This window comes from Somniosus microcephalus, unplaced genomic scaffold (genome assembly GCF_052327205.1).
Source record: "Somniosus microcephalus isolate GS21.2 unplaced genomic scaffold, FLI_Smic_1.0 unresolved_chr4, whole genome shotgun sequence".
NCBI lineage: Eukaryota > Metazoa > Chordata > Chondrichthyes > Squaliformes > Somniosidae > Somniosus > Somniosus microcephalus.
In genome coordinates this window covers 47,998,062-48,070,150 of record NW_028225182.1, presented here as the reverse complement: position 1 = coordinate 48,070,150, position 72,089 = coordinate 47,998,062, and the positions used below count along the sequence as shown (strand labels likewise).

The window sequence follows — 72,089 nt, the reverse complement described above, 5'->3', positions numbered from 1 at the left end:
TGCTCCTGCTCCATTTTCTCCATCAGTTGCTTCTGTTGACTTTCCAGATTCTCCCACTCTGTAACAAAGAACTTTTTTATTTCATTCATCTCTTGCTCAAAACGGCGAATCATTTGTTCTAATTGCTGTTGTAGTTTGAAATGGAGTTGAGTTCGAGCCCAGTGTCCCTCAAAAATGTGCATATCAGTAGACTTGACAGACTCAGAATTCTCTGTTAAACTATGTTGTTGTTGCTCAGTGGAATTCTGTGCTGAAACTTTGTCTTTTGCACATGGGTTGGTCTTACCATCATCAGTTCTAGAGTCTGGGCTGATTATCTGCACCGAGTTCTCACTCTTTATGGCTTTTAGCGAATGCCAGTCCATATTTATGTTTCTAAACCACTCCCGGCCTAGTAGTGGTGGACCTCCCTCCGGTAGCACATATAAGTCCATTATTTGACTTCCTTCGCCCTTGTTGGCCACTGCAACCTTTATTGTCCCGATGGGGTACACTCTCTGCCCCGTGTAGGTTGTCAATATAATCTCCGTATCCTGTAGGGGAATATGTTGGAATAACCTTCTGTAATCTTTCTTATTCATGACCGACAATGCCGATCCAGTGTCCAATTCCATTTTTACTTGGACTCCTTCTATCTGAAGAGTAACCCAAATTGTCTGGAGGTCTGCACCCTTACCAACGTTGAGTACCCTTAAGCTAGCCAGTTCAATACTGCTTGCGTCTGAATCGGACTCCTGTTCGGCCACCTTGTGTACCTTTGCGTATTTCCCTTGCGGTGACTTCTTGTTGCTGGTCTTCTTCGCTGACCTGCATACTCTAGCTATATGTCCAAGCCTACCACAAGTTCTACATTCTTGGTTTTTAAACCAACACTGGTTCTGATCATGCGTTGTCTTTCCACAACGATAACATTTGCCAGAACTCTCACCCAATTTGTGTGCACTGAGCTCCGGTGACCGTAGCTGCATTACTGCCGTGCCTCTCGCTGCGGCTTCGTGTGCTGCTGCCATAGTGACCGCCTTCTCAAGCGTCAGCTCATTCTCCTCGAGCAGTCGCTTTTGTGTATCCTGTTTAAATAAACCACACACAAATTTGTCTCGAAGTGCCTCTGTCAGTCCCGTTCCAAACTGGCAATATTTCGCTAATTTACGCAATTCCAGCAAATATTCAGCATTGCTTTCATGCTGTAGCTGCCTTCTGTCGTAAAATTTAAATCGTTCCGCTAGCATCAGCGGCGTGGGGTTTAGATGATCTTTCAGGACAGTAACAATCTCATCGAACGTCTTATCCGCCGGTTCATCTGGTGATAACAGGTGTTTCAATTGCCCGTATGTCTTCGCACCCATTAAATTTAATAATGTTAGAGCTTTACCTTGGTCACGAATTTTATTGGCCTTACAATAATTTTTTACTCTTTCAACATATATGGCCCAATCTTCGAGGTCACTATCAAAGGTGCTAATATTCCCGTGTTTAGGCATTGTAGATTTGCAATTTCTCAGATTTTCTTTTCTTTACTTGTTATCAAAGATGGCGGCTTCCCGCTCTTGCCGTCGTCCTCCGCCCACAAAATGGCGGTTTTCCCGCGCTTGGCGGTCTTCACCCGTCCCCCGACGCCGTCTCCCTTCAGCCCCCGAGTGCGGCCCTTATCAGCGGATGCGATCGATGGCCCGGCTGCGCCTCGCACTTGAAAGCGGCCCGGCCCTTATCTGCCGATCGCTATCGCCCTGTACCTCTCTCTTCCCCAGTCCTGTCTTCTACTCCGGTTCACAAGCTGATGGAGGCTTCAGGGTCCTAATGCCTGTCGCTTCCAGTGGGGTGGTGAGTGGTGAGGTTTGAAACCTCTCTTCAACCGCCGTGGAATAACTGCCGCAGGGTAAGAACCTGACTCGTCGCCAGTGTTAAGTCTGTGAATTATTTAGTTAATTAAAACAGACTAATGAGTAACAATAAAAACAGGTCTTTACTGGTTGGAGGTCGGGACTATACTGAATACAAGATTACTGCACAGTGCTTATATACCGGTGTGTTCACCCCCGGTATTACGTCTACAGCAGCCTGAGAAAGTAGTACATCTCTTAAGGTGGAACAGGCTTAAGCTCTCTTAAGGTGGAACAGGTTACATACACAACACCCAGCTTCTCCAGTCTATCCACGTGACTGAAGTCCCTCATCCGCTGGAACCATTCTTGTAAATCTTTCCTGCACCCTCTCTAAGGCCTTCACATCCTTCCTAAAGTGCGGTGCCCAGAATTGGACACAATACTCCAGTTAAGGCCGAACCGGTGTTTTATAAAGGTTCATCATAATTTCCACGCTCTTCTACTCTATACCTCTATTTATGAAGCCCAGGATGCCGTAAGCTTTTTTAACCGCTTTCTCAACCTGCCCTGCCACCTTCAATGATTTGTGCACACATACCCCCAGGTCTCTCTGACTAGGAGACCCGATAGAGGTGGTGAAAATGATGATGGGGTTCGATAGGGTGAATGTGGAGAGACTGTTTCTACTTGCGGGTGAGTCTGGACAAGGAGCTATATGGATAAGATACCCAGTAACAGATTAAAGAAAGAATTTGGGTGGAAATTCCTTTATACAGACGATTGGTGAGAATGTGGAAATTTGGAGTGGTTTAAACAGAGCGCATTGACATAACAACATAAGAAAGGACACCTAAATCTCTCAGAACACCATTCTTCCTACCAAAGTGAATAACCTAACATTTCCCCACATTATACTCCCTCTGCCACCTTACTGCCCACTCACTTAACCTGTCTCTATCCCTTTACAGGTTCTGTGTGTCCTCCTCACAGCTTACTGTCCCACCTAGCTCTGTATCATCAGCAAACTTGGATACATTGCACTCGGTCCCCTCATCTAAGTCATTGATATAGATTGTAAATAGCTGAGGCCCAAGCACTGATTCGTGCAGTACCCCACTAGTTACAGCCTGCCAACCCGAAAATGACCCGTTTATCCCTGTTCTCTGTATTCAGTCTGTTAACCAAACCTCTCTCCATGCTAATATATTACCCTCAACCCCATGAGCCCTTATTTTGCGTAGCAACCTTTTATGTGGCACCTTATCGAATGCCTTTTGGAAATCCAAATATACTACATCCACTGGTTGCCCTTTATCTACCCTGCTAGTTACATCCTCAAAAAACTATAATAAATTTGTTGAACACGATTTCCCTTTCATAAAACCATGTTGACTCTGCCTAATCATATTATGATTTTCCAAGTGCCCTGTTAATTAACACACTTAAGGGGAGCCGAGATGCATATATGAGGGAGAAGGGTATATAGCTATATGAAGGGGGAGGGGGTGGGGGGGAAGGCGGGGAGGGTGAGAAAAATTAATTATTAATTAGAGTTTGAGGAGGCTCAAAGGTCATAGGGGGAGAAATTCAGTATCGCTTCATTTGGGCGCAATTATTGGCCTGGCGCTAATTATCGCCTCCGACTGGAAACTTGGCTTTTATCGCCCCTGGAGGTGATTGGAGCGCTAAATCTGGCGCTACACACCTGTCTTAAGGCGCAAAGGCCGAGGAGCGAGGCGCTAACTCAGAGCGCTGGCGAAGCTCATGTGATGTCAGTCAGCAATGGAACACAGACACACTGGCGCCGGCCAGTTCTTAAAGGGGAGGGTCGATCTTGCTCTCCATCCACACCCTGCTCATCGCAGCCTTGAATCTCGGCCTGGAGAGACCTGTACATCAAATCTGCTGGAAAGAACAATGGAGAGGCCCAGGGAAAGAGCTCAGAGTGCAGCCCCCACAGTCTCTTCTAAATCGATGCAAGGAAGATCAAATCAAAATGAACCTGCAAAGTGCTGCTCAGTCCCCAAAACTCCTTCACACAGCGTTGAATCTCTCCAGAAGTCTCTCTCTCTCTCTCTCAGAATGCGTGGTAAGAGTTTTTATAGTTATATAAAAAGAAAAAGGGTGGCTAAAGTAAACGTTGGTCCCTTAGAGGATGAGACTGGGAAATTAATGGTGGGAAATATGGAGATGGCAAAAACACTGAATGAATATTTTACATCAGTCTTTACAGTAGAGGACACTAAGAATATCCCAACACTGGACAAACAGGGGGCTAAAGGGGGGGAGGAGCTAAACACAATCAAAATCACTAAGGAAGTGGTACTCGGTAAAATAATGGGACTCAAGGCGGATAAATCACCTGGACCTGATGGCTTACATCCTAGGGTCTTGAGGGAAGTGGTGGTAGGGATTGTGGATGCATTGGTAATAATTTTCCAAAACTCCCTGGAATCAGCAAAGGTCCCAGCAGACTGGAAAACTGCTAATGTAACACCCTTATTTAAAAAGGGCAGTAGACAGAAGGCTGGAAACTATAGACCGGTTAGCCTAACATCTGTGGTAGGTAAAATTTTGGAGTCCATTATTAAGGAGACAGTAACAGGACATTTGGATAATCATAATTTAATAGGACAAAGTCAGCATGGTTTTATGAAGGGGAAGTCATGTTTGACAAATTTGCTGGAGTTCTTTGAGGAAGTAACATATAGGGTGGATAAAGGGGAACCAGTGGACGTAGTACTGCCCCTCCGACAGTGTGGCACTCCCTCAGTACTGCCCCTCCGACAGTGCGGCGCTCCCTCAGTACTGCCCCTCCGACAGTGCAGCGCTCCCTCAGTACTGCCCCTCCGACAGTGCGGCGCGCCCTCAGTATTGCACTTCCGACAGTTCGGCTCTCCCTCAGTACTGCCCCTCCGACAGTATAGTGCTCCCCCAGTACTGCCTCTCTGACAGTGCGGCGCTCCCTCAGTACTGCCCCTCCGACAGTGCGGCTCTCCCTCTGTACTGCCCCTCCGACAGTGCGGCACTCCCTCAGTACTGCCACTCCGACAGTGTGGCGCTCCCTCAGTACTGCCCCTCTGACAGTGCAGCACTCCCTTAGTATTGCCACTCAGACAGTGCGGCACTCCCTCAGCATTGCCCCTCCGACAGTGCGGCGCTCCCTCAGTACTGCCCCTCTGACAGTGCGGTGCTCCCTCAGTACTGCCCCTCCGACAGTGCGGCGCTCCCTCAGTACTGCCCCTCCGACAGTGCGGCGCTCCCTCAGTACTGCCCCTCCGACAGTGCAGTGCTCCCTCAGTACTGCCTCTCCGACAGTGCGGCACTCCCTCAGTACTGCCCCTCTGACAGTCTGGCTCTCCCTCTGTACTGCCTCTCTGACAGTGCGGCACTCCCTCAGTACTGCGCCTCCGACAGTGCAGTGCTCCCTCAGTACTGCCTCTCCGACAGTGCGGCACTCCCTCAGTACTGCCCCTCCGACAGTCCGGCTCTCCCTCTGTACTGCCTCTCCGACAGTGCGGCTCTCCCTCTGTACTGCCTCTCCGACAGTGCGGCGCTCCCTCAGTACTGCCCCTCTGACAGTACAGCACTCCCTTAGTATTGCCGCTCAGACAGTGTGGCACTCCCTCAGTATTGCCCCTCCGACAGTGCAGCGCTCCCTCAGTACTGCCCCTCCGACAGTGCGGCGCTCCCTCAGTACTGCCCCTCCGACAGTGCGGTGCTCCCTCAGTACTGCCGCTCCGACAGTGCAGCGCTCCCTCAGCACAGCCCCTCCGACAGTTCCATTCTTATAACTTTTCCAATGTCGAAAGGAGTTACATTAAAAAAGAAAGGGTAATGACTATGGTAGTCCAATGCCTCATCAAGGCACGAGCCCTTCAAGGGAAAACCCCTTACCATCTATACTGAGATTCCCGATTTAAGATCAGTATTGAGGATGGCCTCTGATTTAAAAAAAGAGCCACCCAGATCCGATATGATAAATGGGCATTGTTATTGAATGATCCTGCACTCATTTTTAAATTCCTCTCCCCGGAAATGGACTTAGAGCATCTTCCCATCATGGAGGATGATGATACGGAGAAGGAAATCAGACAAATACCTATGAGGCCTCTCACAGAATACCATCAAGTCATTTACTGTGATGGATCGTCAATGACAATTAAAACAGGGGCATCCCAACAATCCTCAGCTGGGATGGGGATAGTAGTAGGGATTTTTCGAGATTCCTATTTCTTTTTATCCAGAAAAATTACTGTCTATACCCCTTGGCCATAAGACAGTGCAATATGCTGAAACTGCAGCATTACAGTATGCTTTAGAAAAGGCAGACCTTATTAAACCCACACTAATCTGCACGGATGGTGACTATTGTAAAAGAGGATATAATATAACCAAGATCTAGTTTTCTGGGAACAAACAAATTTTACCAATCGTAAGGGTAAACCCATAAAACATAAGTCATTGTGGGAAGACATTCTCCGTTCGAGATTGGAGAAACAGAATTGTCAGGTGATTCATGTAAACGGGCATACCACTGGGACAGTACACTCAAAAGGAAACAGCCTTGCAGATGAACAAGCGAAACGTTCGTTCTGCATGACATCCCCTCAAGAGGGGTCTGCCAATGTTAGTGTAATCACTAGGGCAGAACGGGCAGCTAATCAGGATGAGGAACTGATTCAGCTATTAGACCCAACAAAAGAGATTCCACCAGGATATCCACCAAAGTACTTTTACTCGGAAACCCCTACGGGTATTGCGCTAGTTAAGTTGCCCAAGGGAAACCGAGAAGTACCCCCGAGACACAAACGAGAACAGCATGTAAAAGAAGCTCACGAGGGCATAAGTCAAGCACATTGTGGTGCCAGAACAGCATTCTGCAAATTGACCCCCTTATATTGGTGGCCAGGCATGCTTAAGGCCTGTAAAACATACGTGGCAAATTGTGAGCCATGCTATTTAACCAATAAGTCATCGCTAATTAAGCCACCCCCATTGGCTCCTGTGAAAGCTGATGAGCCAATGGGAAAATTCTTTATTGACTTTATTGGACCACTTCCCCCGGCTTTGGGATACAGACATGTTCTCGTTTGTGTAGATGGATGCACCTCTGCTGGCTGGTCCCCACAAAAACTGTTTCAGAAAACGCACTTACCAAGGCTATTTCTGACATAATTACTGTATCTGGTGCACCCAAAATCTTACACTCCGATCAAGGCGGAGCCTTTGTCTCCAAGGTCTTCAAAGACTACTGCGAACAAAGGGGGATTGGGTTAGAGCACAGCACACCACGTCATCCGCAATCAGGCAATCAGCGGGGCTGGTGGAACGTAAAAACCAGGAAGTAAAACAGCTATTGGTCAAACTGTTGAGAATCAGGGGGAATAAGTGGACCACCATCATTTCGGAGGTACAGCTATTACTTAATAATGTGCCCACATCTGCATCAGGGACAGTGTCCACTAAAACTCCATATTACCTAATGTATGGGGTTGAGATGAATACATCACTTACCCATAGTTCTTTTATTGCCTCTACACTCTCTGAGTCCTTGACCCGACAGCGACAGTTAGATTTGAAAAAAGAAGTAACAGAGGATATAACAAAGAAGTAATCATTGAATTGATCAGAGGATAAGGGAGGCAAATAGGCAGAAAAAATTGACAAACAAAGCATGGCAACCCCTAGTAGGAGAATGGGTACAGGAAAAGAAGTTCGAGCAAAAACCTGGTTTAAGACCAAAGTGGACAAAAACCTGTTCAAATACATTCTGTTATTAACGGAAGAACATTTAAAATACATATTAATCAGCTGAATGGCAAGCATATTCTTAAAACTGTCTCCATAGACAATCTCAAAAGATGTCCTGCGGGATACTGAAAAGGAGGAACAATACAAGGTGCAGTCGTACACTGTCTTTCAAGACCCAGCTTGGAGCATGACACAGGAAATGGATGCGATCGAATTACTGACGACGGTCAGTCAGAAGGTGTCGCCGACTCCTCCACACGATGCCTGGCATCGCCTCAGGAATTGGATTCATGAAAAGCCACAACCGAAACAAGAAAAGATCCACGAGTTACTTCAATGAAGGAGGAAGACACAGCGGATGTAGAAGGAATCATCTAAGCGCCTGGCAAGGCCTTTACGGAAACAAGAATCAGTATACACGCCGGGTCGAAGGAACAGTGTGTCAAACTTCAGCTAGTTCCAAATGACGTCTCCTCGACTCATATGAATAACTCACCTCTACGGAACGTACATCTGATGATTGGACATTCTAAGTACAAGTTGTTTCGCTAAATGCATGACAATGTACCTATCATCCTTTTAAATTGTGTTCAATTCAAAATAGGGCAAAACATTGTCCTAGGATGACTTAAAAGGAATTTTCATGTAGCACATGATTGTGCATCTTGTGAAATTAATGTGCTATTGTAACCTTATTAGTAACATTGACCAAACTCTGTCTAGATGCTCCAGTTCATTTTTTGGTCAAGAGGTGGGTGTGAAGGAAAATACACCATCCTATGAATAGAATTTTGACTTGTTAAAACATGACATACTGGGTCTGGAAGTCTGGAAGCTTTAACAATCAAAAACTGTAAACAGCATACAGGCTTTTGAGATAAGATGGGTTGTTGACACTGAAACAATAGCCCTATTGAAGCAGCAGGTTGGAGGTTCCAGGAAGTCTGCAGTTTGGAAAGAACACAATAGCTATACCCAAGTTAAGTGTTATAAACCAACACTTCGGAAAGAAACACAGAACATTAAAGAAACATATGCCTTTGTAGAAAGGATATCAAATGAAACATGGAGACATGAGTCTGTGGTACAACCAACTGAGGTAAATAAGGATTGCATAGATCACCCTAGCAGAGGTGTTTTTAATTTACACATTGTAAAAAGAATTGCACAGAATGCCTTCGTAAAAATAACATCAAATGAAACATGGGAGGCAACAGTCATCACATTGTTTTTGTGTTGAACTTGGAGCACCTAGGAGACATATGAAGTCTGTGGTACAACCAGTTGAGATGTTCTAAATGCAAAAGATACAAACAGGAGACTTTGATAAAAATGAAATCAAATAGAACCACTGCTGTCACATTGTTTTTATGATAAGCTTCGAACACCTAAACGAGGAGACAAAATTCTGCAAGCTACCAGCTCAACTGACTGTAAGAATAGGAGTCAACAGAAAAATGACGAGAGATAATTCGCTTACATCAGCAAAAAACTTCAAAGGATATACCACTGCAGAAAGGGTATAAATATAGAACTTTCAAATGGGAAGATAGGATTCGTTGAAAGGGGCAAAGCGATTCTCATGCTTCAGAGGCAGGCTCTGTAAGTTTTTAACTCTTTGAGTCTCGGGAATCAAAGGAATTTGATTTTGGTGGATATCCTGGAACAAGACTAAGAAATGTAAAAATGTAACGAAGTTAAGATTTGAGAATAAGGATCTCTGATAATAAGGATTGTAAGCTTTTTGTATTTGGGACTATTAATGTTGCGATTGACTCACCAGCTGTAAGTTACATGTCGGTTCTTTAATAAATATATATATATTTTTTAGAATTGTCTCACATAATACTTCTGTATCAAACTCGCGAACCCAATCTCTGTTAACTCTTTGGTGAGGAGTTGCAGAATTCTGGAGGAGTTTTCCGGACCCTCATAATATCTGGAAGGTTACAGTCTAGTTAAACTTATTAAAAGTGCTATCTGGAGGACGGTAACATCTTCAGTCGTTCCTTTCCTTTAGGGAGAGATAGTCTGAACCCTTAGACCCAATTAAACAGGGCAGGTTTAGAGTAGACGCCTCAAATTATTTCTTTATCTTTTAGGATTTCCAGTCTGTGGCCCGCAATCTATATGCAAGCCTTATGCAATCTATATAGAAGCCATGTTTCTATATGCAAGCTCGAGGGGCCACATAAGGAGATAGTAGGACAGGTGACCAAACGCTTGGTCAAAGAGGTAGGTTTCAAAGAGCGTCTTAAAGGATGAGAGATAGGTGGAGAGGTTTAGGGAGGGAATACCAGAGCTTAGGGCCCAGGCAGGTGAAGGCACGGCCGCCAATGGTGGAGCGATGGAAATCGGATGTGCAACAGGCCAGAATTGGAGGAGAGCAGAGATTTAGCAGGTTGGGCCTATACTCATTGGAGTTTAGAAGAATGAAAGGTGATCTTATTGAAATATAAGATACTGAGGGGCTCGACAAGGTAGATGCAGAGAAGATGTTCCCCCTCATGGGGGAATCTAGAACTAGGGGGCACAGTCTCAGAATAAAGGATCGCCCATTTAAAACTGAGATGAGGAGGGATTTCTTCTCTCTGAGGGTCATAAATCTGTGGAATTCTGCGCCCCAGAGAGCTGTGGAGGCTGGGTCATTGAATATATTTAAGGTGGAGATAGACAGATTTTTGAACAATAAGGGAGTCGAGGGTTATGGAGAGCGGGCGGGGAAATGGAGCGGAGTCCAAGATCAACTCAGCCATGATCTCATTGAATGGCGGAGCAGGCTCAAGGGGCCAAAAGGCCGACTCCTGCTCCTATTTCTATGTATATCTCGGGAGGGTTGTAGGGCTGGAGGAGGTTACAGAGATAGGGAAGGGGCAAGGCCACGGAGGGATTTGAAAACAAGGATGAGGATTTTTAAATCGAGGCATTGCCGGACCGGGAGCCAGTGTAGGTCAGCGAGCACAGGGGGTGATGGGTGAACAAGACTCGGTGCGAGTTAGGATTCGGCCAACCGAGTTTTGGAGGAGCTCAGGTTAACGGAGGATGGAAGGTTGGAGGCCGGCCATCTGCTCTGGTGCCTGGAGAAGAAAGCACCTTCCGCACATCCGATTTCCATCGCTCCACCATTGGCAGCCGTGCCTTCACCTGCCTGGGCCCTGAGCTCTAGTATTCCCTCCCTAAACCTCTCCACCTCTTCACCTATCTCTCCTCCTTTAAGACGCTCTTTGGAACCTACCTCTTTGACCAAGCTTTTGGTCACCTGTCCAACATTCTATGGAATCTGGAACAGTACCCATGGATTGGCGGGTAGCTAATCTTACCCCACTATTCAAAAAAGATGGTAGAGAGAAAACGGGGAATTACAGACCGGTAAGCCTGACATCGGTAGTGGGGAAAATGCTAGAGTCCATTATAAAAGATGTAATAGCAGAGCACTTGGAAAACAGTGACAGGATCGGACAAAGTCAACATGGATTTACAAAAGGTAAATCGTGCTTGACTAATCTACTGGAATTTTTTGAGGATGTAACTGGTAAAATAGATAAGGGAGAACCAGTGGATGTGGTGTATTTGGACTTTCAAAAGGCTTTCGATAAGGTTCCGCATAAGAGATTAGCGTGTAAAGTTAAGGCACATGGGATTGGGGGCAAGGTATTGACTTGGATAGAGAACTGGTTGGCAGACAGAAAGCAAAGAGTTGGAATAAACGTGTCTTTTTCCGAGTGGCAGGCAGTGACTAGTGGGGTACCGCAGGGATCGGTCCTTGGACCCCAGCTATTCACAATATATATTAATGATCTAGACAAGGGAACTAGATGAAATATCTCCAAGTTTGCAGATGACACAAAGCTGGGTGGGCGTGTGTGCTGTGAGGAGGATGCCAAGAAACTCCAGGATGATTTGGACAGGTTGGGTGATTGGGCAGAAGCATGACAGATGCAATATAACGTGGATAAATGCGAGGTTATCCACTTTGGTCTCAAAAACAGGAACGCAGATTATTATCTGAATGGCAATAGATTGGGAGAAGGGGAAGTGCAATGAGACCTGGATGTCGTTGTGCACCAGTCGCTGAAGATAAGCATGCAGGTGCAGCAGGCGGTTAAGAAGGCAAATGGTATGTTGGCCTTCGTAGCGAGAGGGTTTGAGTACAGGAGCAAGGATGACTTGCTGCAATTGTACAGGGCCTTGGTGAGGCCACATCTTGAGTATTGTGTGCAGATTTGGTCGCCTTATCTGAGGAAGGATGTTCTTGCCATGGAAGGAGTTCAGCGAAGATTCACCAGACTGATACCTGGGATGGCAGGAATGAGGTATGAGGAGAGTTTGGGTCGATTGGGCTTATACTTGCTGGAGTTTAGAAGAATGAGAGGGGACCTCATTGAAACTTATAAAATTCTGACTGGACTGGACAGACTAGATGCAGGAAGGATGTTCCCGATGGTTGGGGAGTCCAGAACCAGGGGTCACAGTCTAAGGATAAGGGGTAAGCCATTTAGGACAGAAATTAGGAGGAATTTCTTCACCCAGAGAGTGGTGAACCTGTGAAATTCTCTACCACAGAAGGCAGTTGAGGCCAATTCATTAAATATATTCAAGATGGAGTTGGATATATTTCTTAAGGCTAAAGGGATCAAGGGATATGGGGAGAAGGCAGGGACAGGGTACTGAGTTTGGATGATCAGCCATGATCGCATTGAATGGCAGAGCAGGCTCGAGGGGCTGAATGGCCTACTCCTGCTCCTATCTTCTATGTTTCTATGAGAGTGTTGCAGGCAGGTAGCTGGGGGGGGGGGGGGAAGCGGGGGGGGGGCGGGGAGAGGGGTAAGGAGAATGGTGCCAGAGGAAATCAGCCTGTTGAAGTGAAAATGTCAAGCAGGAGGTAAGCTGGGTGGCCCCAGTGGGAGATCGGGTAAAACATTGAAACATGTTCCACAGGCCCTCCCTGAGACTGCTGTTCACGGGGAGCATGCTTAACTCAAATGAAAGATAGTCCCTTAATCAGCCTCGAGCATACTTTGTGTTCAGGTTCCCAGTGTGCTGTTCGCTGGCTGTCTACCCTGAGCGCAGAGAAGGCCACAGCCCTCTGAGCCTGGTTATATGGGGGGGCGGCCTGCACCCAACGTGGATTATCAACCCCATTGTGTGTTACATAAACACTGTGGCAACAAGAGCAGGTCAGAGGCAGGGTATTCTGCGGCGAGTGTCTCACCTCCTGACTTCCCCAAAGCCTTTCCACCATCTACAAGGCACAAGTCAGGAGTGTGATGGAATACTCTCCACTTGCCTGGATGAGTGCAGCTCCAACAACACTCAAGAAGCTCGACACCATCCAGGACAAAGCAGCTCGCTTGATCGGCACCCCATCCACCACCTTAAACATTCACTCCCTCCACTCCCGGCGCACCGTGGCTGCAGTGTGTACCATCTGCCCTGTTCCTGGGACTAGGGACAGGGTCACTGGCAAGGTCTTGGGAAGCTAAGCAGAGCCAGGCCTGGTTAGTACCTGGAGGGGTGACCATCAGGGAAAACCAGGTGCAGAAGGTCACGGAAGGAGCCCCGAGGAGGGGCAGTTGGTGAGAAGGTCACGGAAGGAACCACAGGAGGAGCGGCTGGTGAGCAGGCCCGGGCGGTGGGCTGAAGATTGTCGGACAGGAGGAATGGTGGAAATGGAATGGCGGCGCGCACTGATGCAGCGGCTTTGCTTCTCCCAGATCATGGGAGCTTGCAAGATCACGTTTCGTTGTTCATGTACTTGTGCAATGACAATAAAGTTGAATTATTATTATTATCTACAAGATGCACTGCAGCAACTCGCTAAGGCTTCTTCGGCAGCACCTCCCAAACCCGCGACCTCTTCCACCTAGAAGGACAAGGGCAGCAGGTGCATGGGAACACCATCACCTCCAAATTCACCTCCAAGTCACACACCATCCTGACCTGGAAATATATCGGCTGTTCCTTCATCGTCGCTGGGTCAAAATCCTGGAACTCCCTGCCTAACAGCACTGTGGGAGCACCTTCACCACACGGACTGCAGCGGTTCAAGAAGGCGGCTCACCACCACTTTCTCAAGGGCAACTAGGGATGGGCAATAAATGCCGGCCTTGCCAGCGATGCCCAGATCCCACAAGCGAATAAAAAAAAACATGGTTCAACGCTCCTGTACAGGGAGTCCGTGCACTCGTCACAAGCAATGCCACAGCTGATCTGCTAGTTTAATAAACAAAAAAAATTCATTCAAGGGGATGTGGGCATCGCTGGCAAGGCCGGCATTTACTGCCCATCCCCAATCGCCCTCGAGAAGCTGGTGGTGATCCGCCATCTTGAATTGCTGCAGTCCCGTGTGGTGAAGGTACTCCCACAGTGCTGTTAGGGAGGGAGTTCCAGGATTTTGACCCAGCGACGATGAAGGAACGGCCGATATATTTCTAAGTCGGGATGGTGGGGAACTTGGAGGTGGTGGTGTTCCCGTGCGCCTGCTGCCCTTGTCCTTCTAGGTGGTAGAGGTGGCGGGTTCGGGAGGTGCTGCCAAAGAAGCCTCGACAAGTTTCTATAGTGGATCTTGCGGAGGGTACACACTGTTATTGGGAGTGCTTGGTGCTGGCACTGGGTGTCTTTATCCAGCATCGATATCCTTCAACAAAAGCTAAACATGAAATAAAGCCACCCCGGAATAAAACATCCGTATCTATGCTTTATTGGTAACTGCGCTATCATTACAAGCTTGACGAACTTTTAAACCGTTTGTACAAACAGAAATCACAACTTTACATGCCTGTTGAGTTTTATAAAAGATGCATTAAAAACAGGGCTGTATGGGGAGAGAAAAGGGAAGCCTCGTAGCGAAGGAGTTCTGGAACTGCCCCTAAGCCAGTTTGGGAATCCACGTTTACGAAGCAGATGAGTTATTCTGTGAGGTTAAAGTTAATGACTTTTATCCAGTGGCTGGACCCGGCCCCCATTCCCCCACGCCCCCCCTGCCCCGTCCCCGCACACGACGTGTTCCAAGATCGCTGTGCCGTTGGCGACTCTTCACGTCTTACACAGGGCCCTATGAACACAAGAACAGAAGAACATTAATGTAAAACCGCGTCAGAAAGATCATGATCATCTCCTCCGGGCGCACGACCTTCCCACGGCCAATTGGAAACGGAACAGACTCATTGTTACCCAATTGGCTCACTCTTGACTATTTGTGAAACAGCCTTTTTTTTTTCCCGCCTCCCCATCTCCAGTATTTTTATATAACTAATAAATGAAAGCATTCAAAGAAAATGAGAAAATACATTTTTCTTTAATGCAGCTACGATTATGTTTTTTCCCCCTGGGGTTTTTTTGCTCGCAGCCGTGTGCCGGAGATTAACCTTCAATTCCTGGAGACTCCAGGCCAATCCCGGAGGGTTGGCAACACCGTCTGGGCTCTGCTTCACTCAGGAGTAGGGAAGGACAATCCTGTGAGCCTCGTTAGAGCGAAGGTTTGGAGCCGGGCCTCCGAGGCCCAGTCTGCGGTCCCCCCCCCCGACCCCTCGTTCTCATCCAGCGCGGCTCCGGGCCGAAGGTAGAGCTTTTCGAAAGGACCCCCTGGGATACCTCTGTATTATACGACTGACCACAGTGTGTTCTGTTTGTGACACTTGCAGGGGTTTTTCAACTGGAAATGGAAAATGAATTGAAGCCATTTTATGTTTAGAGTAGTTTTATTTGAGGGGATTTGTTTTAAAATAAAAAAACTTGCATTTCTCCAGCGCCTTTCACAACCTCAGGACGTCCCAAAGCGTTTTACAGCCAATGAAGTACTTTTTGAAATGTAGTCATTTTATAAATCTCATCATTCATCAAGAAACTACTCGTGAAATAACGCTGGACAGCCAGCTGGTGGCGCCGTCTAAGGAGTATAAATACTCGGGCGTCGGCCCCAGCTTGCGGGGGACATTTTGTAAGACAAGGAACTAGTGAAGTGCAACTAGACTTCCATGTTCTGAAACAAGTTGATTAAAGCCTTGCTTTATGCTCAAACCAAATGTTTTATTACGTCAGTCATTGTTGTAATGTAGGAAACGTGGTAGCCAGTTTGCACACAGCAAATATTGGCCAGGACACTTGGCAGACCTCCCCTGCTCTTCTATTGACCAGTGCCACGGAATCGTTTACATCCACCCAAGAGAGCAGAGAGGGCCGTAGCTTAACTGCTCAAGTCTCTGGAGTGGGAAATGAACCCACAACCTTCTGACTCAATGAGGCAAGAGCACCACCGACTGAGCTGCAGGTGAAACCGTTGGTTGAGTTTGAGTGGTCGTGATCTGGAAGGCGCTGCCTGAAAGGGCGGTGGAAGCAGATTCATAGAAACATAGAAGATAGGAGCAGGAGTAGTCCATTCGGCCCCTCGAGCCTGTTCCGCCATTTAATGAGATCATGGCTGATCATCCAAATTCAGTACCCTGTCCCTGCCTTCTCCCCATATCCCTTAATCCCTTTAACCTTAAGAAATATATCCAACTCCTTCTTGAATATATTTAATGAATTAGCCTCAACTGCCTTCTGTGGTTCACCACTCTCTGGGTGAAGAAATTCCTCCTCATCCCTGTCCTAAATGGCTTACCCCTTATCTTTAGACTGTGACCCCTGTTTCTGGACTCCCCGACCATCGGGAACATCCTTCCTGCATCTAGTCTCTCTAGTCCTGTTAGAATTTTATAAGTTTCAATGAAATCCCCTCTCATTCTTCTAAACTCCAGCGGGTATAAGCCCAATTGACCCAATCTCTCCCCATACGTCATTCCTGCCATCCCAGGTATCAGTCTGGTGAATCTTCGCTGCACTCCCTCCATGGCAAGAACATCCTTCCTCAGATAAGACGACCAAAACTGCACACAATACTCAAGATGTGGTCTCACCAAGGCCCTGTACAACTGCAGCAAGATATCCTTGTTCCTGTACTCGAATCCTCTCGCTACGAAGGCCAACATACCATTTGCCTTCTTAACTGCCTGCTGCACCTGCATGCTTACCTTCAGCGACTGGTGCACAAGGACACCCAGGTCTCGTTGCACTTCCCCTTCTCCCAATCTATTGCCATTCAGATAATAGCCTGCCTTCCTGTTTTTGACACCAAAGTGGATAACCTCGCATTTATCCACATTATACTGCATCTGCCATGCTTCTGTCCAATCACCCAACCTGTCCAAATCATACTGGAGTTTCTCAGCATCCTCCTCACAGCACACACGCCCACCCAGCTTTGTGTCATCTGCAAACTTGGAGATATTACATCTAGTTCCCTCATCTAGATTATTAATATATATTGTGAATATTCAGTAGTAACTTTCAAAAGATAATTGGATAAATACTTGAAAAGGAGAAATTAGCAAGGCTCTGGGGAAAGAGCAGGGGAGTGAATAGCTCTTTGAAAGAGCCAGCGCAGGCACGATGGGCCGAATGGCCTGTGTCATGAATCAGTCATTCATGAAAGAAAGACTTATGAAATAATACTGAGCGGCCTGCGGGTGGCGCTGTCCAGGGAGAGTATAAATACTCGGGCACGGGCCCAGCTTGCGCAGGACATTCTTAACAGGAACTAGTGAAGGACACAACTAGACCTCCATGTTGTAAAACAGTTGATTAAAGCCTTGTTTAACGCTTAGACCAAGTGCCTAGTAGTTTTCTTATGTCAGCCTCCTTCTGTGCTCTATGATTCTATGTATAATACCACGCAATGATGAAATATGTTGGAAGGAACCAGCGCTCCTCGTCAGTCCTGGCGTGTTACCGCTGCTGTCTTGTCTGTATATGCCGCTCCCTTCACCCTTACACAACCAAACGCATAGTCGTACCACTCGACAATTTACATTTTTTTTAGCAAAAGCCGACTTTGAATGAACAGGTGTAGACCGTATTACCCTTCCTGGGGCTATATTTTAATTAGTGGATGCGCAAAAAGACATCAAGCAGCTTCTTTGGAACAGTATGCCAATTTTACAATTTTGAAGACTTCTCCCGGTTAAAGCATGTCGCTGAAAAGCGCTGTTCCCCTTCAGCGATGTGCCCCCCTCCTCACATAGGAACGAAGGGACAGGAGGAGGCCGTTTAGCCCCTTGAGCCTGTTCCGCCATTCAATGAGGTCATGGCTGATTTATGATCTCATTCCATCCACCTGCCTTTGCCCCACATCCCTTAGATTACCAAAAATCTATCAATCTCAGATTTAAAATTAACAATTGATCTAGCATCAATTGCTGTTTGCCGAAGAGAGTCCCAAACTTCTACCCCCCTTTGTGTGTAGAAGTGTTTCCTAATTGCACTCCTGAAAGGTCTGGCTCTAATGTGCCCCCTAGTCCTAGATTCCCCAACCAGTGGGAATAGTTCCTCTCTATCTACCCTATCAGTTGTGGGATGTTTTCCTAGAACAGTATGTAAAGGAACCAACCAGGGAGCAGGCTATCTTGGATCTGGTACTATCTAATGAGACAGAATTAATAAATGATCTCATAGTAAAGGATCCTCTAGGAAAGAGTGATCATAGCATGGTTGAATTTCAAATTCAGTTGGAGGGTGAGAAAGTTGTATCCCAAACCAGTGTCCTGACCTTAAACAAAGGCAATTATAATGGCATGAGGGCAGAACTGGCTAAAGTGGGCTGAGAAAACAAATTAAAGGGTAAGAGAGTTGACATGCAGTGGAGGACATTTAAGAAGGTATTTCATAACTCTCAACAAAAATATATTCCAGTGAGAAAGAAAGATTTTAAGAGAAGGGAGCACCATCCGTGGCTAACTAAGGAAGTAAAGGATGGTATCAAATTGAAAGCGAAGGCATACAATGTTGCCAAGATTGGTGGGAGACCAGAGGATTGGGAAATTTTTAAAAACCAGCAAAGGAGGACTAAAATAATAATAAAGAGAGAGAAGATTAATTATGAGAGTAAGCTGGCAAGAAACATTAAAACAGATAGTAAGAGCTTCTACAGGTATATAAAAAGGAAGAGGGTAGCTAAAGTAAATGTTGGTCCCTTGGAGGATGAGACTGGGGAATTAATAATGGGGAACGGGGAAATGGCAGAGACTCTGAACAAATATTTTGCATCTGTCTTCACTGTAGAAGACACTAACAACATCCCAATAATGGATAATCAAGGGGCCACAGGGAGTGTGGAACTAAAGACAATCACTTTCACTAAGGAAATAGTACTCGGTAAAATAATGGGACTAAAAGACGACAAGTCCCCTGGACCAGATGGCCTGCATCCCAGGGTCTTAAAAGAAGTGGCTGCAGAGATAGTGGATGCATTGGTTGCAATATACCAAAATTCCCTGGACTCTGGAGAGGTCCCAGCGGATTGGAAAACCGTTAATGTAACACCCCTATTTAAGAAAGGAGGGAGACAGAAAGCAGGAAACTATAGACCAGTTAGCCTAACATCTGTCGTTGGGAAAATGCTGGAGTCCTTCATTAAGGAAGCAATAGCAGGACATTTAGAAAAACATACTGCAGTCAAACAGAGTCAGCATTGGTTTAGGAAAGGGAAATCATGTTTAACAAATTTGCTGGAGTTCTTTGAGGATGTAACAAGCAGGGTGGACAAGGCTGAGCCAGTGGATGTGGTGTATTGGGATTTCAAGAAGGCATTCGATAAGGTGCCACATAAAAGGTTACTGCATAAGATAAGAGCTCATGGAGTTGGGGGTAATATATTAGCATGGATAGAGAATTGGCTAACTAACAGAAAGCAGAGAGTCGGGATAAATGGGTCATTTTCTGGTTGGCAAACGGTAACTAGTGGGGTGCCACAAGGATCGGTGCTAGGGCCCCAACTATTTACAATCTACATTAATGACTTGGATGAAGGGTTCGAGTGTACTGTAGCCAAGTTTGTGGATGATACAAAGATGGATGGGAAAGCAAGTTGTGCAGAGGACTCAAAGAATCTGCAAAGACAGGCTAGGTGAGTGGGCAAACATTTGGCAGTTGGAGTATAATGTGGGAAAGTGCGAGGTTATCCACTTTGGCAGGAAAAATAAAAAAGCAAATTATTATTTAAATGGAGAGAGATTACAAAATACTACAGTTCAGAGGGACCTGGGGGTCCTTGTGCATGAAACACAAAAAGTTAGCATGCAGGTACAGCAAGTAATCAAAAAGGCAAATGGAATGTTGGCCTTTATTGCAAGGGGGTTGGAGTATAAAAGTAGGGAAGTCCTGCTACAACTGTACCGGGCGCTGGTGAGACCATACCTGGAGTACTGCGTACAGTTTTGGTCTCCTTATTTAAGGAAGGATATACTTGCATTGGAGGCAGTTCAGAGACGATTCACTCGGTTAATTCCAGAGATGAGGGGTTTGACTTATGAGGAAAGGTTGAGCAGGTTGGGTCTATACTCATTGGAATTTAGAAGAATGAGAGGTGATCTTATTGAAACATATAAGGTACTGAGGGGGCTCGACAGGGTAGATGCAGAGAGGATGTTTCCCCTTGTGGGGAAATCTAGAACTCGGGGGCGCAGTTTCAGAATAAAGGGTCGCCCTTTTAGAACTGAGATGAGGAGGAATTTCTTCTCTCAGAGGGTCGTAAATCTGTGGAATTCTCTGCCCCAGAGAGCCCTGGAGGCTGGGTCATTGAATACATTTAAAGTGGAGATAGACAGATTTTTGCAAGATAAGGGAGTGAAGGGTTATGGGGAGCGGGCAGGGAAGTGGCTTTGAGCCCAAGATCAGCCATGATCTTATTGAATGGCGGAGCAGGCTCGAGGGGCCAAGTGGCCTATTCCTGCTCCTATTTCTTATGTTCTTATGTTCCCCTTAACATCTTGAAAACTCCGATCAAATCACCCCTGAACCTTCTAAATTCCAGGGAATACAAGCCTAGTTTGTGTAATCTCTACTCGTCATTCAACCCTTGAAGTCCGGGTATCATTCTGGTAAACCTTCGCTGCACTCCCTCCAAGGCCAATATATCCTTCCTAAAGTGTGGCGCCCAGAACTGAACACAGCACTCCAGGCGTGGTCTGTAATATTCTCCCATCAACTTCACAAGTCTGAGAATAAAAGATCTGTTTCGGAAGCAGTGCTGCTGTACGCTGATCTAATCGATGACTCTTCCAACCAACCTGGCATCACGTGTGTGATTTGCATGACCTAACGCACCAGACTTTACGAGAGGCGTTTACATAGACATAGACACAGACGATAGGAGCAGGAGTAGGCCATTCTGCCCCATCGAGCCTACTCCGCCATTCAATGAGATCATGGCTGATCATCCACACTCAGTACCCTGTCCCTGCCTTCTCCCCATATCCCTTGATCCCTTTAGCCTTAAGAAATATATCTAACTCCTTCTTGAATATATTTAATGAATTGGCCTCAACTGCCTTCTGTGGTAGAGAATTCCACAGGTTCACCACTCTCTGGGTGAAGAAATTCCTCCTCATCTCTGTCCTAAATGGCTTGCCCCTTATCCTTAGTCTGTGACCCCCTGGTTCTGGACTCCCCCGCCATCGGGAACATCCTTCCTGCATCTAGTCTGTCTAGTCCTGTTTGCTCCCCGGTCAAAGATGAAGTGCTGATACTAATATCTAGGGCTCACCTGTCTCCTTTTACCACAAGTTCCACAAAGACACCCAAAGAGGCCATTGATCATCTGAAACCCGCACAGGATGAGCTCAAGGGCGCTGAAACCAATCAGCAAGGAGAAAAGGCCCACGTTGAACGCGACCACGTTCTCGGGTTCCTCACATTTGGTCCAGATCTCGGGATGAAAGAGATAGCTTTCGTTGATGAATTGGTCACTGGTGAATAAATGATATAACGAGTTAAACTTACAAAATTCTTCCTCATCGGTTTAGCAGAAATTGAAAAGCTAATGCAAGTAATACGATCATCAGAAGTGTACAGAAAATAATAGTAAGAGACATTGGCCCAGAAATTCAGGTCGGGGGCTTCCCGCGGGTACAAGCCCCCGACCTGCACTTACCTAGCGCGCCGGCCGTTGAGCTGTGGGCCCGCGTGAGGTTCCGATCCTGGGCCTGCTCCAACTGCCGGCGCGCGGTGCTTGCGTATCCCAGGGGCGCAGTTAGTTCGAAGCGTCCCCTGGGATCACGTGGGCCATGGAGAGCCAATGGTAGTAGGGAATGCTTCATTCATAAGTTTGACAGGAAGAGCTGTCAAACCTATAAATACCATAAGCCCCAAAACATCACTAAAACTTCAAATAAATTTTTTTTTTAAATCACATTTTTAAAATAACTATAAATTACATGTAATAACTATTTTAAACAATAATTTAAATTTTTGAAAAAAATTAATTTTATTTTCTAACGGGGCTAAAAATCAACTTACCTTTCTTTAAAGTATTTTAAAATAATAAACCGGTGGAAAAAAAGGTTTAATTTTAATTAATTCACCACTTATCTTGTTAAAAGCAGGCCTTGCGACTGCTTTTTACATGTCTAACCTCTGGAGACTTACCCTCCCGTAAAAACCTACAAAAAAAACGTAAGTTCAATGCGCACGCGCTGCCTCTCCGGCGCACGCGTTCGACCTCTGAACCCCTTCTTTCAGGGGAACGGAAGTTCCGGTTTCCTGCGCATGCGCAGTGCATGCACAAAACTGGCACTTTCGTTGGGCCTATGCGTGAGTACCCCGTGCGTACTCACCCGTGGAGACCCGAATTTCTGGCCCATTAATTCTCCACTTGGCAAAGAAAAGTTGAATATATTTGAGACACTTACTTGATGTGTAAATCTCCAAGGTCTACGTTGAAAGGTCTTGTCCAATTTCCATCGTTTAAACACATTGGTCCATTTACTAAGCCCAGTGCGGAAGTAACAAGGCAGTATCCTGAGCCCAGCACTCCCAGTGCTGCAAACAGTATGGAGAGGAGCATCTGAAAGGGCGTCAAGAGACAGATTTATTATAAAGTTAAAATATTACCTGCAGATTTCATTGCAAAAAGCTCGTCGATACACACACATTATCAATATAAATGTAAATCGTTTATTATCTCTTTGACTTCACTTTATAATGCAAGTCTGTGCGTAGAAGACAACTTTGTTTTTAATACGTCACGTAATAATTTCTAATGTAGCTGATTGCCCCCTGGTCACCAGGCTGCCCCGACCTGACTCTGTCCCAACCTGACTCTGTCCAAAATCCCAGGACTTTGCATAAAGGGTGTGTTAGGAATCTTATGATCCATGAAGAAAGACTCATGAAATAACACTGGACGGCCAGCTGGTGGCGCCGTCCAAGGAGTATAAATACTCGGGCGTGGGCCCAGCTTGCCCAGGACATTTTGTAAAACTGAAACTAGTGAAAGATAACTCGACCCCCATGTTTTGAAACAAGTTGATTAAAGCCTTAATAACAACAGAAAATGCTGGAAAAACTCAGCAGGCCAAGGCAACATCCGTGGAGAGAAATTATAGTCGATGTTTCGGGTGAACCCTTTTTCAAAACTGGAAAGGAAATGAAATAGATCGCAAGGCAGGGCTGCGATAGAACAAAAGAAGTAAAGAGACATTAAGAGGTATTCAAAATCAGACGAGATGGTAATAGGACAGTGGAGACAAAAGACAGCTCAGATTAGGTGTGAAGTGTACTGGCAGGATGAGAGACAGCTGCCATGTGGGAGAGAGAAAAAAAAGGAAAGGGGGGGAAGGTAAAACCCAAAACAAAGGGGTGGAAAAAAAATATAAGAAAAAATGTAATAGGGGCCGAGGTTATGATCTGAAATTGTTGAACTCGATATTGAGTCCAGAAGGCTGCAAAGTGCCTAATCGGAATACTCGACCCAAGTGCGTAGTGAGTTTTATTACATCAGGGTGTGTGCCTGCACCATTTACAGCGCTCTCTGGGTGATGGGCGGGGGGAGGGGGCTGGGAATCTCGGAGCGCTCATCAATTTCATCCAGCGAGTAGTTGATGCCTAAACAGTTGACTGGGTTCGAGCCCCAGTTTATGCTGTCAGCTTCTCTCACTCAAAGAGGCTGTAGGCGCATAACAGTTTAGCCTTCGCACCCTGGGTTAGGTGGGAAGAAGTTAGCCAGGGTTGATGCTTTCTGCAGTCAAATAGCCAACCGACACTCATTGTCAAGGCCTCTGATTGAATAAGTACCACTTGCGTGAGCTAGCAGAAGACCTGTGGAACTGTACCCCTTGCAAGCGGGCAACATCTTTGGGAGAGGAGAGGTACAACGATAGTTGGACTCTTGTTGCATTGAGTATAACGCAGATACTGGGGGTGCATTAAGAACATAAATAAAAGCATAAGAATTAGGAGCAGGAGTTGGCCAATATGGTGGGTGGCGCACCGCCGGCACAGAATGGGCACGTGCATGCTCCTAACAGAATGGACGCTTTGGTGCCCGTTCCGTGCCTGTAAAAGGGGCACAGTGTCAGCCAATTTCTAGACCCACAGGTATCGATCGGGTGCACTGCCCTCCTGTCACATGGCACATTGGCAATGAGTCATACCAAGCCAAATCTAGGTGATCCAACTGCATTCGGGAAAATCGGGGCTTGTCGATACCGCTTAACAGGACACTGCATTCGGTTGCCTTCGGCGAATGCAGCCCATTTACTGTCAGATATTTAAGCAATGTTTGCATGGCACACAGGGTGCAATGGTCCGTGCTGAGTTAGACTCGGCCAGGCTGGAAGTAGAAGGATTACAGTTGGACTCAGCACCCTACGGAAGAAAATAATGTGAGGTTGTGCCCATCCATTCAGCAGCCTCTGCTGCTTATCCCCTTCCTCCCTGCCCCCTCACCCTTGCCGGCCAAGCCAAATCTACCTCCCTCTCCCGCCACCTCCCTCCCATGGCTGCATTTTGGTTCCACAAGCACCAGGTGCCCTCAACCCCAAAGGATCCTTCAATCAAAAATCGTTCCTCAGGGTCTTCCCTGCCCAAGCCCTGATCCCGTGAGGAGAGGTAGGAGATCGTTTCTCTCCAATCTCCCCTCACGCCCTCTCCAACGTCACCTTGCCCATGAGGCCCTCAAAAAAAAAACAATGATTGGTGAATATCCCTAAAATCTGACTTTGGGACCTGGCCCTGATTGGCTTCCAGGAACTCTTTTCTCTCTTGTAGCGGTTGAACCCTGCCTGAAATAGACCTTGCCAAACTCCATCCACTGCTCAGTAGGCATGAGTCCCCCCCTAGGACCCCAGCTTCACAATATATATTAATGATCTAGACGAGGGAACTAGATGCAATATCTCCAAGTTTGCAGAGGACACAAAGCTGGGTGGCCGTGTGTGCTGTGAGGAGGATGCCGAGAAACTCCAGTATGATTTGGACAGGTTGGGTGATTGGGCAGAAGCATAGCAGATGCAGTATAACGTGGATAAATGCGAGGTTATCCACTTTTGTGTCAAAAACAGGAAGGCAGATTATTATCTGAATGGCAATAGATTGGGAGAAGGGGAAGTGCAACGAGACCTGGGTGTCCTTGTGCACCAGTCGCTGAAGGTAAGCGTGCAGGTGCAGCAGGCGGTTAAGAAGGCAAATGGTACGTTGGCCTTCGTAGCGAGGGGGGCACGGTGGCATAGTGGTTAGCACTGTTGCCTCACAGCGCCAGGGACCCGGGTTCAAATCTGGCCTCGGGCGACTGTCTGTGTGGAGTTTGCACATTCTCCCTGTGTCTGCGTGGGTTTCCTCCGGGTGCTCCGGTTTCCTCCCACAGTCCAAAGATGTGCAGTTTAGGTTGATTTGGCTATGATAAATTGACCCTTAGTGTTAGGGGATTAAATACGTGGGGTTACGGGGATAGGGTGGGATATGTGTCGGTGCAGGCTCGATGGGCCGAAATGGCCTCTATCTGCACTGTGGGGATTCTGTGATTCTGAGAGGGTTCGAGTACAAGAACAAGGATGTCTTGCTGCAGTTGTACAGGGCCTTGGTGAGACCACACCTTGAGTATTGTGTGCAGTTTTGGTCGCCTTATCTGAGGAAGGATGTTCTTGCCATGGCGAGAGTGCAGTGAAGATTCACCAGACTGATACCTGGGATGGCAGGAATGACATATGAGGAGAGATTGGGTCGATTGGGCTTGTACTCGCTGGAGTTTAGAAGAATGAGAGGGGATCTCATTGAAACTTATAAAATTCTAACAGGACTAGACAGACTAGATGCAGAAAGGATGTTCCCGATGGCGGGGGAGTCCAGAACCAGGGGTCACAGTCTAAGGATAAGGGGTAAGCCATTTAGGACAGAGATGAGGAGGAATTTCTTCACCCAGAGAGTGGTGAACCTGTGGAATTCTCTACCACAGAAGGCAGTGGAGGCCAATTCATTAAATGTATTCAAGAAGGAGTTAGATATATTTCTTAAGGCTAAAGGGATATGGGGAGAAAGCAGGGACAGGGTACTGAGTTTGGATGATCAGCCATGATCTCATTGAATGGCAGAGCAGGCTTGAGGGGCCGAATGGCCTCCTCCTGCTCCTATCTTCTATGTTTCTATAGCACATTTGTAGGTTCAGCACTGGTTAGCTGAGGTCACTGGTCAACATAGTGGGGTGGGGGAGGGGATGAGGTGTTGTGCTGGGAGGATCCAGATCTCAGTTACATAGAAGACTTGGATTCAGATCTTTTTGCTGGAAGCATACTAAACCAACATGGTTAATACAAAAAGATATGTCTACTGTATGCATCCTATTACTTTACCGATAGAATTACGCAGAGTCCACAGCCCAGAAACAGGCCATTCGGACCAACTGGTCCGTGCCGGTGTTTCTGCTCCACACGAGCCTCCTCCCACCCCCCTTCATCTCACCCTATCAGCACAACCTCCTATTCCTTTCTCCCTCATGTGCTTATCTAGCCTCCCCTTAAATGCATCAACGCAATTCGCTTCAACCACTCCCTGTGGTAGCGAGTTCCACATTCTCACCACTCTCTGGGGTAAAGAAGTTTCTCCTGAATTCCCGATTGGATTCATTAGTGACGATCTTACATTTATGACCCCGAGTCTTGGTCTAACCCCACAAGTGGAAACATCTTCTCTACGTCTACTCTATCTGTTGTGTATGTCCCTTTAAGGACTGGTCTCAGACTGCAGTACTGGCAGTGACCACCCCTGTATAAAAGGCCCTAGCAGGCTTCTGTAGTTTCAGTTTCCAGATTGTCTCCATTCAGTAAAGACTTGTTAAACCAACTCCTGCATTCCGTGTCTCCATTAACACACGGATCTAATACTGGCGACGAGTAAGAAACGAACTTACCTGCAACTCGGCAGCACCTCAGACGACGTTATTGAAGGTCGAAGCCAGAAGAAAGAAAAAAAATAATCCAAAGAAACTCGAGAAACGGGCGTCGACCGTGGGCAACCGCCCTCCAATTCATCGGATTGAAAACTTGCAGGAGAGACTGTCAAGAGCCAGGCTTGGTTCTCCAGTCTGTGGTTTCCCAGCTAATCGGGCTGGTGGCAGGTAGTGCACTGATCCTTCCTGGGCTGCGGCGGGCTAGAGCTCGATCGGGTGTGTTAAGTCTGTGTGTTATATTGAGAATTACTACACAGACCACAAGAGTAAACGTTAACAGGTCTTTACTGGTTGACGGTCAGGGCGGAACTGCCCAATAAATCATTACACAGCACTTATATACCGGTGTGGTCACCACCGGTATTACAGTATACAGCAGCCAAGATAAAGTAGTGCAACCCTTAAAATAGTTCTCTTAAAGGTGGAACGGTTACATACACTACAATCCTCCCTTTTTAGGTTAACAGTATATCTTCCGATTAAACATAACATCATAACATATATACACAACTTAATGTAAAAACAGTTCACAGATTCAGTCTCTCTGGAGGCTTCCTGACTCGGTCCGGATAACGCCTCGGTTGTGTGGTAGTTTTCGGTGGTGTAGTAGGTTCTTTTGGCAAGGTCGATTCGGCTTGAATGTCAGTGTCAGGTTCATCTGGTTCCAGTATCACCGGATCGGGGGTAGATACTATGGGTATCTCTGCTTCATCATTAGGCGTATAGAGTTGTGGTGTAGGTTGCCCCTTTTTGGATGACGCTATGATCTGGTCAGCATGGCGCTTTATTATGCTTTCACCAATGTCCACGGTATACATCAACGGTCCTAGTCGTGTGCAAATAGTTCCAGGCTGCCATTTCTCGGTACGGTAGTCCCGGGCCAAAACTTGTTGACCTATCTGGAAGGTTCTAGTTGGCCTTTCATTCATGCCTTGAAATTGCCGGTTCTCTACGTCCCTTCTGATGTTTGGCTTGATCAAATCCAGCCGGCATCTTAGTCTTCTATTGAAAAACATCATGGCGGGAGTTTGGTTTGTGACCGCATGTGTTGCATTCCTGTACGCCAACAAGAAGTTATCTACCTTATGTTGTAGATTTATGTCTTCATTACCCATGGCCTTTATGGCCTTCTTGAAGGTCTGGACAAACCTTTCAGCTAATCCATTGGTGGCGGGATGGTATGGGGCGGACGTGTAATGCTTAACCCCATTGTTTTTTAAGAACTTCCTGAATTCTTCGGACACAAATTGCGGTCCATTATCAGAACAGATCTGTTCCGGCAGCCCATTCCTGGCAAATATGGTCCTTAATACTGTGATGGTTTTTTCCGTGGTGGTGGAGGACATCTTTATTACCTCCGGCCACTTGGAGTGTGCATCCACTGCGATTAAGAACATTGAGTCCATAAATGGACCAGCAAAGTCGATATGTACCCTTTGCCATGGAGATGAGGGCCACTCCCATGGATGCAGAGGAGCTTGTGGTGGGGCGTTTTGGACCTTCTGGCATCCTAAACAGCTCTTGGTCATTTCTTCGATGTCTCCATCGATACCTGGCCACCACACGAACGCTCTGGCTAGGTTCTTCATTTTCACTCCACCCAGATGCCCCTCGTGAAGCTCCTTTAACACTTTTTGCTGGAGTTTGGGTGGAATCACCACTCTGGATCCACACATCAAAGTTCCTCGGCACACTGACAGCTGTTCTCTTCTTTGCGAAAATGCTGGCAACAGTGGTTCGCCATGTGCTGGCCATCCCTTCACCGTTAAATCGTAGACTCGTGAGAGAGTCGGGTCATTTCTTGTTTCCTTTTCGATCGTAGAATTTGTTACTGGTAGACATTCCACTATGGTTGAGTGGAACATCTCCACTGGGTCCACTGTAGGCGCCTCTTCTACCGTTGGCAACGGTAGGCGTGATAAACCGTCAGCATTCCCATGCTGTTTTGATCCTTTGTATTCTATGTCATACTGGTGTGCCCCTAGGAAAAGGGACCACCTCTGTAGCCTTTGCGCTGTCATAGTGGAAATGCCCTTTTTAGGGTTGAATATGGATACCAACGGCTGGTGGTCTGTCAGCAGTGTAAACTTCTGGCCCTGCAGGTAATGATGAAACTTCTTTACTCCCCACACCAGGCTGAGAGCCTCCCTATCTATCTAAGCATAGTTGCGCTCAGCGGAGGTCAATGATCTGGATGCAAATGCGACTGGCCTTTCCGAGCCATTTGGCAACTTGTGTGAGAGTACTGCTCCAATACCATAAGGAGAAGCATCACAAGCTAAACGAATAGGTAGCGTTGGGTTGAAGTGAGCCAACACTCCCTCTGAGGTGATCAATGTCTTGCTTTTGCGAAAGGCCTTCTTACAGTCCTCGCTCCATTTCCATGGTACTTCTTTCTGCAAAAGAGCATTCAGCGGGTGCAGCACCATGGATAGATTTGGCAGAAACTTATGGTAATAGTTAATCAACCCTAGGAACGATCTCAACTGGGATACATTTTCCGGAGCGGGAGCCTTCACAACCGCTTCGATCTTGTCAGGTGACTTGTGCAGCCCCTCCTGGTCAATGATATGACCACAGTACGAGATCCGTTCCTAAAAGAACTCACATTTCTGGCGATTAACTCGAAGGCCATATTCCTTCAACCTGGTGAGCACCAGTTTCAAATTTGCAAGGTGTTCCTCATCGTCATCTCCTGTAATCAGGATATCGTCCAAGTAACATTGAGTGCTTGGAATTCCCTGTAATACCTGCTCCATGGCCCTCTGCCAAATTGCCGGAGCCGAAGCCACTCCAAAAACCAGTCTATTATATCGATACAAGCCTCTGTGCGTGCTGATTGTGAGATACTGGCGCGACTCTTCCTCAACTTCCATCTGTAAGTACGCTTGCGCCAGGTCTATCTTGGTGAAGCGTTTCCCGCCAGACAATGAAGCAAAGATATCCTCAATCCGCGGAAGCGGATATTGCACCGTGTGAAGCACCGGATTAACTGTGATCTTGAAGTCTCCACAGATGCGGACCTTCCCTGGTTCCCCTGGCTTGTTACTCGATGAACGCTTCATGACGGGAACAATGGGCATGGCCCACTCACTCCAGTCCACCTTAGACAGTACTCCTGAACGTTCTAGCCCTTCCAGCTCAGCTTCCACAGCAGGTCGTATCGCATACGGTACCGGTCTGGCTTTGAAAAATTTTGGGTTTGCATGTTCTGCAATCTTGATTTTTGCCTTAATTCCTCTCAGTGTTCCCAGTCCCTGTTGGAACACCTCTTTAGCCTCATCCAATATTCTGGACAATCGTTCAGGTTTGACATCTTTTTTTCCGGAATCTACCGTTATTGCGTTTAGGGAGTGCCAGTCCATATTTATTTTCCTGATCCACTCCCGTCCCAGAAGTGATGGACCTCCCTCAGGTAATACATATAAGTCCATTCCTTGGTGTTCTTTGCCCTTGTGTATCACCTTGACTTTTATCTTTCCGATGGGGTATACTTTTTGCCCCGTGTATGTCTGCAATACTATCTCCGTATCCCGTAGGGGAATATGTTTGAATAACTTTTTGTAATCTTGCTTATTCATGACCGTCAACGCCGATCCGGTGTCCAATTCCATCTTCAGTTGGACTCCTGCTATCTGCAGTGTGACCCAGATAGTTTGTCGGTCAGCTTCCTTACTCATGTTGTGAATTCTCAGACTACCCAGTTCCTTGCTGTTGGAGTCTGAATCCGAATTCTGTTCATCCGAACTCTTCTCAGCCACCTTATGTACCTTTCTGCACTTTTCCTGTGGTGACTTTTTGTTGCTGGTCTTCTTTCCTGACCGGCATACTTTAGCTATGTGACCAAGCTTGCCACATTTTCTACATTCCTGGTTTTTAAACCGGCATTGGTTCTGATCGTGTGTTGTCTTCCCACAACGATAACATTTCGTTGTACCCGAAGCCATTTGATCTACGCTGAGTACCGCTGCCTTCAGCTGCATTTCCGCGGTGCCTCTCGCTGCGGCTTCGTGCGATGCTGCAATAGTGACAACCTTATCAAGTGTAAGATCATTCTCTTCAAGCAACCGCTTTTGTGTTCCTTCTTTCGACAATCCACACGCGAATTTGTCTCTCAGTGCCTCTGTCAGGCTTTCCCCAAACTGACAGTATTTCGCTAACTTGCGCAGTTCAATTAAATACTCCGCGTTGCTTTCCTCTTTCAGTTGCGTTCTCGCATAAAATTTAAATCGTTCCGCTAACATCAGCGGTGTGGGGTTCAAATGATTCTTCAGGACAGCAACAATATTAGCGAAAGTCTGATCCGCCGGTTTAGCTGGTGATAGAAGATGCTTCAATAGCCCGTATGTCTTCGCACCCATTGAGTTTAGTAAGGTTAGTGCTTTATCTTCATCTGATATTTTATTTGCCTTACAATATATCTCTATGCGTTCTACATACGTGGCCCAATCTTCAACATCGGGATCGAAATCGTTGATGTTACCACGCTTAGGCATCCTCGCGATCTTCTTGAGAAACAAAAGAATTTTTTTTTTTTTTTTCTTTTTACCAAATGGCGGTTTCCCGCGCTTGTCTTCCTCCCCCGCTGGCTGTAATGGCGATTGCCGATTTGCTGCGTTCGCCCTCCCCAGCGGTTTTCAAATCGTGCCTCCCAGCCCCTCTTGCAGTCCGGTCCTTTCCCCCCCGGCTGCGGCTGAGTTCTCCGCGGTTTTTAAAATTTTCTCCCGCGCCTTACGCTGACCCGGTCGCTGCGCCTCGCGGCCTCGGTAGCTGCCCGGCCTTTTTCACCGGTCGCGGTCGAGCTCTCTCTCGACGCTGTTGCGTCTTCCAGCCCGCTATTTCCTCCTGCGCCTTACGCTGTCCCGGTCGCTGCGCCTCGCGGCCTCGTTGCTGCCCGGCCTTTTTCACCGGTCGCAGTCGAGCTCTCTCTCGACGCTGTTGCGTCTCCCAGCCCGCTTGTAGCCCGGTCTCTCACACCGGCTGCCTTTGCTATCACTGCGGCTTCCATGCCTTACGCTGCCCCAGTCTCAGCGCCTCTGGCCCCGACTTCTGTCCGGCTCTTTTCCCCGGCCGTGGTCGAGTTCTCCGCCCTTATATCCTCCGTTTTTTTTTGTTATTTTCTCCCCTACTCACAGTCAACGTGGCCGACTTGCTGCTCGTCGCTGATCGGCTTACCCACTACCGTGATAGAAGGGATGATCACTGCCTGTTGCTGATGGAAGGCTTCGTGTCCAAATTCTTCCGTTGCTCTGCAGACCCGAGTCTTCTCTCAGCAGAATGATGAGGGCGGATGCCTCCTCTCGACGCCCGTTAAACTGCCTTGGATGTATCTCTGCCGCAGGGTAAGATCGTAATCGTCGCCACTGTTAAGTCTGTGTGTTATATTGAGAATTACTACACAGACCACAAGAGTAAACTTTAACAGGTCTTTACTGGTTGAAGGTCAGGGCGGAACTGCCCAATAAATCATTACACAGCACTTATATACCGGTGTGGTCACCACCGGTATTACAGTATACAGCAGCCAAGATAAAGTAGTGCAACCCTTAAAATAGTTCTCTTAAAGGTGGAACGGTTACATACACTACAGGGTGGCCCTGCAACGGGGCTGGGCAGCGAGTCGGGAAGCAAAGAGAGAGAGAGAGGGTGGAGCACACAGGGCGCGGCCGGTGCTTCGCAGCCGGGCAGCGTTCGGACCTAAGAAGAGGGAGGGAAGTGTCCCAGAGGGTCCGCTCCACGACGGGACCGGTTAAAAATAAAAATACCGCGGAGAGCGGTGTTGACAGCAGCGGCGGGAAAGCGCGGGAGGCGCCATCTTAACTCGGCGGGGAAGAAGGAAAAACGCGGGAGGCGCCATTTTGATCCATCGGGGATGAAGGAAAAGCGCGGGTGGCAGCACCTTAGATTTTCAAGATGCCAAAGACTGGCGATATCACTGCCTTCGCTAACGCAATAGAAGACTGGACCACGTATGTGGAAAGAGTCAAGGTATATTGCGAGGCAAACGAAATAGCCGATGAGAAAAAGGCATCGGTATTGCTAAATTTAATGGGCGCAAGAATGTACGGCCTATTGCGGGACCTGATTACTCCAGCCAAACCGAAGGCGAAGAGTTTTAACGAAATTGTTGCTATCCTACAGGAACTCCTAAATCCTACACCGCTGCTGATAGCAGAAAGATTTAAATTCCACAAGAGAAATCAGCAGCAAGGGGAGCTGCGGAAATACAACAAAAGCCACAGGAATACGGCACCCACGAAATGACACGGGGATTTGCAAAATGTTATCGCTGCGGCAGAACAAACCATGACCAGAAGGACTGCTGGACCAAGGACAAAATATGCAGGCAATGCGGAAAGATGGGACACATTGCACGAGTTTGCAGGTCTGGGAAGAAGACCAACGACAACAAAAAGGCTACTAAGGAACCGTACAGGAAAGTACAAAAGATGACGGACAGTAGTTCCAAAGACCAGATGAGCGATAGTAAATCCGGGAACAAGAGACTAAGCTGTCTCAAACGTCACAACGTAATCGCAAAAGAGGATCACCGAACCATTTGGGTCACCCTCACGATAGCAGGGTCCCAAGTCAAAATGGAATTGGATACAGGATCAGCTCTAACCATAATGAATCGACGAGACTACGAGCGGCTATTCTCACACATACCCTTGAGAGAGACATCCATTGTCTTGAGGACGTATACGGGGCAAAAAGTATACCCCAGAGGAAAAATAAGGGTGCCTGTCGAATACAACGGCAAGAAAATACGGAAATTGTATCTCTACATTCTGCAAGATGGTGGACCACCATTATTGGGACGTGAATGGATCAGAAAGATAAGTTTAGACTGGCACTCCATTCAGGCACTGACGGTGGCTGGTAAAAAGGATGACGACGTCACTCCTGGACGATTGTCAACAATCTTAGCTGACGCCAAAGAGGTATTTCAACAAGAACTGAGCACTCTTAAAGGCGTAACCGCCTCGATAAAAATAGAGGAGAATGCAATTCCCAAGTTTTTCAAAGCAAGACCAGTACCATATGCAATTCGCCCAGCCGTCGAGGCAGAGCTGGAGAATCTGGAGAATGCAGGCGTGTTATCTAAGGTAGACTGGAGCGAGTGGGTGACACCCATCATTCCTGTCATGAAGAAAACGTTAAACAATAAGTCTGAGGAGCCAAGGAAGGTTCGCATCTGTGGGGACTTCAAGGTGACAGTGAACCCAGTCCTTCACTCAGTACAATATCCTCTTCCAAGGATAGAAGATATCTTCGCCTCACTATCTGGAGGGAAGCGTTTTACAAAAATTGACCTAGCACAAGCATATTTGCAGATGGAGGTTGAAGAATCCTCTAGGAAGCATCTCACGATAAACACTCACAAAGGTCTTTACCAGTATAATCGACTGGTATTCGGAGTAGCATCAGCTCCGGCGGTATGGCAAAGAGCGATGGAACAAGTCCTGCAAGGGATTCCGAGGACTCAGTGTTACTTGGACGACATCCTAGTGACAGGTGAAGATGACAGTGAACACCTTGCCAACCTAGAGCAGGTGCTCACTAGACTACGTGAACATGGGCTACGAGCCAATCGCCCCAAGTGCGAGTTTTTTAAGAAACGGATATCGTATTGTGGCCACGTGATTGATGAAGAGGGGTTGCATAAGTCCCCTGACAAAATTGAAGCGGTGGTTAAGGCTCCAGCGACTGAAAATGTGTCGCAACTGAGGTCATTCCTCGGATTGGTGAATTACTACCATAAGTTTTTGCCGAATTTGTCCACAATTCTGCATCCACTGAACGCCCTACTACGAACGGGAGTAGCATGGAAATGGAGCGATGAATGTAAGCGGGCCTTTCAGAAGAGTAAGGACCTAATCACTTCAAGAGAAGTATTGGCTCACTACAACCCATCACTACCGATAAGACTGGCGTGCGATGCGTCTCCCTACGGCATTGGGGCGGTACTGTCACATAAATTCCTTGATGGTTCAGAGAGGCCGATAGCTTTTGCGTCACGCTCGTTAACTTCAGCCGAGCGTAACTACGCCCAGATTGACAGAGAGGCCCTCAGCCTGGTGTGGGGGGTGAAGAAGTTCAATCACTACCTGCACGCTCAGAAATTTACTCTACTAACTGATCATCAACCTCTCGTCTCCATTTTCAACCCTCAGAAGGGCGTACCGATAATGACGGCGCAACGGCTACAGAGGTGGTCCTTTTTCCTAGGGGCACATCAATATGACATCGAGTACAAAGGAACTAAACAGCATGGGAATGCTGATGGATTGTTGCGCCTACCGTTGCCGACGGTGGAAGAAGAACTGGCAGTGGATCCAGTGGAGTTATTCCACTCGACTATAGTCGAATGTCTCCCTGTGACGAATGCAAACATAGAAAAGCAAAAACGAAATGACCCGACACTCTCCTGGGTCTATGATTTAACGGTGAAGGGATGGCCAGCACATGGCGAACCACTGCTGCCAGCATTCTCGCCGAGAAGAGAACAGCTGTCAGTGTGCAGAGGAACCTTGATGTGTGGATCCAGAGTAGTAATTCCACCCAAATTGAAGGATAGAGTGCTCAATGAGCTTCATGAGAGTCATCTGGGAGGGGTAAAAATGAAGAACTTGGCCAGAGCATTTGTGTGGTGGCCGGGAATCGATAGAGAAATCGAAGAGATGACCAAGAGCTGTACAGGATGCCAGAAGGTCCAAAACGCCCCACCACAAGCCCCTCTACATCCATGGGAGTGGCCCTCATCTCCACGGCAAAGGGTGCACATTGATTTTGCTGGTCCCTTTATGGACTCGATGTTTTTAATTGCGGTGGATGCACATTCAAAGTGGCCAGAGGTAATAAAATTGTCCTCAACCACCACAGAAAAAATGAACACAGTCTTACGAACCATATTCGCCAGGAATGGGCTGCCTGAACAGATTTGCTCTGACAATGGACCACAGTTTGTGTCTGAAGAGTTCCGGATGTTCTTAAAGAACAATGGTGTTAAGCATTACACATCCGCCCCATATCATCCAGCCACTAATGGATTGGCCGAGAGGTTTGTTCAAACATTCAAGAAGGCTATCAAGGCAATGTGTAATGAAGATATACCCCTACAACACAAGGTGGATAACTTCTTGTTTTCCTACCGGAATGCGACACATGCGGTTACCAACCAAACTCCAGCCATGATGGTCTTCAATCGAAGACTACGATGCCGCTTGGATTTGGTTAAGCCAAACGTCAGAAGAGATGTGGAGAACAGGCAGTTTCAGAATATGAATGAAAGGCCGACCAGGAGTTTTAAGATAGGTCAACCAGTTTTGGCCCGGGACTACCGCACAGAGAAATGGCAGCCAGGAACGATCTGTACACGGCAAGGACCTCTAATGTATACCGTGGACATTGGAGAGAGCATTGTAAGACGCCATGCTGACCAGATTCTAGAGTCACTGGAAAACGTCAACTCCACACCACGGTCTGATACACCTGGCGATGAAACCGAAGTACCAATTGCATCTGCCGCAGAATCGGTGATATTGGAAGCAGACGAACCAAACAACGACATTGATCCCGAATCAACCTTGCCAGAAGAACCTGATACCCCAAAGATGCGTTATCCAGTCAGAATCAGGATGCCTCCTCAAAGACTGAACTTATAATTGCTTAACTTCAACCAATGTATCTAGCAACCGTAGTTGTAATTGTAATTAGTTATTATTTAGTTGTTAAATGAACGTTATGTACTGTTTATCTAAAAGGGGAGGAATTGTTGTGTATGTCCCTTTAAGGGAATAACTGGTCTCAGACTGCAGTACCGGCAGTGACCACCCCTGTATAAAAGGCCCTAGCAGGCTTCTGTAGTTTCAGTTTCCAGATTGTCTCCATTCAGTAAAGACTTGTTAAACCAACTCCTGCATTCCGTGTCTCCATTAACACACGGATCTAATACTATCGAACCCCCTTCGTAATTTGAAAGACCTCCATCGGGTCGTCCCCTCAGCCTTCTCTTGTCTAGAGAAAAGGAGCCCCAGCCTGTTGAACCTTTCCTGATAAATATACCCTCTCAGTTCCGGCATCATCCTTGGGAATTTTTTTTTTTGCACCTTCTCCAGTGCCTCCATATCATTTTTATAATTAGGGAGGCCAGGCCAGCGCTCCAACAAACAGAATCCGGAAGCAGAGCAACTCACCCCACATCTGTTTGCACAGCACCCTCCGCTGCCTGTTGCGTGGATGTGTATCGCCGGAAACAAAACCTGTCGGAAGAAGTTAAGAAAAAGCTATTAAAGTACACAAGCATTTTTATAAGGGAATGGTGTTTAAAGAATCGCGGAAGGAGGCCATTCGGCCCCATCGCCTCTGTGCTGGCTCCCTTAAAGAGCCATTCCCTTTCCCCATATCCTTTTAAAGCTTTTTTTTTTCTTTACTTTCTATTTCCCCACTGTTTCTGCTGGGGTATTACATGTCCTAACAATCCTCAGGGCGGGGGAATCCCCTACCCTCTCCTTTCATATATGGCCCAGAAACTCGGGTCTCCACGGGTGAGTACGCGCTGGGTACTCACCTGTAGGCCCAATGAAAGTGCCGGTTTCGTGCATGCACTGCGCATGCGCGGGAAACCGGCACTTCCGGTCCCCTGAAAGAAGGGGTTAAGAGGTGGAACGCGTGCGCCGGAGAGGCAGCGCGTGCGCATCGAACTTACGTTTTTTTTGCAGGTTTCTCCGGGAGGGTAAGTCTCCAGGAGCTATGCTTGTAAAAAGCAGGCACAAGGCCTTCTTTTTACAAGGTAAGTGGTGAATTAATTAAAATTAAAACATTTTTTCCACAGGTTTATTATTTTTAAATACTTTAAAGAAAGGTAAGTTTATTTTTAGCCCCGTTAGAAAATGTAATTAATTTTTTCAAAATTTTAAATTGTTGTTTAAAATAGTTATTTCATGTAATTTATAGTTATTTTAAAAATGTGACTTTAAAATAAAAATTTCTTTGAAGATTTAATGATGTTTTGGGGCTTATAGTATTTATAGGTTTGACAGCTCTTCCTGTCAAACTTATGAATGAAGCATTCCCTGCTACCATTGGCTCTCCATGGCCCACGTGATCCCAGGGGAGGCTTCGAACTAACTGCGCCCCTGGGATACACAAGCACCGCGCGCCGGCAGTTGGAGCAGGCCCAGGATCGGAATCCCACGCGGGCCCACAGCTCAACGGCCGGCGCGCTAGGTAAGTGCAGGTCGGAGGCTTGCACCCGCGGGAAGCCCCCGACCCGAATTTCTGGGCCATTGTTTTACATAAAGAAAGAAAGACTTGCATTTCTACAGCGCCTCAGGAACCCCGCCCGCAAAGCGTTTTACTGCCAATGAAGTACTTTTGAAGTGCAGTCACTGTTGTAATGTGGGAAACGCGGCAGCCAATTGGCGCACAGCAAGCTCCCACAAACAGCAATGTGATAATGACCAGATCATCTGTTTTAGTGATGTTGGTTGAGGGATAAATATTGGCCCCAGGACACCGGGGAGAACTGCCCTGCTCTTCTTCAAAATAGTGCCATGGGTTCTTTTCTGTCCACCCGAGAGAGCAGACGGGGCCTCGGTTTAATGTCTCACCCAAAAGACGGCACCTCCGACAGTGCAGCACTCCCTTAGTATAGCCCCTCCGACAGTGCGGCACTCCCTCAGTACTGCCCCTCCAACAGTGCGGTGCTCCCTCAGTACCGCCCCTCCGACAGTGCGGCGCTCCCTCAGCACTGCCCCTCTGTCAGTGCGGCGCTCCCTCAGTACTGCCCCTCTGACAGTGCGGCGCTCCCTCAGCACTGCCCCTCTGTCAGTGTGGCGCTCCCTCAGTACCGCCCTTCTGACAGTGCGGCGCTCCCTCAGTATCGCCCCTCCGACAGTGCCGCGCTCCCTCAGTACTGCCCCTCCGACAGTGCAGCGCTCCCTCAGTACTGACCCTCCAACAGTGCAGCACTCCCTCAGTACTGCCCCTCCGACAGTGTAGCACTCCCTCAGTACTACCCCTCCGACAGTGCGGCGCTCCCATTAGTACTGCCACTCCGACAGTCCGGCGCACCCTCAGTACTGCCCCTCCGACAGTGCGGCACTTCCTCAGCACTGCCCCTCCGACAGTGTAGCGCTCCCTCAGTACTACCCCTCCGACAGTGCGGCACTTCCTCAGCACTGCCCCTCCGACAGTGCAATGCTCCCTCAGCACTGTTTTAGCCTAGATTTTTGTGCTCGAGTCTCTGGAGTGGGACTATGAACCCACAACCTTCTGACTCAGGCGAGCGTGCGAGCCACGGGTTGACACAGCGCAGAAGGCACACAGAAACAGGCCATTCAGCCCAGCTGGTCCACGCCGGTGTTTTGGTGAGGTTCTTAAATTTCTGCTCTCTTTCTGACTCACAAACCAGTGGGAATAGTTTTTCCCAATTTATCTTATCGAACTCCTTCATAATCTTGCACACTCATATCAGATCTCCACTTACCTAAACTTATCTGCTCTTTAGAAAAAAGCCCACTTCCTCTTGTCTGATAACTAAAGCCTCTCATCCCTGGTATCATCTCCTGTGCAGAGTGAATCTCACCATCAAGAGCCCCTTTCATTGCTATCCTGCACGAATGCACGTACTGGGCTTCAGGTGAGGGCAGAATCGAGCCCTGCTCAGGTGCCTCCTTGTTTGAAAGTCTTTCGACCCGTATCGTTGACACTGAAGAATGGCTGGGATACTTCAGTTATTCTGATCTCCGTGGAACCAAAACTCCCCAACATGATCTCCAAGGTGGGAGTTTATCAGCCCTCACTTTGCCTTGCACCATCATCCCTTTGGTCATTTAATCACTCCTGCCTTCCACCCTATCCCAGACCTCCCCTTTTGTTCTTTCCTCCCATAGAAACATAGAAGATAGGAGCAGGAGTAGGCCATTCGGCCCTTCGAGCCTGCTCCGCCATTCAATGAGATCATGGCTGATCATCCAAACTCAGTACCCTGTCCCTGCCTTCTCCCCATATCCCTTGATCCCTTTAGCCTTAAGAAATATATCTAACTCCTTCTTGAATAGATTTAATGAATTGGCCTCCACTGCCTTCTGTGGTAGAGAATTCCACAGGTTCACCACTCTCTGGGTGAAGAAATTCCTCCTCATCTCTGTCCTAAATGGCTTACCCCTTATCCTTAGACTATGACCCCTGGTTCTGGACTCCCCAGCCATCAGCAACATCCTTCCTGCATCTAGTCTGTCTAGTCATGTTAGAATTTTATACGTTTCAATGAGATCCCCTCTCATTCTTCTAAACTCCAGCGAGTATAAGCCCAATCAACCCAATCTCTCCTCATTCTTCTAAACTTTAGCGAATATAAGCCTAATCGACTCAATCTCTCTCCATACGTCATTCCTGCCACCCCAGGTATCAGTCTGGTGAATCTTCGCTGCACTCCCTCCATGGCAAGAACATCCTTCCTCAGATAAGGCGACCAAAACTGCACACAATACTCAAGGTGTGGTCTCACCAAGGCCCTGTGCAACTGCAGCAAGACATCCTTGCTCCTGTACTCGAATCCTCTCGCTACGAAGGCCAACATACCATTTGCCTTCTTAACCACCTGCTGCACCTGCATGCTTACCTGACCTCAAGACAGAGATCGATAGATTTTCAGACACTGGGGGAATCAAGGGATATGGGGCTCGGGCGGGAAAGTGGAGATCTGGTCAAAAATCAGCCATGATCTTATTAAATGGCGGGGCAGGCTCGAGGGGCCGAATGGCCGACTCCTGCTCCTATTTCTTATGTTCTTTGCAGCAACATCATCTGCTTTGAATAGCTGGGAAACAGTGCAAATCGCTCTTGCTAAGAAATATTCCCCTCATGCTGTGGAAAATTCCACAGGAGTCAGTAAGAGGTGTGGAAACCTTGATAAGATACGCCCTCGTTATAAAAATCTCGCTTTTCCTCCTCAGGTTTCCGTCACAGGGTCGGGTCTGCATACTTGCAATTGCTGCTGTTAATAGCTGACCAATCATTTCAGTTTTATGATAAGGAAGTTAATATTTCAGCACAAAAGCCTCATTGTCAAAAGCTGGACCAGTTTTTGCAGAACCTTTTTCAAAGTAGGGTCATAGAATCCTACAGTGCAGAAGGAGGCCATTGGGCCCATCGTGTCTGTGCCAGCTCTTTGAAAGATTAGTCCCACTCCCCCCAACTCTTTCCCCACAGCCGTGCAATTTTTTTTCTTTTCAACTATTTATCCAATTCCCTTTACTATTGAATCTGCTCCCACCGCCCTTTCAGGCAGCGCGTTCCAGATCACAACAACTCGCTGCGTAAAAAGAATTCTCCTCAATCTCCCCTCTGGTTCTTTTGACAATTATCTTCAATCTGTGTCCTCTGGTTACCGACCCTCCTGCCACTGGAAACAATCCCTCCTTATTTACTCTATCAAAAACCCTCATCATTTTGAACACCTCGATTTAATCTCCCCTTAACCTGCTCTGCTCCAAGGAGAACAACCCCAGTTTCTCTAGTCATCACTAGAATTTCAGTTGGGTAATGGTGACTGTGAGAAATCTTCGCACCATCTCGATTTTAGCTGTGAGGAGGGCCCAGCGATATAATGCTAATATTCTGTCTTTCTACACTTGGGTAGTGCCTGGAGAGAGAGCTTTGAGCTGTTTAACGCTTGGCTGAAGTACTGGTGTCCACATCTGCCACTGCTGGTGGTAGCAACTGCATACAGTTCCGGTCACCGCGTTACAGGAAAGATGTTAACCAAAGGTATTAAGGGATATGGACCAAAGGCGGGTATTTGGAGTTAGGTCGCAGATCAGCCATGATCTCATTGAATGGTGGAACAGGCTCGAGGGGCTGAATGGCCTACTCCTATTCCCATGTTCCTACGTGATCGCACTGGAGATGGTACAGAGGTGATTTACGAGGATGTTGCCAGGACTGGGGAATTTTAGCTCTGAGGAAAGATTGGAAAAGGCTGGGGTTGTTTTCTTTGGAACAGAGGAGGCTGAGGGGAGACCTAATTGAGGTGTATAAAATTATGAGGGGCCTAGATAGAGTGGATAGGAAGGACCAATTTCCCTTAGCAGAGAGGTCAATAACCAGGGGGCATAGATTTAAAGTAATTGGTAGAAGGTTTAGAGGGGATTGGAGGATAAATCTTTTCACCCAGAGGGCGGTGGGGGTCTGGAACTCACTGCCTGAGAGGGTGGGAGAGGCAGAAACCCTCATCACATTTAAAAAGTACTTGGATGTGCACTTGAAGTGCCGTAACCTGCAGGGCTACGGACCAAGAGCTGGGAAGTGGGATTAGGCTGGAGAGCTCTTTGTCGGCCGGCACGGACACGATGGGCCGAATGGCCTCCTTCCGTGCCGTGAATTTCTGTGATTCTATGATTCAATTTGAGCTGATCATTCAGACTAACAGATGACATTAAAGGGTATAGTCGGAGCAAAGTTTTTCCTCTTCCCAGACAGTAAATAAGCTTGGCTACGACAGTGTGCAAAGTGCTAATTCTCGAAGAGTAACTGTAAGTTCATCCAAAACGACACTTGTTATTGGGACATTTAAGTTCATTTCAGCAAATCTCCAACTGACTGATACAAGTTGAGAAGGTTAACGGCAGCTTCCTGTCTTCCAGGACAGCGCACCTTTAGCTAAAAGCGTCGAGACCAAATTAGAGCACTTGCTATCTTTGGGACTTTGCTGTGTATTCACTGGCTAATGTTTACTCATTGCTCCGAGTGCCGCTTCGTACAAACCTGGGCTTGCAACGTCTGGAGGGCAGTGTCCAGTTGCTTTGTTCGTACATTGCCTGCACTGTCTTGGTTAGAACTGCTCAAAGTATCTGCAGCATATGAGAATGGACCAGCCGACATGAGTCTGTATATGTGAGGGTGACTCACTCTGTCGTTGTGTGTGTTTGAGTGATTGTGACTGTGCGACAGTGACTCTGAGTGCGATAGAGAGTGCTCCCATCTGCATGAAAATACTCTCCCGGCCCAACAAGCGCGTGATTTGTTCAGGCGACGATCTCATCACATCCCTCAGGCCTTTGTCCCTCCAGCAACATGCCTGTTTGTCCCATTTGTACTGTCCTCTTCAAGGGCCTCTCCCGGTAATTTATCCCACCGCTCTTTGGGTGAAAATGTCTCCATCTGACTTCCTTCTCACTCCTGATAGGGCGGTGGGATCAGATTCAACAGCGGCAGCCTTCAAAAGGGAATTGGATGAATACTTGAAGGAGAAAAAAAATTGCAGGGATATGGGGAAAGAGCGGGGGGTGGGGGGAGGAGGCTGTAACTGGATTGCTCTTCGGTATCCACTTTGGTGGCAAAAACAGGAAGGCAGGTTATTATCTGAACGGCAATAGATTGGGAGAAGGGGAAGTGCAACGAGACCTGGGTGTCCTTGTGCACCAGTCGCTGAAGGTAAGCATGCAGGTGCAGCAGGCGTTTAAGAAGGCAAATGGTATGTTGGCCTTCGTAGCGAGAGGGTTTAAGTACAGGAACAAGGATGTCTTGCTGCAGTTGTACAGGGCCTCGGCGAGACCACACCTTGAGTATTGTGTGCAGTTTTGGTCGCCTTATCTGAGGAAGGATGTTCTTGCCATGGAGGGAGCGCAGCGAAGATTCACCAGACTGATACCTGGGATGGCAGGAACGACGTATGAGGAGAGATTGGGTCGATTGGGCTTATACTCGCTGGAGTTTAGAAGAATGAGAGGGGATCTCATTGAAACTTATAAAATTCTAACAGGACTAGACAGACTAGATGCAGGAAGGATGTTCCCGATGGCGGGGAAGTCCAGAACCAGGGGTCACAGTCTAAGGATAAGGGGTAAGCCATTTAGGACTGAGATGAAGAGGAATTTCTTCACCCAGAGAGTGGTGAACCTGTGGAATTCTCTACCACATAAGGTAGTGGAGGCCAATTCATTAAATATATTGAAGAAGGAGTTGGATATATTTCTTAAGACTAAAGGGATCAAGGGATATGGGGAGAAGGCAGGGACAGGGTACTGAATTTGGATGATCAGCCATGATCTCATTGAATGGCGGAGCAGGCTCGAGGGGCCGAATGGCCTACTCCTGCTGCTATCTTCTATGTTTCTATGTTTCTTCAAAAGAGCCAGCGCAGACTCAATGGGCCGAATGGCCTCCTTCTGTACTGTGCTATTCTACGATTCTGTAAGTCTCTTTGTACCAGTTTCACGTTGGGCCCTAACTCTGACCTCGAGCTCTGTGTACATTGTGACGGCAGTGATGGTCCGAAGCTTAATGCAGTGGCTCCTCTTTGTGGCCTCTGTAGACGAGCAGTGGGAGTACCCTGTGACGTAAGAAAACTACTAGGCACTTGGTCTAAGCGTTAAACAAAGCTTTAATCAACTGTTTTACAACATGGAGGTCTAGTTGTGTCCTTCACTAGTTCCTGTTAAGAATGTCCTGCGCAAGCTGGGCCCGTGCCCGAGTATTTATACACTCCCTGGACAGCGCCACCCGTAGGCCGCTCAGTATTATTTCATAAGTCTTTCTTACATGAATGACTGATTCATGTCACGCTGTACAATGATCTCAAACGTTTTCCTCATGATAGATGCAAGCCTAACTGATCTATAGTTTCAACAACAACATGTGGAGCCTTTAACGTTAGTAAAAATGTCCCGAGGCGCTTCACAGGAGCGATTATCAAACAAAAATTGTACACCGAGCCACACAAGGAGATATAAGGACAGGTGACCAAAACCTTGGTCAAAGTGGTAGATTTTAAGGAGCGACTTAAAGGGGAAGAAAGAGGCGGAGAGGTTAAGGGAGGGAATTCCAGAGCTTAGGGCCCAGGCAGCTGAAGGCACAATGGTGGAGCGATTAAAGTGGGAGTGGGGGGACCAGAATTGAAGGAGCGCAGAGATCTCGGGGGCATTGTAGGGCTGGAGGAGGTTACGGAAATCGGGAGAGGCGAGGCCATGGAGGGATTTGAAAACAAGGATGATGATGTAAGAAAACTCACTGAGCCCTTGGTTTGAGTATAAAACAAGGCTTTAATCAACTGTTTCACAACCATGAGGTTCTAGTTACATCACTAGTTCCTGGTTACAGAAACGTCCTGAGCAAGCTGGGCCCACGCCCGAGTATTTATACTCCTTGGACGGCGCCACCAGCTGGCCGCCAAGTGTTATTTCATGAGTCCATTCCTTCATGAATGATAAGATTCATGGCAGATGAGAATTTAAAAATCGAGGTGCAGCCAGATCAGGAGCCAATTTAGGTCAGCGAGCACAGGTATCGGTTCAAGTATCATTCCTCTTTGGCAATAACATTTACTGTCCTCCATTCCTCAAGCACGGCTCTTGTGTTCATGGAGCTTGTTATAAATCTCATCATCAGCAAGAAACTACTCCTGAAATAATGCTGGACGGCCAGCTGGTGGCGCCGTCCAAGGAGTATAAATACTCGGGCGTGGGCCCAGCTTGTCCAGGGACATTTTGTAAGACAAGGAACTAGTGAAGTACAACTAGACCTCCATGTTCTGAAACAAGTTGATTAAAGCCTTGCTTTATACTCCAACCAAGTGCGTAGTGAGTTTTATTACATCAGAGCTCTTAAAAATGTTAACCAGAACCAGTCCTATTTCTCCGCTTTATAAAGGCAATTTTTTCCCCCCACTGCTTTCTCCCTTGCCTGCCTCCTCGGAAGGTGTTGACTCCGAGCTCCCCGCAAGCACCAGGTGCCCGCAAACTACAGTTGCCAACCCTGGTTGGACGTATTACAGGAGGTTCCGTCACATGTCCTCCCACCTCCTTAGCGCCCCACCCGGTCAAACAGCCTTTACCGCCCACCCCGCCAAGCCAATGGGGGCGAAATTGCTGGAACTTCATCAGAGCGCTAACCTTTTGCAATTTGAAATGCTGCTGCTTCAGCTCTGCTTCCAAGGAGGTTGAAGTCACCCCCCCCCCCCCCCCTCTGTCTCGAGTTGACATTTAGACCACGTAAGATGTCACCCGTTTTGTACACCTCACTAGCCTGGGGTGTCACTTCTTGCTTATTCAAGTTGACTACCTGGCATTTAGCTTGTAGCTGAAGTCTCTGAGAGTTTCCGGAGAAATCCATGTTTGACTAATTTGATCGGGAGGTAATTTGTGGGATTGGGGAAAAGGGGAAAATACCTCCTCAATTTGTGAATTCTGGATAACAACATTGAATGATTGCTTAGTAAACACTGCCGCAGTGCTCTTGAATAACTTCAAAGACAAATAATTATCTTGCTTGGTGTACTATAATTTGCACAAATAAAGCACACTAATGCATCAGATTCTTGATGATTTTTAAATAAAATTTGAGGGTTAATCGCAACAATCTACATCTGTGCTGTTAAATCAACAACAACATGCATTTTAATACAGACTTTAATGTAGCAAATGGCTTTGTGTCCCCTCCACCGCCTCCGAGGCGATAACCGCGCCTCCCGTGAAATTCGGCGGGAGGTTAGTGGCGGCGCTACCGGTCATCGCCCCGATCCCCCTGCCCCCGGAGATCGTGACATCATCTCCGGGCGCATCGGACCCCGTTGGCGCCCCCAGTGAAAAATTCCCCTTTTCTTGCCTGCCTGTGTGGCGCCTCTGGGTCTTTTTTTTAGCGGCAGGCGAGGAGGCCTGCGGAGGAGCACTATTTAAAGGCGTCCGCCACTGGTTGTCGTTTGCGTCGGCCAGGGCATCGAGCGTTTTTGCCGCTCGAAAGCAAAGAGCCCTTTTGATTGCTGGAAGCGTTTCTGAGATTTCAGAGCTTGCTGCTGAATAAGGAATCTTCATTTGCACTAGGGCGCGATCTGTTGGTTATTAGGCAGTCCTCCTCAGAGCAATGAAAAGGGGGTCCGCATTACAACAGCGGCCACCCTTCAAAAAGTACTTCATTGGCTGTAAAGCGCTTTGAGACGTCCGGTGGTCATGGGAGGCGCTGGAGAAACACGAGTCTTTCTTTTTTTTTTCAGTATGTGCCCGTTCCCCTTGAAACAAGCAAAGCTGCAAAGGAGCATCTGGTGAAATGATCGGAATTCCCCTTTAAGAGCTGGAAAGAAGCGGCGCGAGCGATCATAGAAACATAGAAGATAGGAGCAGGAGTCGGCCATTCGGCCCCTCGAGCCTGCTCTGCCATTCAATGAGATCATGGCTGATCATCCAAATTCAGTACCCTGTCCCTGCCTTCTCCCCATATCCCTTGATCCCTTTAGCCTTAAGAAATATATCTAACTCCTTCTTGAATATATTTAATGAATTTGCCTCAACTGCCTTCTGTGGTAGAGAATTCCACAGGTTCACCACTCTCTGGGTGAAGAAATTCCTCCTCATCTCTGTCCTAAATGGCTTACCCCTTATCCTTAGACTGTGACCCCTGGTTCTGGACTCCCCGACCATCGGGAACAGCCTTCCTGCATCTAGTCTGTCTAGTCCTGTTAGAATTTTATAAGTTTCAATGAGATCCCCTCTCATTCTTCTAAACTCCAGCGAGTATAAACCCAATCGACCCAATCTCTCCTCATACGTCATTCCTGCCATCCCAGGTATCAGTCTGGTGAATCTTCACTGCACTCCCTCCATGGCAAGAACATCCTTCCTCCGATCAAATCCATTCGGGAACTCACCCGAAACTCGGCAGCTCCCCGGCTTCAGCGCCCCACTGAGGACACCAGCCCATGGTTTAGCGCCCCTCTCCCTTCCTGGGTCGATGTCAGGGGATTTCGGGGGGGTCCAGAATCGTTAGCGCCGGGCGCGAACTTTTCAAACTGGATGGTTAGCACCCCCTCAACGAGCCCTCTCGGGGAACGCCGCCCCCAATTGATAAATAAACGTATTCAACGAAAATGGAAAAAAAAAGATTTTTCTCCCGGGTTGTGCTCGCTGCAGTGACCCGCAGATTAATATTTAATTCCGCGACAATCCAGGAGGATTGGCAACCCTATCGTCAAACCCCCCGACAGAGATAGAAGACTCCCTCTTCAATCAAAGAAAGCGTTCCTGTCAAATCTTTTTCACAAACCCCCGCCCCCGCCCCTTTAAGTCATGGTGTTGCTTTGATAGGCAACATTCCAACGGTTAACATCACTCTCACACTCTCACCGACTGTCGAAAAAATATCGTTTAGCATCAACAAGAAGCATCCGTTAGTAAATAAATATAAACAACAATATTAAAAGGGGGAGAGAGGAGGGCGCCTTTCTAGTCGTGTACGGAGACTAAAATGAATTCTCACCACGATTCCGCCTCCAATAAGCCCTCCGAGATACAGGACCTCCGGGGTCATTTGGCTGGGGACCTCCACATATTCCACCTTGAAGTTGGGGAAGAAGAGGAAGATGTTGGCCACAACACACAGGAGAGCGAGGGGGTACAAGGAGACCCCGATACACTTGGCGCATTTTCCCGTGCACATTCTCCTCGAAGGTTGCTGGGCAGGTACAAGAAGGGCACCAGACGGAATCTGTCTGGTTTTATCGACAAGGGGCTGGTGACAGAGTTTCCTATCGAGCTGATGTTACACTTTCCTGTTGCAGAGGGCAAGGCTTCTGACTCGCGTCACCAATGAATGTGCAGAAAATCTGTGTGGGGGTAGGGGAGGAGGGGGGTTTCTTGCTCCTTATCTCCCTTATCTCTTCTTTGTTTACTTTTTACTCTTTCCTCACGCATGCCTACCAACGCTGGAAGAGCAAAAACCAAAGTTAGAGAGAGAAGAATGAGAGAGCAAAGGTTGGATACCAAAGCCTTGAACAACAATCAGCACAAGTAGAGCAATTGGGTTTTTATTTCCGTCCAAAAATGATTAACACCTGGGGAGAAAAAAATAAGAACTCAGGTTACAGTAAGGGAGATCCCCGCATATAGAAACACTCACTTCCCTGTTACTTGGATCAGCATGTCGGGGGCGATTTTAACCCCACTCGCCCAGCAGAAACCTGGCGGGTGGGCAGTTAAAATCATTGAGACCCGACTGTAATTTTAACTCAGGCCTGAGCAGGGAATCCACCTGGATTTAAAAACGGGGCCATTTAATGTATTTTTTTTAACTTTCTGGCAGCAATTCCCCCCCTCTCCCAGGAGCAATCTCCGCCCCCCTCTGCAGTGGGGAAAGAGTTAAACTGACATCACTGGCAGTTTCACTGAATGGTGTAATAAAGACCATACTTTGCAGTAGTAAGCTTTTTCTAAGTTGCTGAATTGGCAGTGGAGATAACCTAGCAGGACGTGGAAACCATAAGAGGCCGAAGAGGATGTAAGTTCTGTTCTGGCAGGAAAGTAAAACAATGAGTTGGAAGTAAAAGAGGCCGAGAGAGGCAGGAAAGGAGGACAATGAGTCAGAAACATAGAAACATAGAAGATAGGAGCAGGAGTAGGCCATTCGGCCCCTCGAGCCTACTCCGCCATTCAATGCGATCATGGCTGACCATCCAAACTCAGTACCCTGTCCCTGCCTTCTCCCCATAGCCCTTGATCCCTTTAGCCTCAAGAAACATATCCAACTCCTTCTTGAATATATTTAATGACTTGGCCTCAACTGCCTTCTGTGGTAGAGAATTCCACAGGTTCACCACTCTCTGGGTGAAGAAATTCCTCCTCATCGCAGTCCTAAATGGCTTACCCCTTATCCTTAGACTGTGACCTCTGGTTCTGGACTCCCCGCCATCGGGAACATCCTTCCTGCATCTAGTCTGTCTAGTCCTGTTAGAATTTTATAAGTTTCAATGAGATCCCCTCTCATTCTTCTAAACTCCAGCGCGTATAAGCCCAATCGACCCAACCTCTCCTCATACGTCATTCCTGCCATCCCAGGTATCAGTCTGGTGAATCTTCGCTGCACTCCCTCCGTGGCAAGAACATCCTTCCTCAGATAAGGCGACCAAAACTGCACACAATACTCAAGGTGTGGTCTCACCAAGGCCCTGTACAACTGCAGCAAGACATCCTTGTTCCTGTACTAGAATCCTCTCGCTACGAAGGCCAATATACCATTTGCCTTCTTAACCACCTGCTGCACTGCATGCTTACTTTCAGCGACTGGTGCACAAGGACACCCAGGTCTCATTGCACTTCCCCTTCTCCCAATCTATTGCCATTAGATAATAATCTTCCTTCCTGTTTTTGCCACCAAAGTGGATAACCTCGCATTTATCCAGATTATACTGCATCTGCCATGCATCTGCCCAATCACCCAACCTGTCCAAATCATACTGGAGTTTCTCGGCATCCTCCTCACAGCGCACACGCCCACCCAGCTTTGTGTCGTCTGCAAACTTGGAAATATTACATCTAGTTCCCTTGTCTAGATCATTAATATATATTGTGAATAGCTGGGGTCCTAGCACCGATCCCTGCGGTACCCCACTAGTTACTGCCTGCCACTCGGAAAAAGTGTGGCTCCCCACTAGTCATTGCCTGCCACTCGGAAAAATTGAGGCCCGACTGTAATTTTAATTCAGGCCTGATCAGGGAATCCACCAGGATTTAAAATCGGGGACATTTAATGTATTTTTAAAAAACTTTCTGGCAACAATTCCCCCTCTCCCAGGAGCAATCTCCGCCCCCCCCCACCACCCTGCAGTGGGGAAAGAGTTAAACTGACATCGCTGGCAGTTTCACTGAATGGTGTAATAAAGACCATACTTTGCAGTAGTAAGCTTTTTCTAAGTTGCTGAATTGGCAGTGGAGATAACATAGTCAGACGTGGAAACCGTAAGAGGCCGAAGAGGATGTAAGTTCTGTTCTGGCAGGAAAGTAAAACAATGAAATAACAACAAAAAATGCTGGAAAAACTCAGCAGGCCAGGCAACATCCGTGGAGAGAAAATAGAGTCAACGTTTCGGGTCAAACCCTTTGTCAAGACTGAAGGCCAGGCTGGGAGAGAACAAAAGAGAAGTGAAGAGACATTAAGAGGTATTCAAAATGAGACGAGCTGGTGATAGGACTGGTGGAGACAAAAGACGGCTCTAGATTAGGTGTGAAATGCGCTGGCAGAATGAGAGACAGCTGCCATGTGGGAGAGAGAAAAAAGAGGGGGGAGGGCCAAAACAAAGGTGTGGATAAAATATAAGTAAAAATGTAATGGGGGCCGAGGTTATGATCTGAAATTGTTGAACTCGATATTGAGTCCGGAAGGCTGTAAAGTGCCTAATAGGAAGATGAGGTGCTGTTCCTCGAGTTTACGCTGAGCTTCCGTGGAACAAGTAAAACAATGAGTTGGAAGTAAAAGAGGCCGAGAGAGGCAGGAAAGGAGGACAATGAGTCAGAAGTACAATATTGATGAGACCCCATCTGGCATAAACAGAGGTCATAGGTGCAACAACAGCTTGGGGGATAACGGTCGATAATAAAGGCGTTACTTTAATGTAACGCGGCATAGGCAACCAGTCAGTGACGACGCATGCGGGCCAAGGTCCAATCAGGTGGCAGGAATGAATTTTGACGTGTGTTGTAATGTATAAAAATGTAGTGTTTGCTGTACCAATTTGGACAAAGTCTGGCTAAGACAGTGCAGACTGTTTCCCCACCGGTGCAATAAAGACAACTTGACTATCGATCTACAACCTTGTGTCGAGTGTTGGTTTAAAATACTCCACAACATCCCCCTACCCCCCATACATACAGTGTCAGCCGGGATTATGTGCTCAAGTCCTGGTGGTCAAAAGTGGTACTCTCAGTAAATTCTATCAATAACCTTGCTGATGGTCTGATCGCTAATAATCGTGCACGCTGCGCAACCTTTACACCGCAGCAACAAACGGGAACGGTAGCGTAGTGGTTATGTCACTGGGCTAGTAATCCAGAGGCCTGGACTAAGGATCCGGAGACATGAATTCGAATCCCACCACGGCAGCTGGGGAATTTAAATTCAGTTAATTAAATAAAAATCTGGAATAAAAAGCTAGTATCAGCAATGGTGACCATGAAACTACCGGATTGTCGTAAAAACCCATCTGGTTTATCGGGAGGGAAATCTACTGGCCTATATGTGACTCCAGACCCATAGCAATGTGGTTGACTCTTAACTGCCCTCTGAAATGGCCCAGCGAGCCACTCAAGGGCAATTAGGGATGGGCAATAAATGCTAGCCTTGCCAGCAACAACCACATCCCATGAACAATGGTGTCGTAAAAACCCATCTGGTTCACTAATGCCCTTTAGGGAAGGAAATCTGCTGTTCTTACCTGGTCTGGCCTATATGTGACTCCAGACTCACAGCAATTGGCTCTTAACTGCCCTCTGAGCAAGCCACTCAGTTGTATTAAACTGCTACGAAAAATAAGAAGAATAAAACCGGACGGACCACGCGGCACCGGCTACAGACACGACAACGGCACACCCAGCCCAGTCGACCCTGCAAAATCCTCCTCACCAACATCTGAGGACTTGTGTTAAAATTGGGAGAGCTGTCCCACAGACTAGTCAAGCAACAGCCTGACACAGTCGTACTCACAGAATCATACCCGGGAGAGTTCAAAAGCAGCAGGAGCAGAGCGAGAGCGCCAAAATCCGGGAGGCAGCGGGAGCAGAGTGAGAGCGCCGAATCCCGGGAGAGTCCAAAAGCAGCGGGAGCAGCTGAGATACAAAGGACTGGTGAGTGTAAAGAAGGAAAAAGTAATCGAAGTGTGACGTTACCAGAAAGCAGGTTAAGTGATTGGTTGGTGAGTATTTCTCGCATTTTTTCCAAACTTGAGAGTCTAAATTTAAGTGCCTTGGTGTAGATTAAAATATATACGTGTTCCAAATTTATAACCTAATTAATTAATTGAGATGGGAGACCAGGCAATGTCTTGTTGTTGTTGCATGTGGGAGCTGGTGGACACCATTGAGGTCCAAGGCGACCACATCTGCAGCAAATGTTGGCTGCTCGAGGAACTTCGGCTCAGAGTTGATGAGCTGGAGTCAGAGCTTCGGACACTGCGATACATCAGGGAGGGGGAGCGTTACCAGGACACTATGTTCCAGGAGGCAGTCACACCCACTAGAATAATTACTTCCAATTTGGCCCATGGTCAGGGACAGGAGGGTGTGACTACAAGCGAGGTAGGTTTTGGGATCCAGGAGGTAGTGATGGAGGAGCCTCAGTCCTAGACCTTGTCCAACAGGTACGAGATTCTTGCTCCCTGTGTGGACGAGGCCAGGGACCGCAGGGAGGATGAGCAAACTGACCACAGCACTGTGGTACAGGGAGCCATTCGAGTGGGGGGAGCAAAAAGAAATGTTGTAGTGATTGGGGACAGTATAGTGAGGGGGATAGATACTGTTCTCTGCAGCCGAGAGCGTGAGTCCCGAAGGCTGTGTTGCCTGCCCGGTGCCAGGGTTAAGGGCATCTCCTTTGGGCTGGAGAGAAACTTGGAGTGGGAGGGGTGTAAAGTCTGTGGGTTGTTTAGTTAATTAATACACAGACTACCAGAGTAACTTAAAACAGGACTTTACTATTCGAAGGTCAGGGCGGTGTGGTCACCGTCGGTATTACAGTATACAGAAGCCAACAAAGTAGTGCCACACCTAAAATAGTTCTCTTAAAGGTGAACGGTTACATACAATGATTTTCTTAAAGGTAGACGGATACATACACTACAATCCTCCCTTTTTAGCTTACAACATACTTAGTCCCCCATTAAACATAACATATATTCAACTTCATGTAAAACAATTCACAGGTATAATCTATGCGGGAAACAGTTTACAGATTCAGTCTCTGCGGGAACAGCTCACAGATTCAGTCTCTGGTCTTGACTCGGTCCGAACAACATCTCTGTGGTGTAGCCGGTTCACATTGCTAGCGTGACTCATCCAATAGTCTTTCCCTTGACTTAACAGCTTGAACTTCCGTCCTGCTGAACTAGCAGTGCTGACTTTTACAAACAGCTGGACTGCCTTGGTAATTTTTCCTACTTGCCAACTGATTTGGCTCCCTTCGTAGGGCCCACGTACATGATCTGGTAGAAGTGATAATGATTTAGATGGTTATCACCTTCTGCTTCGTCTTTTTCTTTTCTGCTTCTTGGAGACTCTCGGGGCTCCCTTATCAGCTGCCAGCTGTAGCGCCACCATCTCCCTATGTTCCTTAGACTTTAAGTGCTTCATCCTGATTTCTGCACTTTGGGAGTTTTCATCACAAGCTGGGCAGACCAAGTCCTCGTAATATTCCGTGTCACTCAACAGGTCATGGTAATATTCGGTGTCGTCCTGAACTAGTCTAGCGGGAGGGCCTGCTACTTCTTCCTTACCCAACTGGACGTTAGCCAACTGTTGTTCCCTCCCTAGACATCTTTCCTGAAGAGACTTCTTCATGCGTTCATATTCATCCCGCTCTTCCTGGGTTTCCTGCAAATCCTTCACTAATGACCTCATTTGTGATTTCAACACTTCCCCTTCCATCGGGGATTGATTGATCGGGCTATTCAATCCTTCTACTGGAGCAGCTGTTTCAACATTCTGTTGTTCACATAGACGTGATTCAGCGTACTTTTGGCATCCCAGTAAAATCTGTGTTGCAACCTCAGCTATTTCCATAACTTTTGAGAGCTCCGAACTCCTTCCCTTTGAAGATTGAAGCTCGTGTTCAGATTGTTCCCATTGCAGAGTCTTGTCCCTCAGCATATGAAGGAGTTGGCTGACCGTTAACTCTTCCACGGGAACACTGTGGATCAGAGTCTTCTCCATTTCATCCACCTTTCCCTCCAATGCTTTCACCTTCTTTTCCTCTTGTACTTTGGCTTTCAGCGCTCGGAGAAGTTGCACCTTGATGCGCTCTAGCTCATGTTCAGGGGCCATTCTTACAGTCTCTGTGTTTCTTACAGTTTCCTTTTCTTCCACTGAAAGGATTCCCAGTTGAATCTGTTCTTCAAGTTGTTGAACCTCGGTCATTGCCGCCTCATATTTGTCTTGGGTTTCCTTCAATATTTTTATGAGTTCTTGGACATCTTGTCTTTCATGTTCTGCCATGTCTTTCACCTCTAATTTCTCATCTATGGATGGAACTTCTACCGATGAGTCTGTCTTGGCCTTGAGCTCATCAAGAATTTCCTGCAGCCTTTGGACTTCTTGCTCATGTTCAACCTTTAGTTGCTCATATGCTTCTGCTGAAACTAGCTTTTCGGAGGTTGCCAAGTTAATCCCCTCCAGGATTGTAGCCTGGGCCTGTTCATACTGTTCCTTCAACTTCTCAAACTCTGCTTGTAAGGAGTCGTAGAGAAGAACGGGAATAAAATCCTGGCTTCCTGAAGATTCCTCTTCCTTTGCTCCTTCCTGCAAATATTCTAACTCCTGAACAGCATAAGGGAGATGTGATCGGTAATTGGTCACAATGGCTCTATGGTCGCTCTCTGCTTGAGCTAGCTGCTTCTGTTGTCTTTCCAGATTCTCCCATTCGGTGTCATAGAACTTTTTCATTGTTTTCATTTCTTGTTCGGGACGGTAACTCACTTGTTCTACTTGCTGTCGTAATTTGAAATAAAGTTGAGTCCGAGCTCGGTGTTCGTCAGTCATGGATATGTCCGTAAACTGAACAGACTCAGAATTCTCTGTCAAACTATGTTGTCGTTGTTCGGTGGAGTTCTGTTCTGAAACTTTGTTCTTCTCTGGAGCATAAGCCTTTATGCATGCCTTCGTTCTTCCAACCTTAGTCGGCAAGTCCATTTTAGCCTTGTCTTTCATATTTGGGTTGGTCTTATCGTCATCCGTTTCAGAATCTGAGCTGATTGCCTGCACCGAGTCCTCACTCGTTATGGCTTTTAGATAGTGCCATTCCATGTCTATTTTCTTGATCCACTCCCGTCCCAGAAGTGGTGGTCCTCCCTCAGGTAGTACGTATAAGTTCATTCTTGGGTGTTCTTTACCCCCATCTCTCACCTTGACTCTTATCTTCCCCATGGGGTATACTTAATGCCCCGTGTATGTCTGCAATACGAACTTGGTATCTCTTAAGGGTATATGTGAGAATAGCCGGTGGTAATCCCTTCGATTTATGACTGATAGAGCTAATCCAGTGTCCAACTCCATTTTCACTTGGACTCCAGCTATTTTTAGCATGACCCAGATAGTTTGTAGGTCGGCTTCCTTACTCACATTGTGAATTCTCAGACTGCCCAGCTCCTGGCCGTTTGGGTCTGAGTCCGAATTCTGTTCGTCTGAACTCTTCTCAGCCACCTTGTGTACCTTGTTGTACTTTTCCTGTGATGGCTTCCTTTGGTTGTTGGTCTTCTTCCCTGACCGGCATACCTTAGCTATGTGACCCAGTTTGCCACATTTCCTACATTCCTGGTTCTTAAACCAGCATTGGTTCTGGTCGTGTGTTGTCTTCCCACAACAATAGCATTTTGTTGTATTCGAGGTAATTTGATCCACACTGAGTGCCGCTGCCTTTAGCTGCATTTCCGCAGTTCCCTTCGCTGCGGCTTCGTGCGATGCTGCAATAAGGACAGCCCTGTCAAGTGTAAGGTCGTTCTCTTCGAGTAGTCGCTTTTGCGTTCCTTCCTTTGACAACCCGCACACGAACTTGTCTCGCAATGCCTCTGTCAGATTCCCTCCAAACTGGCAGTGTTTCGCTAGTCTACGCAGTTCAACCAAGTATTCTGCGTTGCTTTCGTCTTTCCTTTGCGTTCTCGCATAGAATTTGAATCGTTCCGCCAACATCAACGGTGTGGGGTTCAAGTGATCCTTCAGAACAGTCACAATATCATCGAAAGTCTGATCCGCCGGTTTAGCTGGTGCTAGTTGATGCTTCAAGAGCCCGTATGTCTTCGCGCCCATCGAGTTTAGCAAGGTTATAGCTTTGTCATCTTCTTCTATTTTATTGGCCTCACAATAGATCTCAATGCGTTCCACATACGTGGCCCAGTCTTCTACCTCGGAATTAAAATCGTTGATGTTACCACGCTTAGGCATCTTCCTGATAACACCACGAATTATTTCTTTAAATTTTCTTTTCTTTTTTTTTCCAAGATGGCGGTTCCCGCGAAAATGGCGGTTTCCCGCGCTTATCTTCTCTCCCCGCCCACTTCAATGGCGGTTTCCCGCTTCTGTCTTCTTCCCCGCCTAATGGCGGCTTCCCGCGTTTCTTCCCTAGCGGGAGGGGTACACTTTCCCCACGGGCGACGGCCGCTGGCTTTCAGGTTCACAGCCTGCGCGTCGGCTTCAGTGCTTTCCCTTTTCTCGGCAGGGCAACCGGCGCTGGGTACACCCCGTTGACGGCGAACAGTTTCAGCCACTGGGCTGGCTCTCGCTCAGTTCCCCTTGCTCGGGCTCTGTCTCTCTCCCGCTCGCTCGGCTCTACCGGCGCTGGGTACACCCCGTTGACGGCGAACAGTTTCAGCCGCTGGACTGGCTCTCGCTCAGTCTCCCTTGGTCGGCTCTGCCTCTCCCGCTCGCTCGGCTCCCAATCGCCCTTCCAGCCCTCTCGCAGTCCGGTGCTTCCCTCCCCGGCTGCGGCTGAGTTTTTATATCTTCCCGTGCCTACGCTCCCGGTCGCAGCACTTCGTGGCTTCAGTCGCTGCCCGGCCTTTTTCGCCGGTCGCGGTCTAGCTGTCTCACGACGCCGTTGTGTCCCCAGCCTGTCTGTACCGCGGCTTCCTTGCTCCACGCTACCCCAGTCTCAGCGCCTCTGGGCCCAACTTCTGTCCGGCTCCTTTCCCCCTCGACCGTGGTCGAGTGCACCGCCCTTATCCTCCGGTTATTCTTTTTACTTTTCCCTTACTCACAGTCACCGTGGCCGGCTTGCTTCTCGTGCTGATCGGCTCACTCCTCACCGTGGCAGAAGGGACAGTCAGTGCCTGTTGCTGATGGAAGTCTTTGTCTCTGAATTCTTCCTCCTTTCCAGCTCTGCAGACTCGAGTTTTCTCCCAGCAGAATGACGAGGGCGGTTGCCTCTTCTCGACGCTCGTTAACTGCTTCGGAAGTATTGTTGCCGCAGGGTACGATCGGACTCGTCGCCACTGTAAAGTCTGTGGGTTGTTTAGTTAATTAATACACAGACTACCAGAGTAACTTAAAACAGGACTTTACTATTCGAAGGTCAGGGCGAATCTGCCAAATAAATCCTGACACAGCACTTATATACCGGTGTGGTCAACGTCGGTATTACAGTATACAGAAGCCAACAAAGTAGTGCCACACCTAAAATAGTTCTCTTAAAGGTGAACGGTTACATACAATGATTTTCTTAAAGGTAGACGGATACATACACAAGGGGGAGGATCCAATTGTCATGGTCCACGTAGGTACCAAAGACATAGGTAGGATAAACATAGAAACATAGAAGATAGGAGCAGGAGTAGGCCATTCGGCCCCTCGAGCCTGCTCCGCCATTCAATGAGATCATGGCTGATCATCCAAATTCAGTACCCTGTCCCTGCCTTCTCCCCATATCCCTTGATCCCTTTAGCCTTAAGAAATATATCTAACTCCTTCTTGAATATATTGAATGAATTGGCCTCAACTGCCTTCTGTGGTAGAGAATTCCACAGGTTCACCACTCTCTGGGTGAAGAAATTCCTCCTCATCTCTGTCCTAAATGGCTTACCCCTTATCCTTAGACTGTGACCCCTAGTTCTGGACTCCCCGGCCATCGGGAACATCCTTCCTGCATCTAGTCTGTCTAGTCCTGTTAGAATTTTATAAGTTTCAATGAGATCCCCTCTCATTCTTCTAAACTCCAGCGAGTATAAGCCCAATCGACCCAATCTCCCCTCATACATCATTCCTGCCATCCCAGGTATCAGCCTGGCGAATCTTCGCTGCACTCCCTCCATGGCAAGAACATCCTTCCTCAGATAAGGCGACCAAAACTGCACACAATACTCAAGGTGTGGTCTCACCAAGGCCTTGTAAAGAAAGAGGTTCTGCTGAGAGAGTATGAGCAGCTAGGGGCTAAATTAAAAAGCAGAACCACAAAGGTAATAATCTCTGGATTACTGCCTGAGCCACGAGCGAATTTGCGTAGGGTAAATAAGATCAGAGAAATGAACGAGTGGCTCAAAGACTGGTGTGGGAGAAATGGGTTTCGATTTGTGGGGCACTGGCACCAGTACTGGGATAAGAGGGAGCTGTTCCGTTTGGATGGGCTTCACTTGAACCATGCTGGGGCTAGAGTCCTGGCGAATCGAATAACTAGGGCTGTAGAGAGGGCTTTAAACTAAATAGTGGGGTGGAGGATCCAGGTGAGCGGGAAAATAAAAAGTCAATGAGAAATGAGAAAGCAATAGGGCAGGCTAGAGATGGGGGGAATAATAACCAGAGTGTGACAGGAAGGGACAGAATGTTTAAAAATAAGAGCGTAACAGAAAAAAAGGCCAAAACAAGGAGAAATGGTAAAAAGACAAAGTTAAAAGCTCTATATCTGAATGCACGCAGCATTCGTAACAAGATAAATGAGTTGACGGCACAATTAGATACAAATGGGTATGATCTGATCGTCATTACAGAGACGTGGTTGCGGGGCGACCAGGGCTGGGAACTGAATATTCCAGAGTTTCTGATAATTTGGAAGGATAGACAGAAAGGAAAGGGAGGTGGGGTGGCTTTGTTGGTAAGAGATGTTATCAGTGCAGCGGTGAGAAGTGATATTGGCTCAGAAGATCAAGATGTAGAATCGGTTTGGATGGAGATAAAAAATAATAAGGGGAAAAAGTCTCTGGTGGGCGTAGTCTACAGGCCCCAGAACAGTAGCAATGCTGTTGGACAAAGTATAAATCAACAAGTAATGGAGGCCTATAAAAAAGGTACGGTAATAATCATGGGTGATTTTAATCTCCATATTGATTGGACAAATCAAATTGGCCATGGTAGCTGTTACATCCGTGAATAATTGAGACACGGACAGCAGGAGTGAACAAAATAAGTCTTTACTGGTGGAAGTCAATAGTGAAACTAAAAACACAGAGGCTCACTAGCGCCTTTTATGCAGGGGTGGTCACTGCCGGTACTGCAGTCTGAGACCAGTTATTCTCTTAAAGGTACATACACAACAATTCCTCCCCTTTTAGATAAACAGTACATAATATTCATTTAACAACTAAATGATAACTAATTACAATCACAATTACTGTTGCTAGATACATTGGTTAAGTTTAAGCAATTATAAGTTCAGTCTTTGAGGAGGCTTCCTGATTCTGTCTGGATAACGCCTCTTTGGGGTATCAGGTTCTTCTGGCAATGTTGAGTCGGGATCAATGTCGTTGTTTGGTTCATCTGCTTCCAATATTACCGGTTCTGCGGTAGCTGCAATTGGAACATTGATTTCATTACCAGGTGTATCAGATCGTGGTGTGGAGTTGACGTTTTCCAGTGACTCTAGAATCTGGTCAGCATGGCGTCTTACAATGCTCTCCCCAACGTCCACGGTATACATGAGAGGTCCTTGTCGTGTACAAATCGTTCCTGGCTGCCATTTCTCAGTGCGGTAGTCCCGGGCCAAAACTGGTGGACCTATCTTAAAACTCCTGGTCGGCCTTTCATTCATATTCTGAAACTGCCTGTTCTCCACATCTCTTCGGACGTTTGGCTTAACCAAATCCAAGCGGTATCGTAGTCTTCGATTGAGGAGCATCATGGCTGGAGTTTGGTTGGTAACCGCATGTGTCGCATTCCGGTAGGCAAACAAGAAGTTGTCCACCTTGTGTTGTAGGGATATATCTTCATTACACATTGCCTTGATAGCCTTCTTGAATGTTTGGACAAACCTCTCGGCCAATCCATTAGTGGCTGGATGATATGGGGCAGATGTGTAATGCTTAACACCATTGTTCTTTAAGAACCTCCAGAACTCTTCAGACACAAACTGTGGTCCATTGTCAGAGCAAATCTGTTCAGGCAGCCCATTCCTGGCGAATATGGTTCGTAAAACTGTGATAGTTCTTTCCGTGGTGGTTGAGGACATTTTTATTACCTCTGGCCACTTTGAATGTGCATCCACCGCAATTAAAAACATCGAGTCCATGAAGGGGCCAGCAAAATCAATGTGCTGTGGCGACACGCCACCACTGGACATAATCCGCTCACGGCGGCACGGACATTTTAAGCAGACGCCCCCAGCCGGGGGCCCTTTCCTCCAGCAACTTGTTTCCCGCAGGGACAGGCTGCCGGGAGCACTTCCTGTCTGGGGAGTATTTAAGTGGATGCGCGGGCTTTTCCAGTTCCTCTTTGCCATGAGGTAGAATAAAAGCAGTTGTGTTTCACTAGCTCTGGTCTCGACTCCCAAGTTTGCCGCGGTATCTCAACACTGGTGACCCCGACGCTCAGGACAAATCCTAAGCTAGCATGGCGGATACAAACGCAGCCACGGTTAAACTACCGGACTTTTGGGAGAACCTGGCCGAAGCCTGGTTCGTTCAAGCTGAGTCCAGATTCCGGCTGAAACACATTACCGTCGACGCCACAAAGTACGACTACCTCGTCTCCTCTCTCACCTACGCCACAGTCCCCAAGGTTTGGGCAGCGCTGCAGGATCCACCACCGGAAGGCAAGTACGAACATCTGAAGGCTGCGCTCCTTAAAAAATTTCAAATGTCCTCTTACCAGCGCAACTGCCAACTCCTTGACCTCCCCGGCCTTGGTGACGCTTCACCCTCGGATCTGCTTTCCCACATGCTGTCCCTCTCGGACGACAAAAACACCGGCGCCCTCTTTCGCACGCTTTTCATTCGGCAGCTCCCCGCCAGCATTCGCCCGCTCATTGTGGAGTCTGGCTCCACGGACCTGAATGACATAGCCGAAAAGACCGACCGGCTGCTCTCTGCACAGTCCGCTCGCGACGTCGCGCCCGACCTCACGGCAACGACCACGCGGTCTTCCCGGCCCACTAGGCCCGACCGCCCTACCACTCCGGGTCACTGCTACTACCACACCCGTTTTGGCACTAGGGCCCAACGCTGCACGCCACGGTGTAGTTTCAAACCCCCCCCCGCACCGGCCCCCGCGATGGCCGTGGGGCAAAAGGGGCCTCTACTGTACGTCACCGACGACAGAACCAACTGCCGATTTCTGTGCGACACAGGGGCCCAGCACAGCATCACCCCTGCCTCCGCCCTCGAAATCCAATGCGGCACACGGGGTATCACGCTGGCCGCAGCCAATGGCTCTGACATCCGCACATATGGCACCCGCATGGTCACGCTCGACCTCGCGGGCCGCCGCTACCGCTGGGAGTTCCTCACAGCCAAGGTCCTCTGCCCACTCATCGGTGCCGACTTCCTACGCGCCCATGGCCTCCTTGTCGACATTCCGAGGCACCGCCTCATCGACATCAACACTATGGCCCCCATCCCCGGCGCATTCACCCCGGCCCGTTCGGCCGGACTGACGACCTACTGCCTCGCCAGAGCCACGGACGACTACTCGGCACTCCTAGCCGAGTTTCCCGCCCTCACTAACCCGACCTTTTCAGCCAAAGCCGCCAAACACGGTGTGGAGCACTATATCCCCACCACCGGCCCCCCAGTTTCTGCCCACGCCCGCAGACTCAACCCGGCTAAGCTGGAAATCGCGCGGGCCGAGTTCACCACCATGGAACAACTCGGCATCATCCGCCGCTCCAGCAGCCCTTGGGCCTCGCCCCTCCACATCGCCCCCTAGCCCGGCGGAGGCTGGCGCCCTTGCGGGGACTACCGCCGCCTCAATGACGCCACCACGCCCGACCGATACCCGGTGCCACACATCCAGGACTTCTCGACTCGACTGGCCGGACGAACCGTCTTTTCCAAGGTCGACCTGGTGCGCGGTTACCACCAAGTCCCCGTACACCCCGCGGACATCCCCAAAACGGCCGTCATCACCCCATTCGGCCTGTTCGAGTTCCTGAGGATGCCCTTCGGCCTCAAGAATGCAGCCCAGGCTTTCCAGCGCCTTATGGACTCAGTCCTCCGGGACCTGAACTTCCTATTCGTCTATCTAGACGACATTCTCGTGGCCAGCTCCTCCAAACAGGAACACCTCGAACACCTTCACACCCTGTTCGGGCGCCTAGCCCAACACGGGCTCATCCTCAGCCCGGCGAAGTGCCAATTCGGCCTAACCGAGATCGATTTTCTCGGTCACCACATCACCCCTGCTGGGGCCGTCCCCCTGCCCAACAAGGTGCAGGCCATCCAGCAATTCCCCCGCCCCACAACCATCAAGGGCCTCCAGGAGTTCCTCGGAATGGTGAACTTCTACAACAGGTTCATCCCCAGAGCTGCAGCCCTCATGAAGCCCCTATACGACTCCCTCCGAGGTAAATCCGGCAAGATGGACGTAGCCTGGACCACTGACCCGTCAGCCGCCTTCGACGCCACCAAAAATGCGGTCGCCGACGCCACCCTGCTCGCTCACCCGAGGGCCGATGCCCGGGTCGCGCTCACCACCGACGCCTCCGACCACGCGGTCGGCGCCGTGTTCGAGCAGTGGGTCAATGGCGCGTGGCAGCCACTTGCCTTCTACAGCCGCCAACTGCGCCCCCCCGGAGGTCAAATACTCCACTTTCAACCGTGAGCTTCTCGCGCTCCACCTGTCGGTCCGCCATTTCAGGTTCCTCCTGGAAGGCCGCCCCTTCACCGCGTACGTGGACCACAAGCCGCTCACATACGCGATGGCCAAGCACACCGAACCCTGGTCCGCTAGGCAGCAACGCCAGCTCGCGGCCGTGTCCGAGTTTACTACGGACATCCAGCACGTCTCTGGTAGAGACAACGTTGTCGCCGACTGCCTTTCCCGTCCCGCCATCTGCGCGAATCACCTCGCGGTCGACTACGCGCAACTAGCAGCGGCCCAGCTCATGGACCCAGACCTCCTCTCGGCGGCTACCAGCCTGCCAGGGCTACGCCTAGCCAAGGTCGCGCACGGGCCCGAAGCCACGGCAGTCACTTGCGACGTCTCACTCGGCCAACCCAGGCCGGTCGTCCCTGCAACCTGGCGCCGCCACATCTTCGACGCGCTCCACGGGCTCTCCCACCCGGGTTCCCGCGCATCCGTCAAACTCCTCTCCCAGCACTTCGTCTGGCGCGGCCTCAGCAGAGATGTTCGGACTTGCGCCACCTCCTGCCTCGTCTGCCAACGGGCTAAGGTACAGCTGCACACAAAAGCACCCCTGGGAGACTTCGAGGTACCCAGCCACCGCTTTGACCACGTACACGTCGACATCGTCGGTCCTCTGCCGCCATCGCAAGGCCAAACTTATCTCCTCACGATGGTCGACCGCTACACACGCTGGCCTGAGGCAGTGCCGCTGACCTCCACCACCACAGCCGACATCGCCAGGGCGTTCGTTAACACCTGGGTCGTGAGGTTCGGCGTACCGGCCGACATAACCTCCGACAGGGGCGCCCAGTTCACCTCCGAACTCTGGACGGCCACAGCACGCAACCTCGGGGTGACGCTCCACCGAACCATGGTGTACCACCCGCAGGCCAACGGGCTTTGTGAACGCTTCCACAGGTCACTCAAGGCCTCACTCCGCGCCGGCCTGCAGGGCAGTACCTGGACTGACCGCCTACTGTGGGTGCTACTAGGCCTACGCACCGCGGTCAAGGAAGACCTCCAGTCTTCGGCAGCGGAGTTAGTCTACGGACAACCGCTGCGCATCCCAGGTGAATTCCTTCCGGAGGCTACCACGCCTTGGTCAGCCGAACAGCAGCGGCTCAACTCTTTCTCTTCTGCTCAGCAGTTCGCCCCACTTCCGGTCAACCGACACGGCGAACTCGCACCTCACGTCCCGCCAAATTTACAGCGGGCGCGCTTCGTCTTCGTGCGACACGACGCGCACCGCGGGCCCCTGCGACCCCCGTACGACGGACCGTACGAGGTACTACAAACCGGGGACAAGGTCTTCAAGCTGCGACTCGGCGACAGGGTCGACACAGTCTCCATCGACCGACTCAAACCAGCACACACAGAACCAGGGGAACAGGTCCCCATGGCCCGGCCTCCAACTAGAGGCCGTCCCGCCAGCAAGCCAGCACAGCCAGCGGCGAACCGCCCGGCCCCACCAACTAGACCGGCGACCACTCAGAGCCGCTGCGGCAGAACCATCAGACCACCGTCACGACTCGTCCACCCCTCCTAAGCGGATTCTGGGGGGAGCTCTGTGGCGACACGCCACCACTGGACATAATCCGCTCACGGCGGCATGGACAGTTTAAGCAGACGCCCCCAGGGACAGGCTGCCGGGAGCACTTCCTGTCTGGGGAGTATTTAAGTGGATGCGCGGGCTTTTGCAGTTCCTCTTTGCCATGAGGTAGAATAAAAGCAGTTGTGTTTTACTAGCTCTGGTCTCGACTCCCACGTTTGCCGCGGTATCTCAACAGTGCACCCTTTGCCATGGAGATGAGGGCCACTCCCATGGATGCAGAGGAGCTTGTGGTGGGGCGTTTTGGACCTTCTGGCATCCTGCACAGCTCTTGGTCATCTCTTCAATTTCTCTATCGATTCCCAGCCACCACACAAATGCTCTGGCTAAGTTCTTCATTTTTACCCCACCCAGATGACCCTCATGAAGCTCATTGAGCACTCTATCCATCAAATTAGGTGGAATTACTACTCTGGATCCACACATCAAGGTTCCTCTGCACACTGACAGCTGTTCTCGTCTCGGCAAGAATGCTGGCAGCAGTGGTTTGCCATGTGCTGGCCATCCCTTCACCGTTAAATCATAGACCCGTGATAGTGTCGGGTCATTCCGTGTTTCCTTTTCTATGTTTGCATTCGTCACAGGTAGACATTCGACTATGGTCGAGTGGAATAACTCCATTGGATCCACAGCAAGGTCTTCTTCTTCCACCGTCGGCAACGGTAGACGTGACAATCCATCAGCATTTCCATGCTGTTTAGTTCCTTTGTACTCGATGTCATATTGGTGTGCCCCTAGGAAAAGGGACCATCTCTGCAGCCGTTGTGCTGTCATTATCGGTACGCCCTTCTGAGGGTTGAAAATGGAGACAAGAGGTTGATGATCGGTTAGTAGAGTAAATTTTTGACCGTGCAGGTAGTGATTGAACTTCTTCACCCCCCACACTAGGCTGAGGGCCTCTCTGTCAATCTGGGCGTAGTTACGCTCGGCAGAAGTTAACGAGCGTGACGCAAAAGCTATCGGCCTCTCTAAACCATCAGGGAATTTATGTGACAGTACCGTCCCAATGCCATAGGGAGACGCATCACACGCCAGCCTGATTGGCAGTGCTGGGTTGTAGTGAGCCAAAACTTCCCTTGAAGTGATTAAGTCCTTACTCTTCTGAAAAGCACGCTTACAATCATTGCTCCATTTCCATGCTACCCCCGTTCGTAGCAGGGCGTTCAGTGGGCGCAGAATTGTCGACAAATTCGGCAAAAACTTATGATAGTAATTCACCAATCCGAGGAATGACCTCAGTTGCGACACATTTTCAGGCGCTGGGGCCTTAACAACCGCTTCAATTTTGTCAGGGGACTTATGTAACCCCTCTTCATCAATCACGTGGCCACAATACGATATCTGTTTCTTAAAAAATTCGCACTTGGGGCGGTTGGCTCGCAGCCCATGTCCCCGTAGTCTAGTGAGCACCTGTTCTAGGTTGTTAAGGTGTTCACTGTCATCTTCACCTGTTACAAAGATGTCGTCCAAGTAACACTGAGTCCCCGGAATCCCTTGCAGAACTTGTTCCATCGCTCTTTGCCATATCGCCGGAGCCGATGCTACTCCGAATACCAATCGATGATACTGGTAAAGACCTTTGTGAGTGTTTATCGTGAGATACTTCCTAGAGGACTCCTCAACCTCCATCTGCAAATATGCTTGTGCTAGGTCAATTTTTGTAAAACGCTTCCCTCCAGACAGTGAGGCGAAGATGTCTTCTATCCTTGGAAGAGGATATTGTATTGTGTGAAGGACTGGGTTCACCGTCACCTTGAAATCCCCACAGATGCGAATCTTCCTTGGCTCCCCGGACTTATTGCTTAACGTTTTCTTCATGACAGGAACGATGGGTGTCGCCCACTCGCTCCAGTCGACCTTAGACAACACGCCCGCCTTCTCCAGATTCTCCAGCTCTGCCTCGACGGCTGGGCGAATTGCTTTGAAAAACTTGGGAATTGCATTCTCTTCTATTTTTATCAAGGCGGTTACGCCTTTAAGAGTTCCCAGTTCTTGTTGAAATACCTCTTTGGCGTTAGCTAAGATTGTTGACAATCGTCCAGGAGTGACGTCGTCATCCTTTTTACCAGCCACCGTCAGTGCCTGAATGGAGTGCCAGTCTAAACTTATCTTTCTGATCCATTCACGTCCCAATAACGGTGGTCCACCATCTTGCAGTATGTACAGATACAATTTCTGTATTTCCTTGCCATTGTATTCGACAGGCACCCTTATTTTTCCTCTGGGGTATACTTTTTGCCCCGTATACGTCTTCAAGACAATGGATGTCTCTTTCAAGGGTATGTGTGAGAATAGCCGCTCGTAGTCTCGTCGATTCATGACGGTCAGAGCTGATCCTGTATCCAATTCCATTTTGACTTGGGACCCTGCTATCGTGAGGGTGACCCAAATGGTTCGGTGATCCTCTTTTGCGATTACGTTGTGAAGTTTGAGGCAGCTTAGTCTCTTGTTCCCGGATTCACTATCGCTCATCTGGTCTTCGGAACTACTGTCCGTCATCTTTTGTACTTTCCTGTACTGTTCCTTAGTAGCCTTTTTGTTGTCGTTAGTCTTCTTCCCAGACCTGCAAACTTCCCAGACCTGCAAACTCGTGCAATGTGTCCCATCTTTCCGCATTGCCTGCATATTTTGTCCTTAGACCAGCAGTCCTTCTGGTCATGGGTTGTTCTGCCACAGCGATAACATTTTTCAAATCCCCGTGTCATTTCGTGGGTGCCGTATTCCTGTGGCTTTTGCTGTATTTCTGCAGCTCCCCTTGCTGCTGCTTCATACGATACTGCCACGCTGAAAGCCTTATCTAGCGTCAGCTCTTTCTCTGAGAGTAACCTCTTCTGGGTTCCTTCACTCAGGAGTCCACAGACAAATTTGTCCCGTAGGGTATCTGCCAGTCCTGCTCCGAACTGGCAGTGCTTTGATAGCTTGCGTAGTTCCGTAAGGTAATCAGCATTGCTCTCATCTTTATGCTGATTTCTCCTGTGGAATTTAAATCTTTCTGCTATCAGCAGTGGTGTAGGATTTAGGTGTTCCTGTAGGATATCAACAATTTAGTTAAAACTCTTCGCCTTCGGTTTGACTGGAGTAATCAGGTTCCGCAATAGGCCGTACGTTCTTGCGCCCATTAAGTTTAGTAGTACCGATGCCTTTTTCTCATCGGCTACTTCGTTTGCCTCGCAATATACCTCGACTCTTTCCACATACATGGTCCAGTCTTCTATTGCATTATCGAAGGCAGTGATATTGCCAGTCTTCGGCACCTTGGAAATCTAAGATGGCGCCTCCCGCGCTTTGCCTTCTTTCCCGATATAACAAAATGGCGCCTCCCGCGCTTTGCCTTCTTCCCCGCTGGATTAAGATGGCGCCTCCCGCGCTTTCTGTCTCCTCTGCTGCTGCTAGCGCTGTTGCTGGCATTTTATGCCTTGATGGCGACGCCCTATGGTCTTCGCGCACTTCCCCCCGTGCTGCTGCTAACACCGCTCTCCGCGGTTCCCGTGGCAAACTGCAGCTCCTCGCGGCTTTCTGCGCTTCTAATTTTTATTAATTCCCCGTCGTCGGAGCAACCCTGCGGGACACTTGCCTCCCTCTTCTCGGGTCTGTACGCTGCCCGGCTTCGTAGCACCGGCCGCGCCCTGTGTGCTTCACCCTCTCTCTCTCTCCTCTTCCCGACAACGCTGCTCGGCCCCGTTGAAAAGCCACCTGATCGAGCTCTAGACCGCCGCAGCCCAGGAAGGATCAGTGTACTACCTGCCACCAGCCCGATTAGCTGAAACACCATCGACAGGATAACCAAGCCCCGCTCTCGACAGCCTGTCCTGCAAATCTTCAACTCCGATGAATCAAAGGCGGATGCCCACGGTCGACGCCCGTTTCTTCTGTTCGTTTTATTTTTATTTTTTCTTTCTTCCTTCTGGCCTTGACCTCTGATAACTTCGCTTCAGGGATGGATCCCCATGAGGTGGTGCAGACTGTAGGTAAGTTCGGATCTGCTCGTCGCCAGTATTATGTCCATGTATAATTGAGACACGGACTGCAGGAGTTGGTTATAACAGGTCTTTACTGAGTGGAGACAACCTGGAACTACTATGCAAAAGTTACTACACATGCTTATATACAGGGGTGGTCACTACTGGTACTGTAGTATACAGGGGCTGCAGAATATAGTTCCTTCTGCAAAGTACATACACTACAGTGATCTTATTGAAACATATAAAATACTGAGGGGGCTCGACAAGGTAGATGCAGAGAGGATGTTTCCCCTCATGGGGAAATCTCAAACACGGGGGCACAGTCTCAGAATAAAGGGTCGCCCTTTTAGAACTGAGATGAGGAGGAATTTCTTCTCTCTGAGGGTCGTAAATTTGTGGAATTCTCTGCCCCAGAGAGCCGTGGAGGCTGGGTCATTAATTACATTTAAGGTGGAGATAGACAAATTTTTGCAAGATAAGGGAATGAAGGGTTATGGGGAGCGGGTAGGGAAGTGGCTTTGAGCCCAAGATCAGCCATGATCTTAATGAATGGTGGAGCAGGCTCGAGGGGCCGAGTGGCCTATTCCTGCTCCTGTTTCTTATGTTCTTATACCTTTCAGCCAATGTCCCAAACTTCTCCATCTCCATCCCTGGGGTAAGTCCTGTCCCACCGGCAGGACAGACCCACCAGGGGTGGCGGCACAGTGGTATACAGTCGGGAAGGAGTGGCCCTGGGAGTCCTCAACATTGACTCCGGACCCCATGAAGTCTCATGGCTTCAGGTCAAGCATGGGCAAGGAAACCTCCTGCTGATTACCACCTACCGCCCTCCCTCAGCTGATGAATCAGTACTCCTCCATGTTGAACACCACTTGGAAGAAGCACTGAGAGTAGCAAGGGCACAGAATGTACTCTGGGTGGGGGACTTCAATGTCCATCACCAAGAGTGGCTCGGTAGCACCACTGCTGGCCGAGTCCTGAAGGACATAGCTGCCAGTCTGGTCTGCGACAGGTGGTGAGAGAACCAACACGAGGGAAAAACCTACTTGACCTCGTCCTCACCGATCTACCTATCGCAGATGCTTCTGTCCATGACAGCATTGGTAGCAGTTACCACCGCACAGTCATTGTGGAGACGAAGTCCCGTCTTCACACTGAGGACACCCTCCATCGTGTTGTGTGGCACTACCACCATGCTAAATGGGATAGATTCAGAACAGATCTAGCAGCTCAAAACTGGGCATCCATGAGGTGCTGTGGGCCATCAGCAGCAGCAGAATTGTATTCCACCACAATCTGTAACCTCATGGCCCAGCACATCCCTCACTCTACCATTACCATCAAGCCAGGGGACCAACCCTGGTTCAATAAGGTGTGTAGAAAAGCATGCCAGGAGCAGCACCAGGCGTACCTAAAAATGAGGTGCCAACCTGGGGAAGCTGAAACACAGGACTACATGCATGCTAAAAGGTGGAAACAACATGCTATAGACAGGGCTAAGCGATCCCACAATCAACGGATCAGATCAAAGCTCTGCAGTCCTGCCACATCCAGTCGTGAATGGTGGTGGACCATTAAACAACGAACCGGAGGAGGAGGCTCCAAGAATATCCCCATCCTCAATGATGGTGGAGCCCAGCACGTGACTGCAAAAGACTAGGCTGAAGCGTTTGCAACCATCTTCAGCCGGAAGTGCCGAGTGGATGATCCATATCGGCCTCCTCCTGAGATCCCCACCATCACAGAAGTCAGTCTTCAGCCAATTCGCCACGTGATATCAAGAAACAGCTGAGCGCACTGGATACAACAAAGGCTATGGGCCCCGACAACATCCTGGCTGTCGTGCTGAAGACTCGTGCTCCAGAACTAGCTGCGCCTCTAGCCAAGCTGTTCCAGTGGAGTACACTGGTATCTATCCGACAATGTGGAAAACTGCCCAGGTATGTCCTGTCCACAAAAAGCAGGACAATCCAATCCGGCCAATTACCCCCGTCAGTCTACTCTCAGTCATCAGCAAAGTGATGAAAGGCGTCATCAACAGTGCTATCAAACGGCACTTACTCACCAATAACCAAGGTGAATGTGGCCTCTTTATTCCTACCAATATGTGCCACCTCACACGTACCTATAACGAATGGTTAGGATTCGGAATGCACTGCCTGATAGGGTGGTGGATACAGATTCAACAGTAGCCTTCGAAAGGGAATTGGATACATACTTGAAGGAGAAAAAATTGCAGGGATATGGGGAAAGAGCGGGGGAGTGGGACTAACTGGATTGCTCTCAACGGGCCGAATGGCCTCCTTCTGTGCCGAGCTGTTCTATGATACTTCAATGGCCTCATCATGTCCCTGGGTGAGAGGAAGGAAACAGCCAGGTCCCCATTCCAGACTCTTGCTACGTCTGGTCACCGTGTGAAGACCGGACTACAGTCAGCTGTAAGACCCTCCATGACTCTGTTGGCACGGTCATGAATCTTACCATGACTCATGAAGTAACACTGGGCGGCCAGCTGGTGGCGCCGTCCAAGGAGTATACATACTCGGGCGTGGGCCCAGCTTGCTCAGGATGTTTCTGTAACCAGGAACTAGTGATGTAACTAGAATCTCATGGTTGTGAAACAGTTGATTAAAGCCTTGTTTAATGCTCAAACCAAGGGCTCAGTCGTCTTTCTACATCAGGACCTTCATTAGCTGTAGTTCATTGACTGCCTGTCCTTTTGTGTTCTCCCACAGATTAAAAGGTGTGTGTTTTAATTCATCAATTTTAAAACATTTCAAAAAACCAACTTATTACAAATGAACTGCTTCAAGGCCATACTTTGGTTTAATTAATTGTGCTAGGGCAGTGACTGGTCAAGTAATCCATCTTCAGGCTGTTTTATTCCCACTTGTTCCCAGCCATAGACACTTTTGCATATCAGAGAATGACATGCTATAATCTTGTTATGAGATAATGTTTTTCCAAATGTCAGCGGGCTAATAGATTTCATATGCGCAGTGCTTAGTTCCTGATTACCATACACAGCAATATTTCAGTTGTTATCAAAGCCGGTTATGCCAATGCAGTTGCTTCATACTGTTTGCTGTGGAAACCACACCTGGAGTATTGGACAGTTCCAGTGATAATCTTTAACAACCTTTGCTCTTCTTGACAACCCTGAGCTTGATTTTTACC

At 48.4% G+C, this 72,089-nt stretch overlaps 1 protein-coding gene across 1 annotated transcript; it reads right to left on the bottom strand.

The window, feature by feature from the left end:
- Nucleotides 1-14,261: 14,261 nt before the first annotated feature.
- On the bottom strand, nucleotides 14,262-48,380 carry tm4sf21b (transmembrane 4 L six family member 21b). The gene is made up of 5 exons (XM_085977488.1): nucleotides 48,088-48,380; nucleotides 37,032-37,097; nucleotides 22,301-22,455; nucleotides 21,157-21,358; nucleotides 14,262-14,631 (listed from the first exon to the last, which is right to left on the bottom strand). The coding sequence occupies exons 1-5, from the start codon at nucleotides 48,265-48,267 to the stop codon at nucleotides 14,620-14,622; spliced, it is 615 nt and encodes a 204-aa protein (XP_085833614.1). The 5' UTR covers nucleotides 48,268-48,380; the 3' UTR covers nucleotides 14,262-14,619.
- Between the last annotated feature and the right edge of the window lie 23,709 nt (nucleotides 48,381-72,089).

Coding starts and splice junctions, on each gene's coding strand:
- tm4sf21b (XM_085977488.1), bottom strand. CDS start 48,267: ATGTGCACGGGAAAATGCGCCAAGTGTATCGGGGTCTCCTTGTACCCC. Junction 37,098..48,087: donor TTATTGGAGGCGGAATCGTG/GTGAGAATTCAT, acceptor TTCTTCCGACAG/GTTTTGTTTCCGGCGATACA. Junction 22,456..37,031: donor GCTGTGCAAACAGATGTGGG/GTGAGTTGCTCT, acceptor ACGCCCTTTCAG/ATGCTCCTCTCCATACTGTT.